Raw genomic sequence first — 71174 nt, 5'->3', positions numbered from 1 at the left:
GAGGAGCTATGAGGCAGTGACTTAAACTAGAAATGCTTTTACTGAGGAAGAGATCATAGAGAGGCTTGAGGAATGAAAAGGTGACTTATACAGATTTGGAAAACGGCTTCTGTGAATAACTTTCGCTCCAGCAGTCCCTTCACTGACAAGCCGGAGACACTGAAAGGGGTACACTTGGTGAATGCATATCTACAGGAGGTTATCCTGTAGGATAGAAAGTTCTACAAAGATAAGGCCTTTTTCCTAAGACTATCTTGTCTAACCCAGTCTAAGGGAAGAATATTTGTTGCAAACCATCGTCTTAAAGAAACCTACATTGTGCTTGAATGGGGACTGATCAGTTAATAGGTTATAGAAGCAAATATTCTGAGGGTGAGGGTGGGTTCTGAGATATGCAAAGCTGGATTGCTAGGGGAGATATGCTTATCAGGCCAGAATCTTGCACGTTCCTAGAGGAAGTGGGGGATCAGGCATGGCGGGGGGGGGGGGGGGGGGAGGTTTGGGGGTAGCTAGAGTGTGCAGAAGGGCCTTTATCTACTTTGCAAAGCCTTATCCAAAAGCTATTGAAAACCCTAAGATGAATACTCTTAAAACCAAAGCATGGGGCGGGGAAAGGAAGGAAATCATTTCCATGGATCAAAGTAGTTTGGGGATTGGGAAACAATCATGCTAGAATTTCCAGGAAATCTTCTTTTATACCCACCCCCATCCTCACCTGCCGAAGTGCTCTAGACTCTGACTGGGGTTTTAAAAGTAAATCTAGTGCCCTGGCCAGCGTGGCTGGGTTGGTTGGAGTATTGTCCTGTATCCCAAAAGGTGGTGGGTTTGATTCCTCATCAGAACACATATCTAGGTTGCGGGTTCAGTCCCCCAGTTGGGGTGCATATGGAAGGCAACCTATTGATGTTTCTCTCTCTTTCTCCCTTCCTCTCTCTAAAGTCAATGTAAAAATAAATAAAATTAAAATACATTTCTTTGAGAGCATTGGGAGAATTTCTTGACACTTACAGTAGTTGGGGTAATTGCAAATCTCTGGGGTATCTGTCCCAAGATTGAAAAACTATGGGGAAACCACTGGTCTATGGTATAGTGACAACAATAGTTTACATTTATGGAATGCTTGCAAAATGCCAGGCTCTGTGGCAGGCAACTCAAGTGCATTTTGTCATCAAATCCTCACACAGTCTGAGAAGCTGTTATTATCCATAGTTTGCAAATAAAGAAATGGAGATTTGGAGAATCAATCAGGTAATGCACCCAATCTCACGGAGCCAATGAAAGGCAGATCTGAGAGACAAAACTCCATCCAGTTGACTCTAAGACCTGCCCTCTCTCACTGAGGTCAGCAAGGGACACACCAAAGAGGGGCTGAAAGGCCTTTCTTAGAAAGAGGAACTTCTTTTCCCTACATTCTCAGAATTGGGTCACAAAAGGCTGAAAGCCAGCTAACCTTATTTGAAATTAAAGAGTCATTAGTTTTCTCAAGATTTAACTAAGAAAGAAACACATTTCTCCCTCCTTGAAGTAATTTAATTTTCACATTATACTTTAAGCGGGATATCCTCTATTTACCTAATGCTTTCCTGTTCAGTCCTTTCAGACTATGAATCTTGTATATTTTATATACACAAAGGTGACTTTTCCTTCCTTGAATGACCAATGCTTATCAGCACAAGCAACCTATACTGAGCTCATAAATATGTCACTGGGAGTTCAGTCTCAGCCCTTCTCTGTCCTAAGAGTAATTCTCACATGACATTCCTTCTCTCCCTCTCTTTCCCGAACACCCGAACACCATGGAGACTGTGCTTGTGCCCCCAAAGCACCCTCGGAGTCGGTTTTGGTTTCATTCCCCATTGGCAAGTATAAAAATGAGTGGCCAGTGCTTACACACTGAAGTCATTTCAGCAGGAGCCTGCAGACAATATAAAACAAGGCCTGTGGAGCCAGGGTCTTCCGATTCCAATTAAATGTTTCCTGTAAGTCTGTGCCAACTGTGCATCTTGTAAGAACATTTGAAAACAGGAGTTTGAACTCACAGGGACCCTGTTGCCTTAAAAACCTGTTTCCTGTTTGACAAGATTTTACAAATAAGAGCAAAGTAGCACGTTCAGCAACAAAAGTCATTGCTGGTAGTTAAGATGTGCAAAGGTAGTGGTTTCCTCTCCCAGACTCCCCCCACACAGCCTCATTGAGTTGCAGATTTGTGTCTTCCAGATAAACCTCTCCATATTACAAAGGGCTGTAATGGCGTTTCCAGGTTTACAGAAAATATTTGCTTAATCTCCCTATCTCTACATTCAACTGAGCTCTGTGCTATCTTATGAAGTTAGAAAAGTTCTTCAAGACAACTCTGTAACTGTCATTGTCTCCATTTTATAGACGAGAAAATTGAGGCTCAGGGTTCATATGTTACTAAATTTTGAATAGAATACTTTAGATTGCCAGAAACTATTGTAGGTGTTCAAGATGCCTCCTGTGTCATGACTGCACAAGCTACTAAGATGTTTGTTATGTTTCCTAATCCATGAAATGGGGTAAATGAAAGCAGGAACTTGGCATCATAGATTTGAAACTCCTTTAAGTTGTCTATAATAAAGGCACTTCAATGACAACAAAACATTATTATATTAGTGTATCATTATTATTATTTTTATTAAGGTATTATATGTGTACATATCTTACCATTGCCCCCCCCCCATACATGTTCTCCCTCCTCAGAGTTTTTCGTCCATTGGTATTATTATTACTTTAAATTTCTTAAAATTTTACTTTAAATGCCAATTGCCTTAAAATCCAGAATTTAAAAATATGACTTTTGATTTTTAAAAACATATGGAAATGGTTTGTACAGATCTCTTAATCTAAAATGTTTTTCAAGTTTAGTTGACATATACTATTATATCAGTTTCAGGTGTATAACATTGTGATTATTTAAAAATTAGGACTTCTTTCTCCGCCATCGAGGCGCGCGCTCGCCTCTCCCTCACCATGTCTTCCCACAAGACTTTCAGGATCAAGAGGTTCCTGGCCAAGAAACAGAAGCAGAATCGGCCCATTCCCCAATGGATTCGTATGAAAACTGGTAATAAAATCAGGTACAACTCGAAGAGGAGACATTGGAGAAGAACCAAACTGGGCCTATGAGAACTCACTCATGACAGATGACTCACATATTTATGCTGTATCCAGGTTGCCTACACCTTTAAATGATTGAAAAGATGCTACCATCTGGACAGTTGGAGCATTTTAATTGGAGAATTAATGGACTTGTGATTTTGCTCTATTGATTTTTTTCCCCTTCTGCAATAGTAGGATGGTTCAGTAATAAATGTGTGAGATCTTTTAAACTGAAAATAAATAAATAAATAAATAAATAAAAATAAAAATAAAAAAAATTAAAAATTATCTTAGGACTGAAATTCAAAGTTCTTCATGATCTGCATTAGCCTACTAGTCTACCAGCCTTTTCTCCAGCACAATTTCCTCCTTCCACTCCCCCACCTCTCTCTCTCTCTCTCAATCTCTCTCTCTCAATCTCTCTCTCCCTCTCTCCCCACCCCCCTCCCCCTCTCACACCCACACACACTACCCCTTTCTTCAAATTCACCCTCTAAATCTTTGTCTACATGGCCCCTAGTTCCTTCCACTTGGGCCACTCAGTCCTACCCACTGTGGTCCCCCTACTTCTATGAGGCCTTCCCAGTTGCTTGGGAATGAGGCTGGTGTCATTCATAGCATTAGTATCAGAATTGGAAAGGCTGGCATTTGAGGCCTTGTGTATCATCATTGTGATTTAGGCAAGTTGATGCAGCTTCTCCATGTCACCATAATCATCTCTTAGATGGGATAATAACCTTTACCTCACCATGTTATGAGGACTAAATGAGATAACCCATGGACCACACAGGGCCCAGAATGGGCGTAGAATACACCCGAGACTCTACCTCCCATCTCCTCGAATGAAATTCCTTTCTCCCTCTCTTATGAATATACTTTGCTTAATACCTCTCTTATAACATTCATCAAATTCTAGCTTGTGATATTGTCCCTCATGTATTTGTCTCCTGCCCACATTAAACTATAGGGTTTTTTTTTTTTTTTTTTTTTTTTAAATATATTTTATTGATTTTTTACAGAGAGGAAGGGAGAGGGATAGAGAGCTAGAAACGTCGATGAGATAGAAACATCAACCGGCTGCCTCTTGCACCCCCCCCACTGGGGATGTGTCCACAACCAACACATGCCCTTGACCGGAATCGAACCCGGGCCCTTTCATTCCACAGGCCGACGCTCTATCCACTGAGCCACACCGGTTTCGGCAACTATAGGGTTTTTGAGAGCCAGAAAATTGCTGACTTATTTTTGTGTCCTTGCTTCATAGTAAGTTCTTGGTGCTATTTAGAGAACTCCAGGAATGTTAGCAACCAGCTCTTCTGGACTTGTTTGCCTTGTGGGGTGGGCTGGTGACTAATGCTCATGGCTAATTTGTGGAGCATGGGAAGCTGAGCCACAGGTGAAGTGAGTCAGAATCGAGGCCTGAACCTTCCAGAACTCACTTCCAAGCTCTGCTTCCAAGCTGCCTCTTACTGGGTTAGCTTTGCACAAATTTAAATAAGTGACTTTCTGCATTCATATATATATATATATATATATATATATATATATATATATATATATATGCCCAGTGACCAGAATGGCAGAACAACCAGAATGACTGGTGGCTTTCACATGCACCGCGGTAGCCAACCGGCCTAATCCGGGCCCTGATCGGCCTCCTCCCTGGCCGGCCCTGCTCCCAATGGGTCCCCAATGACCTGATTGAAGGCAGGGCCAGCTGGCCAACAGCCCATGGCCCCTCCCCCCTGCTGGGCGGGCTGACTGGATCTCACCCGTGCACAAATTTGGGCCTCTAGTGTGAGTATAATTTGATAAAGTGAGATTCAAGCATTTATTTAGAAAACATATAATATTAACAATTTTTAAAAATCCTCACCTAAGGATATGTTTTTGTTTTTTCAGTGATTTTTAGAGAGAGAGAGAGAGAGAGAGAACATTGATGTGAGAGAGAAACATTGATCAGTTGTCTTCCATACAAACCCCGACCAGGGATTGAACCTGAAACCCAGGAATGTGCCCTAACCAGGAACTGAACTCACAACCTTTTAGTGCATGAGATGATGCTCTAACCAAATGAGCCACAAACTGGCCAGAGAAATATTAAAATATTTTTAATATTAAAAATATTTTTATTGATTTAAGAAAGGAAGGGAGAGGGGGAGAGAGAGAAAGAGAAATCAATGATGAGAGAGAATCAATGATTGGCTGCCTCCTGCATGCCCCTTACGGTAGAACCAAGCCTGCTACCTGGCATGTGACCTGACCAGAATTGAACTATGACCTCCTGGTTCATAGGTCGATGTTCACCCACTGAGCCAAACTGGCAGTGGATGAACACTTTTACTGGTAGGTCTACATTCTAGGCTGTTAGACCTCTTACTCATGACCTCCTGGTTCATAGGTCGATGTTCACCCACTGAGCCAAACTGGCAGTGGGTGAATACTTTTAATGGTAGGTCTACATTCTAGGCTGTTAGACCTTTTACTCATGATATTAATCTTTATGAAAATCCTGAGCGGTGTTATTTTTGTCATTTGCAGCACAATAAGGCTTAGACAATACTTGTGATATCCTATTCTAGGTTTGAGGTACCCATTAGTGAACACTATGCCCCTGTTTGCTAAGAGTGCAATGTAGTGACAGAGGCAGCCAAACAAATCATTTACTGTATCATGAGGTACATACACTAAGTTATAAAGTGGGGACACAGAAGAGGGAATAATTAACATTATTAGGAATGAGAGATGATCAGCAAAAAGGCAGTATTCGAATGGACTCCTGAAGGATGAGAGTTCGTAGAAAGGCAGTTCTTGGAATAGGGAACGGCACGTTCAAGGTTGAGAAGGAAAGAGGAGGTGAAACTTAGGCTGGGGCAGGACTATGTATCACGCCAGAGAGAGTGGCCTTTCTTTCTGAAGGCAATGGGGAGCCATTGAGGGTTGTACACAGGGGGAATTACTCTGTTGTTTTCTGACAATACTTTAGTGTGCCTGGAGTGGGAGCGGACTGAAGATACTCTGAGCATATTTGGTATAAAGTTATATCGATGGTGAAAGTTATCCTAATGAAAATATGAATGTTATTATTCTTGTTGGCATTATTACCCCTGGATATTAGAAAAATTAAGCTTTTTCCATTTCAATGCTTATTTCTTTTTTGGATAAAAATTGAAAGAAAGTCTGCTATGTATCTAAAACACTTCCTTGTGTATCTCAAAGAAGTTTTGACAGTGTATGGTAATTATTAATTTTTTGAATGTTTTTCGTTGGTGGAAATGCTATTTGAATGCATCTCTCAGGACAGTTTCCTGACATTATCTTCACAACCCTGGCCATCCCAGCACTGCTGTGGGCAGAGCACTGGGGCATCCAACCATCCTGGCCCTGCCCTATGCACCTAGAATGAATGAAATCTTCAGACACAGACTATGTGTGCAGTGTGCATTATAAATGAGGATGGGTAGAATGTGTAGGGTATAGAAGAAAGATAATCCAGAAACTTTCATTGAACCCAAGGATTTCCCTTGCACTGGCCAGTCCAATTCTGGCCCAAGCAAGGTCCTGGGCTGGAGAGCTCCGTGTCAGCAGCACATGCAGCTATTGGCTTGGCCCCAGGAAGGGTCCAGGGTGCCTTCACTTATGGGTCCCCCATAGTTGTCTCTGGAACTGACTCTGCATGGGAAATGTCCGTAGACAGCTATTTTTCTTTTTCTTTTTTTTTAAAAACAACACCTGATCGATTCCAGGTGACTGATCCCACTTAACCAAGTGACCTCACCAACAAACAGATGGTGCTGCTGGGACCAGCCCCTGTGCAAACAACCTCCTCACCCCTGGGCATGGCTGGCTCCTCCAGGCTTTCCATGCCAGGTTTTAATGTTCCTTCCATTTCCAAGAGATGAGTTCTTGCTCATTTGCATCTCCTTGCAGTGGCCTGTGAGGGAGGCCTTCGGTGTATGAGGACAGGACCTCCCTAGATATGTGACTTTCCAAGGTCACTTGGGTAGGCTTGCTCCTCCTTTGTGGCCCCCACCTCCAAACCCCACCTTCCCCATGTGCTCCTCGATAGGCCACCATGCATTTCTAGAGGCTTCTTTTAAGGACACCAGGCATTGACTCTGGGTCAGTAGAGCTTCCAGAACCTAGACATTTTAGTCCCCACCCTGGTGTCAGGGAACTCGCCCGTTTCGTGGTAGTGGTAGGTGGATCTGATGCAGGTCTGATAACTTCTTCGCAGGTGAAGAAGGACTCTGGGGTGACTGACCGCTGGAGCAGATGTGGCCCCAGGTGTGGTTCCTGTGGAGATGGTGAGTCAGAGGTTGCTGGCCTGCTCCTTAATACATCTGCTATGTCTGGAGGCATTTCACTTCCTCCTGAAATGGAGAGAAAGGCCCCAGGGTGCCAGAGTAAGCTGCTCTGGCTCTGCCTACTTACTTCATTTTCCTTAATTCGTTCTGCCTTTCACCAACTACCGCCACTGTCACTTAGAACCATACAGGGGCCAGATACTGGGAAAAGTACAGGTGCGCCATCTCATCAGGCTCTGGAGCCTCTCAGGTGAAGACAGAGTTAGTTCAAAGGAGCAACAAGAGAGAGCCTGAGACAGTTTGTGTGCTGGGTGCAGGGAGCTGGTGTGGGCTGGGAGAGGCATGGATGTTGTTGCTGGACCGACATAAGTTGGAATCCTGACTTTTCTACTAATGAGCCCATGGCCTTGGTAAGTCACGTGAGCTCTCTGGGCTTCAGTTTCTTCTGTATAGTGAGAGGTACAATATTCCTTCATAGATGGCATCAGGTATGTTCCATCTGTCACTGGCCCTGTCTCCAAGGCAGGTAGCACCTTTGGGAGTGTGGCGAGAGTGTTGGAGAAAAACAACCCATGGCCTACACCAGAGCTTAGTGAGGCTGAAAGAACTTAAGGCCACCTGGTTCACTCCCTGCACTCTGTAAACACCCAACATTACCTGTGAAGGGGCATTATGTTAGAATGGGTGCCAGAAACCAGTTAGGAGGGTGGAGTGGAGTGAGCAGGCCTGAGTGAGAGAGAACCATCTGAACGATGATGTTCACCATCTTTAGAACAGCACTTTGGAATATTACCCATCCTTTCTCCAGATTTCTTTCTTCCATACCTCAGAGTCCTTCTCATCAGCTGCCGTGCCTGTTTTTGAATGGCATTGCTTAAGCTTTTAAACACCTAAAAAGTTTTTAAACATGTAGCTTTATTTAAATGACAGACATGAATGCTTATGTAAATTCAAATAATTTTAACTGGAAAAATAAGTCCAATCAAATGACTGAATAAGGAAAATATTCACTATTGCATTAGATAATGCATATGATTTTTTTTGGAAGCCATATTTGCTCAAGAGCAATGCCTTAGAATTGCTTGTGCAATTTTGATGTTTTGAAAATAAAAGACATTAAATTATAAGCCAATGGGCTAAAAGGAAAAAACCTGCACTGTTTGATTGCATATAAGAGGGTGATTTAATAAACACAGTCAAAATATGGCACAAGAAGACTGAAAATAAAATGTGAAACCAGGGTGGCAAGATAAAAATGTTTTACCCAGATGGAACACAGGCAATTTAGATTTGAGGAGATATATTTATGTTCAACACTTTGATGAAGTTGGAGATATGGTACTTTCTGAAGGTATTATTAACATTTTAACTAATTATTATAGATTGGTTTATCTTAGTTTTACCACCTACCTTATCAGCTAATGATTCTGATGGTGCTTTCAGGTAACTAATTCGGAAATTTCTGTGAAATTTCAAGTAGAAACCTGGTTCTTCTGATTAACTTTCTGCTTGGGCGGGGTGAGGCGTATGTGGGGACACAGGAATATTTCTTGGGCCCTCAACGTCCTCAACTAGGGTTACGTTGAGTACCCCTTACACTGTTTTCAAGACATAAAGGTATTGCCTGTGTGGTCCTGTATAAGTGGTAACTGAACCAGATTGTAGATATGCAAAACTATGTAATAGACAGTTGAGATGGTGATGGCCCAGGTAGAAAAAGGAAATAATAGAATGTTGTGATTAAACTGACTTGCATTTACAGTGTCCATCCATAGATTAGTTGTCAATTTTTATATTTAATTTGGTCATGTTAAAAATACATTTTTACAAAAGTAGAGTTTTGGTATATTTTTAATAAACAAATGTGATTGGCTCCTTTGTTAGACTTCTAAATACATGTCTGGGATGGACATTATAAATTAAGTTAATTTCTCCTCAGGTGTCTATTTCTGACAAGGGTTATAAGGTCCCAGGGTGGTGTTAACCTGGTGCTTAGCATTAAATGTGCAGAGGTACCTACTTCATAAGCAAATATGGAGTTTTCCCATGTGTCTGTGATGCACACCTGTTCTGTGAGGACTGTTTCCTACATGTGCTATGGCTTACTTTGTATGAATTGCTGCCGCACTTATTTATTTAGTGTTATCTGGAACATTTGGGCCTCCTTGATTTATATGAGTGAATAAGAAAAAAACACACACATGTCTATCTATATATATCTAAATATATCTAAATATATCTATATTATATATATGTATATATCCATATATCCATATATCCATATATCCATATCTATCTATATCTATCTATATCATCTATATCATCTATATCATCTATATCATCTATATCATCTATATCTATATCTATATCTATATCTATATCTATATCTATATCTATATCTATATCTATATCTATATCTATCTATATATAAAAGCCAAGCGACCAGAAGGATGGAATGACCGGAATGACCAGTTGCTATGTTGCACACTATAGTGGCCAACCAACCCAATAGGGTCTGATTCGCCCCTCCCAACCGCCCACGGCCCCTCCCCAGCCAGCCCAGACCTGATTGGCCCCCATTGGGGCAGGCTGCGGACCCCACCCATGCACGGGTCTCTAATCTAAATCATAAAAATATATCAGGTGAGATAGCTGAAACTAGTAGTGAGGTATTAGAAACCATTGAAAATATTCACCTTATTCCTGCATCCTGCCTGCTACAGACACCCTGAAAGTGGCCCTGTGCCTGGGGGTCACTGGCATTGTCCCAGGTCATCCGCCCAGCGTGTTTTGGGGCATCCAGTCAGAGACTGGGAAACCTCCTTCCATCAGAGAAGCGCCAATAGGCTTTGTGGGATGTGTTGGCTCATGTGAAGAGATGAGTGATACCTATTTTGCCTGGGGTCTAAAGAAGATCTCAGAGTTAGCTGGACTTTTGTCATTAAGCTCTGGGGCAAGATACATGTTATTGGAGTTGACCCAAGTAAAAAGGCATCTTATTTGATCTATTCCCCTTACCTGCCTCTACTGAGCAAGAAGGTTAAGGTTGTGAGGAAGCCGAGCTAGGCACCTTGCATACTGAGGACACTTAAGCCAATATGGGATGCGCTGAAGAGTCAGGAGCAGACCCTCCCTCAGCTGAACATATTTGTGGGAAGATTCTTCCTGCCGGGTCCACAGTACCAGCATTTCTAACCTGCCCTTTTCCCAGCTCTCACCTGCTTCCAGTCACTTCCATGGGAAGAAAAGTCAAGGGCAGGAGGAAGCTCCTTTTCTCTAGCACAAGGCACCTTAGTGACAGAAATGGAGTTGCTTGAATGTCATTCTGTTCTTAGCAACAAAGGAAAATAACAATCTGAAGTGTACCAGAAAAGGGGGGGAAATTTCTGTCAGTGATGCCGATGACAGCATCCTAGCTGAGAAGGAACCTCCAGGGATGGATGACTGGAGACTCAGAAGTAGGGAGAGTATTACAGATGTCCCCGCCTTTTCCCCACATTGCCCCCTCCACTGGGTTCCCACCCTGCCCCAGGCCTTCACCACCCTATTGCTTGTGTCCATGGACAATGCACGTGAATTCTTTGGTTAATCTCTTCCCATCTCCCCTCTTTCCTTTGTGATTCGTCAGTCTGTTCCATGTTTCCAGGTCTCTGGTTCTATTTTTATTTATCAGTTTAGGGGGCAAATGAGGGGAAAAGGGACAACTCCTATAAAACTCTCAATAATAAAGATAAAAAATAAAATAGAAAAAAAGAAGTAGGGAGAGCTGGGACTGACTTCTTTTTGATGGCTGGCCTTTCAGTATGTATGGTTGTGTTTCAGTAGAGCAGTGTTTCCCAAACTTCTCTCATGATGAGAATCACCTGGTGGAGTTGTTAAACTACAGATTCCCGAATCCCAACTAAGAAGTGCTAAACTAGAATTTTTGGGAACATATAGGTAAAATTGTATACTTTTTTTGGGAACATATAGGTAAAATTGTATACTAAGACAGAGCACTAAGTTAAGTATACAATTTTACCTATATGTTCCCAAAAATTCTAGTTTAGCACTTCTTAGTTGGGATTCGGGAATCTGTAGTTTAACAACTCCACCAGGTGATTCTCATCATGAAAGAAGTTTGGGAAACACTGCAGTCGAGTAAGGTTCGAGAAAAAAGAAAGGGAGGGAAATGTTGGTCTTGAGAGAACTCGAGGCTCACGCAATTGCTTTTTGCTGTTGCTGTTGCGGCTTGCTTCTTTTATAATTATGCTTCTGATTTGCTGAGCACCTAGTTTGAGGGGAGCTTCGGCTGCTTGGGAAGGAGGAGCCCAGATGGAATATATGGGGAAACCCTCTTTCAAATGGGCGTTGACACTTAGTGTGTGTGTGTGTTTCACTCCAAAATATATCTGTTGTCATCCCTCTAAGTAACTGCAGTTTGCAGATGGGGGGGGGGGGGGGAGGTGTGGGATGGCCAGATAAAACTGTGGGGGAGGGGGGATAAAGGTCTTGACTCATTTTGATCAGCAGCCAAAGCCAATGGACCTGAGCTTGAGAAAGTGGTCCTGGTGGTGGAGACATCCAGACTGTGGAGCCAGGTGAGGTGCTGATATCCTTGGTGGCCACTTCCCAGGGGCGAGATTGGCTGCACCTGTGAGCAGTATCTGGCGCTATTGCTCTCAGGGTGTGGAGTGGGTGGAGTTCTGCATCTCAGATTTTCACTCCACTTACAATGTCCTCATTCACGGCTTCCATCGGCAGACCCAAGGCTCAAAAGGGAGCCCCCTCCCTTGACGGAAGCTGGGATATTTTATTCCTGTAGTTATGTCCCTACCTGGCGGCTCCTGCCCATCCCTCCCACCCCTCCAAAGTACACTCACCTATAAACAGAGGCACATTTAAACATTTCAAAAGGCTTTTAGATCCTGATAGGTATTCCGTTCTTAAGGAAAGAACACATTTATCAAACTCAATGTTCCAAGTACTATTAACTCTGAAATTTGGTGACCTCTTTTCAGTTCATCTTCCCCTGCCCCCAACTTTTTTTTTCTTGACTTCAAGCCTACATAAAAGTTGAAGAAAAAAAAAAAATCATGATATCCTTCACCTAGAGTCACTGATTCTTTCAGTTGACATTCATTATTACATGTTACCCATTATGTACTAGACATTGTGACAGCCTTTAAATAAACAAAAATGAGTATATCCTGCTTCCTGAGCTCAAGCTGTTCATGGATTATTGGAAAAGGAAAACCACAAAACAAAAAAACTAAATTATGGCCTGATAAGCTTATATTCCACAGAAGTATATTTTGAGCAAAGGGAACATCATGGATGAAGGGAATTGAAAAGGCCTGGTAGATTTGAGGAAATGCAAATCAGTGACGAAGTAAGATATTCTGAGAAGAGAGTAGCCCCATGTATGCTGGCTCTAGATACTGAACCTGGCCAACTCCCAATCTTTAAGATGAAAATGTTTTTTTTTCAAAATTGGTAAGGGAATTGCCTAAGTTCCCTTATGAAAGGAAAATAAAACGGGTGCTGGTGACTGTCAGGGATCCTGCTTGAAGAATGTATTGGCGACTCAAGAGTGGCTGAATTCCAGCGTTGATCTGCTGATGTGTCAGACCTGGTATTGGGAATGCACATGTTGGGGGCCCTAATCTTTATGAGCTCTTGGGAGCCCTGTCCTCCAGCAATAACTTGATGCCCATTTCCTGGAACCCATCAGAAGTGAACCTTGTAGTAAAATGACCCTCAGTAATTACAACAAAATGTTGAATGGAAGGGAATGGACTCTCTTTACTTATTTGAAAAGAAGTGAAGAAAGATCTAATTAACGGGCTGCCTGCCTGCAGAGCACCCCACCCACACTCCAGAGACCCACCGGCAGGCACCCAGGCCCTGGTGCCCGTTCAGAGATGGTCACACAGGCGGGACCCCCATCTCCCACCCCAGCCTGTGCTGAGAGCTGGGGCCTCTCCCGCCGTGACTGAGCGTGGCCTTACTGGGGACGTGGCCAGGAGTCCCACCGGGTTCCCATCTCGGCCTCACCACGACCCCCTCCCTGTTTCTCCTCCCCCCTCTGCCCTGCCAGCCGCTTCCTCAGTGGCTGCAGGGCCTGCCATCATGTGACCGACTGGGTGTGGGAGAGGCTTTGGCCATGGCCTGGGACTGAGCAGCTGCATGGAGCCTGGGCAGGGGAGCCTGGGCTTGTTTGCAGCCAGCAGAGCTGTGCCCCCACTCCCGCCCCCTCACCCCGCCTGTCAGGTCAGGTCTGCCTCACGGGGCTGCCTCTGACAGCAGCCCCCCACCATTGGCCATTGGCCGGGCTTGGGGCGGGGGCGGGGCCACCCCGAGGTTCCCCTCCCAGGATTGCCCGGGGCTCAGTCAGGGCATCTGTTACCCTAATTTTTAAAGTAACGCTAAGTTTGTATGGATGATGTCTTAGATGTATTAAATGATATTCTTCAGGGGGAAAAAAGAGATCTAATTAGCATATTACGCTTTTATTATTACAGATACCTTCATATCTTAATGGTATATTCAGATAACACCTGTTCCTAACAGGTTTTGGAAAAAAAATTAAACAATTGAAATTTTCAGGGCATTTTATTTTATTTTTTTCCAGATTTATTGACATGTGATTGACATAAAACAGTGTGTAAGTTTAAGGTTTACAACATGATTATTTAATATATGTATATATTATTATATATTGTGAAATGGTTGCCACAAGAAAGTTTGTTAATACCATCACCTCACATAATTATGTATGTGTGTGTGTGTGTGTGTGTGTGTGTTTGGTGAGAACATTTAAGCTCTGCTCTCTTAGCAACTTTCAAGTATACAATACAATGAACTACAAGCACCATGATGTACATAAGGTCCCTAGAACTTATTTATCTCCGTGAGGGTCCGTTCTGCAGAAAATACAGACATTTAAGATATGAATGATACATTTCTCTAAGCAACTTAAAATCTAGTTAATACACACACATGAAGTTAGAAATGGTAGAGTTGGTGCTGAGGGAGGTGGCATTAAAGTCACAGGAGTGAAGTAGGGACAGTCTGAGAGGTTTTCAGAGGTGAGAGGCAGTGAATTATCATGCTTAAACTCAGCTAATATTATAACATCTAAGACACGTGAGAAGGGGTCCTGGAGATACACACCACACTGTTTAGTTCTGGGGAGGAACCGAGGACTGGGTGTGGAGGGCATTGAAAGGACAGCTGATGTTGACCAGATTCATGTATCACTTGTATAATCTGCGGTGGGCTGATAAATGTTTGAGAAGCAGCTATTTCTTCTTTAGAGAATGTTTCAGTTTCAGTGCTGTCCATTTCCATGCTGCAAATACTTCCACCCTTGCTAATTTCAAGCAACCAATGTAAGATGAGCTAGCTTGTAAATTCTTGGCAATTTAACAATTCAAGCACCTATGTGGCAGGTTCTGAGTCAGGTGCTGAGGAAGATGGAGAAAAGATTATGATGCAATCCTTGTCTGCCAGGAGACAGAAATATAGTGGGTGAGCTCAAAGAGAAACTAAAGGGAGAGATTAACTTTGGCGAGGTGTGGGGATGGAGGAGAATCGGAGAAGGTTCTCTGAATGAGCTTGGAGAGATGAGGTCATAGCTATGTAACTGGAGAATGGGGAAAGGTCCCAAAGCAGGAAAGTACAGGATACATCCAGGGAATTATGAATTGCTCACTTTGCACGGGATTGGCACAAAATATGGGATGAGGCCAGAAGAAAGGGTCAAAGTAGTGAATTTTACTGTGAAGTAATGAGTGCTACTGACAGTCTTTGAGAAGCATCAGGCAACAAATCTGATGACAATGTAAAGACTAAACTGGAGGAGAATCCAAGATGGCTGCTCGGGTAGGCACCTAGCCGCAGCCGCACGCAACAATTTCAATAAAATACAACTAAAATATAAAATGGACATTACCCAGAACTACAGGAAAGTCAACTGACTGGAAATTCTACAACGAGAAGCAAGGAGAAAACCAGAAGGAAGCGCGGAGGAGCTGTAAAAGCCCAAGGTACGGAGACACGCGGCGCGCGCGCGTGGAGAGGACGGAGCCGGAGAGGAGGGAGGCCGAGTGCCTGGCTGGCGTTCCCTAGCGGAAAGGAGATAAAACTCCGACTGTGCTGGGCCCCTGACTGCTCTGAACCCCCGTTCTAGGCCAGACCCCGGGGACCCAGGCTCATCCAGAGGGAGCTGGGCTGTAAGGCGGTACTCGGGGAAGCAGCGAAAGGAGGTCCCAGAGGCGCGCACACAGCACGCAGAGAAGGGCCGGCCGGCTGTGCCGTAGGACTGCCCTGGCGGGAAGGAGACAGGCTCCAGACTGCTCTGAACGCCACCTCCAACTCCACTTCCAACTGAACTGAACCCCAGTTTCGGGCCCATTGCGGGAGAGCTTACTCTGTTTGGTAGCAGGCGAAAATCGAGGGCACCTTTCTCTCAGAGGCGCTTGCAACAAGTACTGAAGGACCCTGAGTCTCAGGAGTTGCATAGGGCGGGGCTGACGGAAGCCAAGGCTGTAGGCTCCACCCTGAAACTCCGCCCCCATCAGGAAAGCTGCCTGCGAAAATGCCTAAACCAAATAGATCACAAACGAAAGAAATGGAGGACAAAAAGCGACTGGATATAGAGTTCAAAACCACACTTATAGGGTTTTTCAAGAGACTCCTAGAAAAGGCCGATAAAATAAATGAGACCTATGAGGATATGAAAAGGGATCAACAAGAAATGCTAAGGGATCAACAAGAAATAAAGAATACATTGTCTGAAATAAAAAATATTCTACAGAGTCCTAAAAACAGAATAGAAGATCGCAAGAATCAAGTCAAAGATTTGGAACATAAAGAGCCAGAAGACACTCCTCTGCAGAAGCTAGAAGGCAAGAGAATCCAGAAAATTGAAGATAATGTAAGAAACCTCTGGGACAACTTCAAACGATCCAACATCAGAATCATGGGGGTCCCAGAAGATGAGAGAGAGCAAGATATCGAAAACATACTGAAAGAAATAGTGACAGAAAACTTCCCCCACCTGGGGAAAGAATTGGACTTACAAGTCCAGGAAGCACACAGAACTCCAAATAAGAGGAATCCAAAGAGGACCACACCAAGACAAATCATAATTAAGATTCCAAGAGCAAAGGACAAAGAGAGAATATTAAAAGCAGCAAGAGCTAAGCAGGTGGTTACCTATAAAGGAGCACCTATACGATTGTCAGCTGATTTCTCAACAGAAACCATGCAGGCCAGACGGGAATGGCAAGAAATATTCAAGGTGATGAATAGCAAGAACCTTCAGCCAAAAATACTCTACCCAGCAAAGCTATCACTCAGAATCGAAGGTCAGATAAAGAGCTTCACTAATAAAAAAAAGCTAAAGGAGTTCATCACCACCAAACCAGAATTATATGAATTGCTGAAGGGGGTTCTTTCAGAAGAGAAAGTAAATAAAGATAAAAATTATGAACAACAAATACGTAACTATCAACAAGTGAATCTAAAAACCAAGGAAATTAAAAAAAAAATCTGATGAACAATATTAACTGTTGAATATAATAGAATCAGAGGTATGGAAGGGGAGTGAACTGATGATTCTTGGGGAAAAGGGAAGAGGGGAATGTGGGAAGAGACTGAACATAAACTGTGCACCTATGGATGAGGACAATGGGGAGTGGGGAAAGGGCAGAGGGTGGGGTGGGAAGGGGGGGGGAAAGGAACACTTGTAATAATATGAACAATAAAAATTTATTTAAAAAAAAAAAAAAAAAAAAAGACTAAACTGTAAAAGAGTCCATTGTGTTATAATGAAGGCTTCAATCAAGGCAATGCAAAAGAGATCACAGGGAGGCAGATCCAAGGAAGAGAGAAATGACAGGGCAATGGATTGGCTGAGGTGAGTGGAAGAGATTGACTGCTTGAAGATAATACCTAGGACTTTTAAAAAACGATCATTCTGTCTCTTGTGGAAATGAATGACTTCATCAGAAAAAAAAAAAAAAAAAGGAAGCATTTTTAAGAGACTATAAAGTTTAGGACTTGGGAGCCCAATTGGTTATTTCCTTTGTATTTTACTACTGACATTTGTAAGTTTGAAAGTGAGAAGGTCTGAAACATGAGTGGCAGGTCAGGAAGATGGTTTTGTTTTATTGAATTTGGATTTATGGATCTTAATTCTGGGTAGTTATGCTATGAAAAGGATGGGTTTTTGGCTTGGGATGGAGGACATCTCACAAAATTGAGAAATAATAATTAACTTGGGAGTTTACCAGATAACAATAATTTATACATGAAACTTGTCAATGTGGGTTATTGTGTATTCCTCATGAACTTTTTGTGCCATCATAATGATGTAGGGTCCTTCTCAGGGCACATGATACATATCTGTCACTTTACAAGTGATGCTATCTTTAATCACCTAATTAAAGTGGTACATCCCTCGCCCCCCCTTAACTATGGGGAAACTATGTTCCAAGACCCCCTAGTGGATACCTGAAACCACAGATAGTACTGAACCCTATGCTATTTTTTCCTATACACACATATCTATAATAAAGTTCAATTACAAATTAGTCAATTTTATGGATAGAATTTCATTCTTACCATAGATCTTAGCAACCTTGGCATTATTGTTTTTCCCTCTTAATCTAGAACTTTTACCTTTCACTTAACAAAATTACTTATAGCTTCTCTTTAGCTTATCCTAATTGCCAGCATCTCTACTCTTGCACTTTGAGGCCATTATTAAATGAAATAAAGGTTATTCCAACACCGTACTATGATACTGAAACAGTTGAGCTGGTCACCAAGATAGCTGCTAAGTAATTAATGAGCACCTAGTGTATACAGTGTGGAGACACTGGACAAAGGAATGAGTCATGTCCTGGGTGAAACAGAATGGATGGGTCAAGATTTCACCATGCCACTGAGAATGGTGGTGCAATTGAAAAGTTATGAATTGATCATTCCTGGAATTTTTCACATAAAATTTTTGGTCAGTGGTTGGCTGTCTGTAATTGAAACCTAGGAAAGTGAAACTGTGGATAGGGTAGAACTACTCTATTACTGTTTCCTTAGTAAGTATTATAGGGACCTATTGTACTTGGGGACTACATAAAAATCTTGTTTCTCATCATACTTTCACAAATTATTACAGTTTTTCTTTGTGCTTCTTCCCTGAACCAATTATTACTGTCGTGTTTTCCAGAGGGTAGTTTTCTATTTCCATTATTCATTCTATGGTCATTAGTTGTAATTGATCTTGGACATGCTTTACAAATTCCCTTGACCTTTACAGACCTAGATCATCCTTAGTTAAAGGAAAAAAAATAGAATGTTTATCTACCACTTATTTTGTGTTGTTTTTGTTATCAAAACACATGGAGACCACCAAAGGCGAAGGTGCCCAGGCAAAGACATGGAGAAGAGGGAGCATGTTTCATGTGTTTGCATTCACTCTTGGCTTTCTGAGTCTTCCTCAGCTAAAATAGTTTATTCTGCCAAGGAAACAGAGGCATTTTTAATATGTTATTTATCCTGTAATCATCACTGTAAAGTAATAATGAATAGCAATTGTCACTCCCATTCTATAGATGCGAAAAATGAAACCCAGGAATGCAGATACACTACCCGCCCCCCCCCCCCCCCCAACTAGATAATGGCCCAAAGGGGACTAATTTCTAGTGCCTGCAGTCTTTTAGTCCCTATCTGGGACAGCTCCAAAAGTTTTATGGAAAACATGATACCTCAAGAAAAGATGTTGCTTTTGAACAAAACCATTATGAGTAGGACTGTCCTTCTTTTGGCAAATTGTTATGTACATTTTATCCATTACAATCCAACCTATTATCTGCAAACAACAGTAATAGTTATTTAAATAGAAGATTCTTACAGACATCAATTGAAAATTACTTTTAGAACTTGAAGCTGAATTCTTGATTTATGACCTTATATTCTAAATATGGAACCTTCCAGAATGTCTAGGAGGGGCAGGTTAACAGAACATTACTGTGTGGAGCAGGATCCTCACTCTTCAAAGAATCCAAACACAAAGATGAAGGAAAAGCAATTATTTCTTTAAAAATCACAGTGTCTTCCATTAGTATGAACAGCAATGTAGTCCCATTGAAAAAGGAGGTAGGTCAGCCAATTAAAAAAAAAATTTTTTTTCTATGTTACCTTGTTTTCTTGTCACTTAAATTTTTTTCTCCTAAAAATAACATGTAGGAAAAAGAAATTATAGATTAAGGTGGACTTTGGACTTTTTGGTAAGTGGTATTTTGAATTTTAAAAAATTACCCATATATCTGTTGTTTAACATCTTTTCTTCAGGGCTCCAGTGATTAGATTCCACTACCGGGATAGCAAACATCTGCACTTGCACACAGAATCTCTGAGTGCCTGGGCATAGGCACTTCTGCTTTTGGTCATTTTGTTTTATTTTTAAGTCATTTGTGTCCCCAGTGTTTGTCCCGATACCTGGCACAAAGTAGGCACTGGATAAATATTTGCTAACCGAGGCACTGACCCACCGACAGCCTGACTTAACATCCAGGGTGAGGGCCCAGCCTAGGCCTTCCTGAATTCCTGGAATTTTTTTTCTTATTTCAAAAACAATACATGCTCATTATATAAATTTGTAAAATAGAGAAACTCACGCACACAAACGAGAGAGTGAAACTCTCTTCATCTTACCAGCCATAGAGATGATTATGTCGTATGATGAGCATTTTCCTATTTATGATGTATTCTTCAAAAACATGTTTTTAATGACAATAAAACGATCCATTGTGTGGATGAGCCACATCTAACCATTTCCTTGTTGGGGTCATGCAAATTCTTTACAAGTTGCCACTATTGGAGATGATGTTGTAATGTTACACATTAAACTCTCTGACTATTAAAACTGATTATCAAGTTACTTTCCAAAAAGATTATATCCATTTAAGAGCAAATGCTAGTGCCTCGGATATTTTCAATGCTGACAGTTGAGAAATGAGGGTGTTGAGGCAAACCCTTTCTTTTTAAACAGCTCCAGTATGATGAGAGTGAACTAATGTTTTCCTCCAAACTTAGTAACTCTGGGCCCCTGTGAAGGGAAGGGTAAACCACAGGGGGATGGATAATTTGAAAAACATGCCTGGAAACCTCAACCTAAATTGAGAAGAGACCATTAGCCCTTCAAATAAAAGCTTGTGAGATAAAGTGAAGGAGAAATGATGCCCCAAATTGAGTGATTAATAACACAAAACAGCTAATATCATTATGCTAATTATCATCACTGTATTCATGGCCTCAAATCAAGAACTATTTTCTCTTTACACAAGATAAAATCATGCCAAATAAAAGGGGAAAATAATGGGGAGAGGAGTCAGTCAAAGGAAAGAGCGCTAGTAAAAAAAATTAGCAGTCACTTCTACTCTGAGGAATATATTTGTCTCATTCTAAAATAAAAACATCATTTTCAAAAATAATACATAAGGAAAACCAAAACTTTCAAAAATCACTTGCCATTATCATAAAGAAATTCCATCTTGGTGCTTGTTTTTTTTGTGTTTTTTTTTTGTTTTTTTTTTTTGTTTTTTTGCCAGTGTGTATTTCACCTCAGAGACTGGTAGACCAGGTGTCTGACTGAGAGCTTTGCTCAGTACCTACTGCAGGTATCCCAAATGGAGCATGCACGCATTTCTTTATTATATCAGCATTGAAAATAACTCTGAGCTATTATGAATATCTAAAGTACTATCGCAACAGAATAGCTTAGCTACTTTTATTTTTATTTTGTTGTTAATCCTTGCCTGAGGATATTTTCCCATTGATTTAGGGAGAGTGGAAGAGAGAGGGAAAGTCAGAGAGAAATATTGATGTGAAAGAAGCACATTGATTAGTTGCCTCCTGCACATGCCCCAACCAGGGCTTGGGCTGGAGAGGAGCCTGCAAGCAAGGTATGTGCCCCAGGACCCTTTGGTCTGCAGGCTGAAGCTCTATCCACTGAGCAAAACCGGCTAGGGCTAGCTTAAATATTTTAAATTTAACCCTTAATCGGACAGTTTATTTCCAGGTTTCCAGTTGAGCAAAGGCTATACTACTTGGAATTATGTGGAAAGTTCTAGAGATAGATCCTGGGCTCTGAGCCAGTCATGTAGTGGGAAACCACCATTTTAGAAAGTGGGATTTTTTGGATACAGAGGGAGTAAGGTTGAAATCAATCTTCATGTGGGACAATTTTGCTGAAAAGCTTGAGTAATTGACCTTTTATTTTACTTTTGTGTTTTCACGGATTGTCATGAATCCAATTCCAGCTTATTTTCCAATCACAAGCCTATTTATTATGTTTTACAGCTTGATGGCTCATGAATGAACTTTGTAACCATCATTAGTAAAAACAAAGATATTCTGTGGATTTGGGTGAATGTATCTTTGGGAAGAAGTGTTGATCTTAACTTTCTTTGTAAATTTCTTTATATAATCTCATGCTTAACCTTGCAATTCTTAGTTCATAGTTAAAGACAGACAGCCAAAAGTGGATTCCAAGCCACCATAGTTTTGTTACAAAATACACTGAAAATCCAATGGTATGAGAGCCATGCTGTCCGGGGATAAAGAATGAGTCCTATTTCTAGGGCTTTGTGCTTCCTTTTGATGAGGAAGTGAGATGGAGAGGAAGATGTAAGATGTGTAGCCACTTCTAAATGATGTTGGATATATTTTTTCTATTGATAATTTCCTTTTTAATGGTGGTGGCAGATCGGAAAGTTCTAAGCTGGAGTAAAGGTCTAAGTAGCTGGGATTTGAGGCAAAGAGTGGAAATCTATGGTCCAGGCTCTGGAGCAGCTAGAGGAAGTAAAACATTTCCATTTTCTTCCTCTGATCCCCATGCTTGTGTGCCTCCCGATGCCATTCTAGCTTCCTTAGTTCCACTCAGCCAGCGGCTGGGCCTGGAGTTAATGAGAAAAGATGATTTAGAGCAGTGGTTCTCAACCTTTTTAATGCCAAGACCCTTCAATATAGTTCCTCATGACCCCAACCATAAAATTATTTTCGTTGCTACTTCATAACTATAATTTTGCTACTGTTATGAATCATAATGTAAATGTCTGTGTTTTCTGATGGTCTTAGGTGAACCTGCTAGCAGTTCTCAACCCACAGGTTCTCGTGACCCACAGGTTGAGAACCGCTGCTGTAAAGCCTAAGACCATCGGAAAACACAGATATTTACTTTATGATTCATTAACAGTAGCAAAATTACAGTTATGAAGTAGCAACGAAAATAATTTCATGGTTGGGGGCCACCACAACATGAGGGACTATATTAAAGGGCCGCGGAATCAAAAAGGTTGAGAACGACTGATTTAGAGGACACTATTGATTATATACCCATATCTCACCATCCCCTTCTCAGGGGACTCCCATTTTCATTTTAGTTTACATGATCACCCATGTATATTAAGGGAAGATGACTTCAACTTTAAGTCTGAGTTGGCTTAACTCAATCAGCTCATTCCATTCCCAAGGTAAGGTCGTTGGTTCAGGGGTGAGCATATAACTTACAGGGTCCAATCAAGCTCAGCCTCAGGGCTCCCGCTTGGAATCCTGTGGCTGGGATTTTCTATTTCTTTGCCTAGATGCCAGAATGTTCAGGAACTACCACGGTCCTTTTGCTACCTGAGAAAAATGACCTAAAGATGACGTTAACAAATGGGAGAAGCACACACAAAGGAGTGGCAGAGAAATGGAGCAGGAGCTCCTGGGCTAAACTGACTCTGAACTTCCAGTTACATGAACACATGAATGTTTTCACTGTTCAGTCCAGTTAGGAAAGAGTTTCTGTGTCTTACAATCTTTACAGAAGGTTGGAAGTCTTAAATTGAGGCATCATAGTCACACTCATGGGGGCTGCGTCTTCCTGCTGACATGGAATGAGTAGCCAATTACTCATATTAACCTAGAATGTAGATGAAATGTTATACACTCCCAGTGAGCAATACTAGAAAACAAAACTCTTCAAGGATTCAGTACTGTATAAAAGGAGAGAAAGGTCTGTATTCCATCATTGACCCATCATTTATCACATATTTTTATGCGAAAATATGCTCCGGCTTCCAAACAAGCAATTTATAAATAAATTTGGGGGCCCTCTAGGTCTCTGGTGTCTCATGAGGGTGTAATATTAAATGAAGTTTAAGGCATCTTCTACCTTTAACATCCTATGATTCTTTGTTACCAGTTTATTTTAAGCAAATACAAGCAAATCCCTGTAATAGAGCAGCATTCTTGAATAATGTGGCATTTGAAGCTTGTTCGTTTCCTGTTCAGCAAGCTATATCTTGTTTGTTTACACAGAAGTTGAAGATTTGCCATCCTAATTTTAACCATTTTTGAAATTGTAGCATAGTGCTCAGATCTTGCCTCTAAATATTTATACACAGGATACCTTATTTCCTACAGCAAACTAAGTTTTTGAGTTGTCAGTTTTACGGAAACCTGAAAGATCCATATAGGTTCACATTTCTAAGCAAACACAAATAGTAATTTCCTTCTTCTCCACCCAAGGGTTAGTCAAAGCAGGGAGTCCCTCCCCCCCCTAAGAATAGAGATATTTGACATCTTTAGACAGCTTCAACACAAAAATGTAATGGTTCATAATACTTTTGCTTCAACACTTAATTTATAAATTGAAAAACAAATAGCCAAGTGAGCATAAAGAATGCATTGAAATAAAAAGAGCCATGCTTAGAATCATGATTAGGCAAAACCTACCTTACCTATAGGTATGGCAGGTGATTTACCTGTTAGAAATTAAATATTCCTTTGATAATCTCTATCTCCCTTTGCCAAATCTTTCCCTCTAGATCTAAAATTCCACAATCACTCCTTTAAAAATATATATATATTATTGATTTTTTACAGAGAGGAAGAGAGAGGAATAGAGAGCTAGAAACACCGATGAGAGAGAATCATCAAACAGCTGCCTCTTGCACCCACCCACCCTGCAACTGGGGATCTGCGTGCAACCAAGGTACATGTCCTTGACCTGAATCGAACCCAGGATCCTTCAGTCCGCAGGCCGATGCTCTATCCACTGATTCAAACCGGTTTCGGCAACACAATCACTCCTTTAAGAAATCATACTACACAGCGTCCCCAGTGAAACAATATATTACCCCGAAGGGTTGGCTTTTAGCCCATTAACTCTCAGGAACATACTAACTTAGATCAGACCTTGTAGTCACCTGTTTGGAAGAGGCAGGAAGGGAAGAATTTAATGTGGGGTAGTATGATGAGAGTACCTGTGGGTTACATAGTACTGGGTATGGGAACACGGGATCAAAGACAATTGGGTGACTTGGGTTTTCCCTATATATCTTGATTTAATTTTTCCTTTCTGAGTCTCAGAGGGTGCCAATTGTAATAGATCTTCCTTTCATATCACTCCCATTCTCTGCTCTTTTCTTCCTTATTATATGGTCATCTACAAAGAAGTCTCCCTAGGGCCCCTGTGCTGTGGCCAGGTGTTGCTTTGTAAGTAACAGAACAGTTGCTTCTCTTCCCTGAAGGACTTACTTAGGGTTATGTCCAGGGTTAGGCATTTTTAGTGAGCCCCTTTATGAGTGTGACAGATGAAGCAATCAAGAGAAAATATAATACAGGCATCTGCTCTTGGTGTTGTAGAACAGAAGGACAGTTGAATTGATGTGAGTCTAGAACTTTGTTATGAAGATATTTGGGATGCATGTAATCAGGTAGGTATTTCATGATGGCTATCCTTTAAAAAAGTATTCTGTAGGGCAGCACTCCTGTGTAGTGTTGTGTGAGTTTAAATTAGTTTCCTTAGCAGTTCTTGCCCCATTTCTCATATATTAGGGGGCTTCCAGGGAGGGAGGACCCATGGCATGAAGGATGCTGGTTTTCTTCAGATAGGGCACCAGTTCTCACAGTAGGCATGTCTTCACCAATGAAAAGAAGTTTGAACTTCCTCCAACAACATGGCATTGGAAGTATTCTTAAATTGAGCTCAGTAAAAATTAAAGGAATTTGACATTTTATTTGAATGATCCCTTTGAAGGTGACCCTCTTTTCTCTTTTGTGGTATGACCTTATCCTATTTTATTTTTGGTAGGTGGCAGGCATAAATCTGTTCTTTTGTTATACCTAATGGCAAAGGGCAGTTGCTCTCAAGACTGAAATCTGTTCCTCGATACTGGAATGAAGGAAACAAAAGAGGAACATGCACCCAGCACTGAAAATGGAAGTTACCCCTCTGCTTTATGTTCACGGTCCTAGAGATGCTAACGTTTTTTTGTTTTTGTTTTTTTTCTGCTAAAATTTAATACATTATTGTTGATTTGTACTCTTCACATTAATTCTTCTTGTAAAGTATTCTTTCTAATAGGTTTAATAAAGTATTGGTTAATACAGAATTCTGAATACAGACAATATAATGTTCTTAAGTGGATGAATTAGGAGAAAAAATGTGGAAAGCATTTTGGAGTTGGAGGTAGTGGAACATAGTGAAATATAAAATCCATCAAAACTGAGAAGAAATCTGGAAAGTAAAGGAACTATGCCGGCTGTAACAATAGCCTCATGATATCTCTTTTAAGGACCAAGCCTATAAGGGCCACAGGCTACCGTCAAGATTGTTTTGTATTGGGACTATTGATCACAAAATCCCTATAAACTATCACTGCTGGAATTCATGCTTTGGGCTTGGAGCACTGTATCTGAAAACTTTCAATATTTTCATATTTAACAAGCATAGAGATGGTGTGTGTCAGTGGGGACACAAAGATGAAGGAGGCATGGTCACAGTGAAGTACAGGGACACAGTAAAGATGAGCCACCTGCCATCCACCACATGTCACAATGACCACAGTGCTGCCTGAGCGTGCAGAGGGCAGCCGTGACTGTGGGAGTGTGGTGGGGTGGGTGGAGATAGAAGGGGGCCGATGTGTGATGGAGACACATGTGACAGCCTTCACTGATTTTGTGATGGGTTTCGTGGTCATTAGAATCATACCAGTTGTGACTGTGGGTGCAAGTCGGGGTGCTCATGAGGACAGAATGGGTGGTGCAACACCCGACCAAGTTCTAACCATCATGCCATGCTTCCTTCCACAAGGGAGAAAGTGTGCCGACTCTACCAAAAAGAAAAACCTTTAAAATTTATTAGACATCAACATATAGGTGCCTTGAAAGAGTTTTACTGTCTCTGCAATCTTCACTTTTACCTCTCTATAAACATGATATGCTGGGCGAAAGCCTACGACTCCATTCACAGGTCAAATTATTGGCACATTTTTCATTGTGAAAACAGCACATTGGAAGGTTCTACATACAGAAAGGGTGAGTTTATGTTGCTAAATAATCCCCAGTAGGAAACATCTGACATTCTCAAAGGCTCTCCTCTCCCCCATTTATGCCTTCGATCACTTCCTACCTTTTTTGAGACCTTGGTATGCTCTCTCTTCCCCCTCATCTCTCTTCCCCTTAGAGGTGGCCTGAAATAGAAGTTTATATTTTTACTTATTTATTAAAGAGTTCAAATAGCCTGTTTATTGAGCCAGGCATTCTCCTAAGCACTTTGTAAATATTAACTCACTTAATCTTCATAGCTATTTTTTGAGGTATCTACTGTTATCATCACTCTCTTTTTACAATATTAAGGAACGTGCATAAGGACACACAGCCAGAGAGATAGCAAGCTGCATGGTTGGGATTTGAACCCAGGCCTCCATAGGGTACTTAATCTAGCTGCAGTGTTGAGGGGTTGTAGAGATTCTGCTGTGGGCCCACCAGCTCAAACCGTGGCAGGCTCTCCCCCATGCACCTAGCCTTTTCTGCTTCTGCCCAAAGCATGCAGAGCTCTTCATAGAAAGATGCCTTTGAAAGGCAGAGGTTGACAGCTTTCATTGTGGATCCACACTGTGGTTTTGGCTAGTCTGCTGGTAACTGACTTTGCAATAGTCTTTAAAAAATGGTTTAATATCCATACTGTTTTTGTTGGATAATTGCATGTCTTTAATTTGTGGTATTATAAACAGAGCAATAATCTGGCTCAGGAGTAGCCAGAGAAAGTTATTTGATATCCATTAAGTCAAGTTTCTATTTTTATTCACCTCCATAGAGGTGAGTATTATCACAGTCAGGAAAAAGCAACATCATGGAATACATTCTAGTAGGTGTCGCCTGACTGGATAGATTTTAAAAAACAATTCCTTTTGGAAGAAGGTAGGCTTCCTTCAGCTTCCTTCCTTTGCTAACAGAACAAGTAAATATAACTTTCCCTTTAGATATTATGACAGTTCAGCTTTCTTCAGAATATAAATTTTAAAGGGAAAAGGTAAATCACACCTTGTTTAGTTCATGGACTTGGAACAGTGACTGGTCTTTAAAGACCTATTTAAACTGCTGCTACCTAAAGTGTTTTCCTTACTCAAAAAGTTCTTGATAAGTAAAAACATTAAATATGTAAAATAATTACTTATTTTAAACATAAAGTCCCCAGATAGTAATTATATTTGAAACAAGGGCATCCATAGCCAGTGTTTTGCTTTTCATCAGTGTTCTGTGATTTAGTTGACTTATTATGTATTTGCATGTAAAGAATAGGTTATTTAGGTAGCATCTTCCATCAGAAGACATTTTAGTGGTCTGAAAGCTTGAGCCTAAGCTAACTGTTCAGTCTTTGGAGATAAATCACTCCTTTTGGCTAGCCCATTTGGTATAGTATTTAGGTTAGCTTATAGGTTTCTCTTTTACCTGACAGAGTTCAAAGAGATAGATAAGACATATGTGAGGGGTCTTCCTGGGGCCTGACAAATATACACACAGGAAGAGTGTTTGTAGTGAGTAATATTTCTACCATTTCACAGTTGGGATCACTGAGGCACTGAGAGATTAAGTGGCTTGCCCTCAATTACAAAGCTTTTAGTAGATCCAGGAAAATCAGGTACTCATTCCAGATAATCCTGGTTTCGCATCCAATTTTTACCAATTCTCAATTTCGCAGGTTACAGTTCCTGTACCTGCCTACAGGTAGGTTAGAAGCTGGAAGTTGGGTCTAAAATGAGAGGATGTTGCTGACATTCACTTTCTAGAAGGAAGCTACCAAGCTTTGCTTTTGCTAAAAGAGCTGACATGGAGCTAACTGTCTCCCTGGACCCAACCCTCTTGGACCCGCTGGCTCTCTGCTGATCCCCCAAGGCTTTAGTGCATGAGGATTCAATCAGCCCCAGACCGCTGGCCGGGGTGGGGGGCAGGAGGACTGTAAATCTGGGAAAGCTGCAAGCATTCAGGGTCTTGAACTTTATCAGGTTTAAATGTGTGATTGTGAAAGTAAAGAGCAGAGAAATGACAGCACTCAGTAAATCAAACATAGAGAAGATCAGGACTGTCAGAGACAAGAGAAAAACAGGCGCTGGGCACAAACCCGGCTAAAAACCGGCAGGGCGGGGAAGACTTTTATGTTCTCTCCAGACTTTGCCTTTTGAAAAACAAACCTCTTTCTCTGTTTTAGAAGGCAGGGTACTGTAAGGGAAAAACCTGAAGGAAAACCAGTTGGAAAATGCCTGGAATGACCTAGATTTTCCTCTGTCATTAGTGTGTTCCATTTTCAGAAAGAAAAAAAAAAATGTGTTCCACAGCTCATCAGACATAATTTTTTTTTATTCCATAACAACAATGTAATTAAAGTAGAATAAGTCTCCTGTATGTGTGTATGTGTGTGTATATATATATATATATATATATATATATATATATATATATATCAATACCAAATTGAAAGGTATAGAGCATGAGAGAAGTGTAGCTAGCTGACCAGGTCAATTTAATCAACTCCTTTTCCTCCCTGATATCTAATGCCAGTCCTCACAGCTCCCCCCTTCATGGCCCCATCTGTTAAGTCGCTCCTGTCTGCTGCCCCAAAGGAGTTCCAGGGAGAGGGTGCTGCTGTCCTGGAGCAGAGGATGAGCCTGAGATTACTATCTCTGTCCTGCAGAAGATGTTGGTTGCTGGCATTTGCAAGGGGAACAAGGAATGTTTCCTCTTCAAAGGAATCAAAAGCAAGTAAAGGACCTTTTTGCCTCGTCCCCCTCCTCCCCCCTTTCCGACCATAATGCAATAAATAAAGACCTTACTGCTGGTGCGTAGGAAAAGCCTAAGACCTCTGGTGAACAGCAGTCTCCAAGACGCTCTTTTCTGGGAATTAATTTAGCTTCAGGGGACAATTAAGGGCAAGAATTAAAATGTGGTGCAGTATATAGGAATCTATTGTGCTATAGCTATTGGTAATAACAGTTCACTTTTATATAGTGTTTACTATGTGCCAAGTACTATTAGCACTTTACACACACAAAAGAAACATTTTAATCTTCTCAACAATCCTGTACTGGAGGTACTTTTAAAATCCTCCTTTTACAGATGAGGAAACTGAGACACAGAGAGGTGAGGCGACTTATCCTGGTCACACAGCTAGTTAAGTGGAAGGGATAGGATTCAAACCCAGGCAGGCTGGCCCAGAGTCTGGGCTTCTAGAAAGTCTCTCTGCGTGTGAACTAGAGCGACTCCCTTCTTTTCAAAGCAACCACGAAGCCTAGAGGAAAATCTGAGCCCGAGTATTTCACTAGAGAAGGAAAAAGGCTCAGACATCTCCCTCCATCTTGGAAATTCCCTGTGGTGCTTGGCCTCACCAGCTCTACAGAAGTGCCAATCTTCTAGACTGTAAACACTTCACAACTAGAGGCCAGCTCCAGTTTTTCTCTTTGCAGTGCGTATGGCTGGGCAAGTGCAGGGCCCTCGGTAGACAACCCTTTGGTCATAATTCTCTGCATATTTGCAGCATAGCTGAATGGAGAGGTCATATTTCTGGGTGGCAAATGCAGTAATTGTTTTTATTTCTCGGGTACTTTTTTTTCCCTTTAATTGAATCAAGGAGGAACATTAGTTTACTTAGCAAATCTTCAAAAGCCTATTACCTCCTTTTTCTGCTACCCCTTAACACCCTCCGGCAGCGCGGGGGGGGGGGGGGGGGGAGGGGGAGACACACACAACACCCAGTCAGAAAGGTCTCTGACCTGAGACAGCTCTGGGACAGTGGCCCCTGGACCCTGACCCTAGCATTGGCATTGCCCTCACGCGTAATACCAGCAGAACCCAGGGAAAGCCGTGGTCTGGGGCTTTGGAACTTGCTGCATCTCTTACACCTTCTCGAGTGTAGAAATGATCTCTTTCTCTCTGATGATTTGATTTTTCCGTTTCCTGGGAGGCTGGGTGAGGAGAAAGGATTAGATTTCAGAGTTCACCTTATTTGGATGGGGAGAGGAAAAAAGAGAGGCATCTAATTCTGGGGCCCAGCGTGAGGTGACAGACAGAAGCTAAAGATGCTGGACTGACCTTTGGAATTCAGAGCCCTATCTCCAGCTTGGACAGAGAACAGAGAGGGGAAGGCAGGGGACAGGGGAAGAAGCCCCACCGCAGGGAAGTCAGGGTGTGTGTGTCTCATGGGCCAGCCCCAGCCTTTTAAAAGCGGTAGAAAAGGCTTTTAAAAGGCTAATTCTCCGGCCTTAGCGGGGACTTGAAAACATGGTATCATCCTCCCCAAACCCACTTTTCAGGATCAGGAAACTGAACATCCCTCGCTTCACCTTTGGCAAAAGGGAAGGGATCACCCTGAGGGCAGGGCCTGGGCCCAGCTGGCAGCCCTAGGCTTTGTGTAGTGATGCCAGTGGTAATTAATAATGATAATAAATACCACACTTCATAAACCAAACCCAACCTGAGGATGACTGAATCACTGGACCTCTGCCTCCCACCTGCATGCTGTCAGTGTGCTGGCCCACACCCTCCCATTAGCTTGGGTCTCATCCAGCTGCCAGGTTCCAGCCACCGTGTTCTGACTGGGGTTCAAAAGGTCTGCTCCCCAGGACCAGTCACACTGCCCCTCAGCAAAGCGGGTGGGGAGGCAGAGGTGGCTTGGCTTTGCAGTCTCCAGCAACAGACCATAATAAACACGGGATGGGGATTTAGGCCCCCGCTGAGCTCGGTTTGGTTTTTCTGTCCTGTGCAGGGGGCTGCCCTGGGAGCCCAGCTCCCGCCTGGCATTCCCCGGACCCGGGACCCCCAGGGCCTGGCACTCCCGGGCCCGGCACATTCCCCGGGAACCCGGGACGTCAGGGCGCACCGGGGCCGCGGGGCGGGCAGGGCGGCCGGCGCCGGCGCGGAATGTCTTTATCGGGATCCGGGAGCCACCCGCTCCTCCTCCTCTGCGCCCAGCGATCGCGGAGAGACACCTCTCCATCTTGTGTCAGGCGTCCTGGCCCCTCACAGCCACATTTATTTGGTTTACAGCGGCCTCGGGAGGAGCGGGGAGGGGGCGTCTTTCGTCGGTCATTGGGTGGCCCAGATAACGAGCTTTAGGAGAGAGAGGGGAGAAGAAAGTGAGGAGGTTAATGGACGCGGGGAGAGGGGCTTTTACGCGACCCCCCCTTCCCGCTTATCGCATAAGGCGCTCGCCGTCCCGCGGCGCACGGAGTGCATTAAGCCGCGTAAACAGCGCGGGGAGCGGTGCCGCCGCCGTGACCTCCCGCGGGCCCCGCTCCGCGCCGGGCTGGCGGCCGCCGGGGGCGCGGGGGCCCCGGGCTGCGGGGCCGGGGGCCGCGGTCACCGCGCTCCGGGGCCGGAGCCCGGCCGCCCCGGCCCAGGCGCCCGGGGCGCTGCCCCCAAAGGGCCCGGTGGCGGCGGGGCGAGGGGGCGAGGGCGACCTCTAGGCTGCGCGGTGTTCCCGCTTCCGCCGCCACCACCACTGGACATTTCTAGAGTATATATATATATATTTTTTTTGGGGGGGGGAGGGTCGAGAATTAAAACAAAATAATAACAAAAACAACAATGTTCTCCCCTAAATGTATTTAGTTTCCAATTAATAGAGTTTGCAAGGGACTCCGGGCGACGGCCTGCGCGGGGCTGACAGCCGCTGGGCGGGGGAGACACGCCGCCCTGGACGCTGGCGGGAGCGGGGGGCGCCGGGGTGACCTTGTGTCCTTGGGCAAAAGCGTCGTCCCTGGGACAGGAAGAAATATAGGATAAGCGAGAAGGCGCCATAAATCTGGCTTAGAAAACACTGTTCACTTAAAAATACGTTTTAAGCCAGACGCTGTGTTCTCTTTCCTTTCAGAAACGTCGCTGCAGCCGCCAGGAGCGCCGGACAACGACAGGGCCATGAGCTGAAGTTTGCGGGGCGTCCGGGCGCTTGGTGACGGGGTCCCGGGGTCCCTCAGCGCCGCCGGAAGCGGCGCGCGACCCGGTCCCCGAACCCCCTCTCCCTCTCGGGAGGAGAGCCCCCGCCCCCCGCGCCATTGACTGCGGATTTCTGGCTGAATTCGAACCGGAGTGAGTGGCGCGGGCGGTGCGGCCCGAATAAATCAGTCCCGGGGGAGACAGGCCGGCCCCCGGAGCCAGCCCCTCTCCTGGCGTGGGGAGGGCGGCTGGGGAGCGAGGGCTCACCGAGGAGGGGCCACCCCTGGGGTCTAAATAGTCCCAAGAAAACACGATTTCGTTTCAGATTAGCAAACTCCACAAGAGGAGACAAGCAGAAGGAAAATAAAAGAAAAAAAAGGAAAGTGGGGAGGGGGGGCTCAGAAAAGAAACCGCGATGGAAACGCACCTATACCGAGAGCCTGCCAGTCTACCTGGAAGGCTGCGGGGGGCTCCCGCGTTTCTCTCTAGCTCGGGGTGTGCTGCTCTGTGCGCTCCCGCTATTCTCTGCCTCCCGAGACCCGCCGGGAGCTCGGCACCGCGGCCTGGGCCGGCGGGGAGTCCTTGGGAAGGTGGAGTCCCCAGGGCCCCAATGGGTGCCTCGGGGAAAACTGCAAACCGGAGAGGTCAGGCAACCTGGCTTTCTGTCTGAATAAACGCTACGGGTCAAAGAGGTTTGTTTTATTTTAAAATTAACTGGCAAGAAAAACACTTCACTAACGATTCCTTCCCTTGGTTGGAAAGCAAACCTACAAACAACAAAAACAAAAACAATTTGTGACCCAGCAAAGGAGCAATGACCTTCCTCCCTCCCCCTCTTCGTTTTAGGCAATGTTAAAAAGAGATTGGGAATCTGGAGGGTAAAATGCCGCCTTGCCTTCTCCAGTCCTCAGGCTGGGGTCGGGGTCGGTCCCACCGCTCACCCACGTTCCAGTGGAACCAGCGCCAACGCACCCTCTCACCGCTGCGGTGGAGCTGCGGGAACGGGCCCTGAGGGTGAGCTCTTGTACAGGGAAATTCACAGACACCCGGGTACTTACAAATAATAATAATAATAATAATAATAATAATATAATAATAATAATAAAACGCACAGCAGGAACCATGGTCTTACAGAGCTGGGTCTCCTGGGGCACAGGCTCGGAGGCCTGGACTCTGAAGTAGCCAAAATATTTATTTGCTAAGCGGTCTTCATTAAAAATTAGCTCACCAAAATGTGAAATTAAAAAAAAAATTAAAACACTTTGGTTTTAAGAGCAAACCTGAGAAACACTTAAAACCAGTGGAACTCAAAGGAATTCAAACGTCCACCACGTCCCTGTAACTGCTTATAAAAGGAACTTCTGCAAAATTCAGTCTTATTTAAGAACTTGGTCGGGGACTCACGTAAAACCCAAAAGAAGACATTGGAAGCCCGGGCCTGAGTTAAGTGCAAGGCGGCCGCCCCGGCTGTCGCTTCTGGTAGTCGCATTCGATCGAACTCCGGTTAAACTTTAAAGCCCCCGGAGCCTGCTCCTGCCACCAGTCTCCTTCCAGAGTTTTCTACCTTCGGTGGACACGCGGTCATAATGGACACTGGGAGCCGAGACTGGGGGAGGCAGAGAGGAATGTCCTAAAAGGGACTAAATCAGATGAGAACGGTTTATGCGCCTTCTCAGCAGCAATTTAAAATTCAGAAGTGTTTAGCAGCCATTTACAACGAAGAATGAAAGGGGGGTAAATGATCACCAACTTCCTGAATTCAGATACCTCCGCCCCAGCGCCGCCAGGCCCGGTCCCCTGCTCCCCCGGACAGGACACAGGTTGCCAGCCCACAGTTACACGGAGACGAATCCTACACGTAGCGGCCAAGTCCCACAACCTTTGGAAACCATATTTTACAAGGTCCCTGCCTACCCTCCTTTAACTAGTTTAGGCTCCTCTCCCTCACCCCCAACTGAAATACATTAAAAACAAACAAACAAAAACAGAGCCCAAAAGCCTTCAGAGGAGACTGACCTTTAGAAAATCATTTACTTCGATTTACCTGGGGGGGGGGGGGGGCGGGGGGGAAGCGTCAAGATCCATTCCCTCACAACTCCTCCTGCCCAGGGCAAAACTCTCACGAGCCTGCTGGGGTCACGCCTGTCGGAAGAAATCCTTCTTGTGAGCGAAAGGGAGCGAGATGGGGTATCAGAGCTCCTGCCGGGGCCGAACCCGCGGCCGCGCGACTCGCCGATGACAGATCGGCGCTGATAACCCCGCGCCGTCTAGTTCCAGTCCCCGGGCCGGCCGCGGACCGTATCAGTTTGTACACAGTGGTGATAACCACGCCGAGGGAGCGGAGAAGGGGTGTGTATGTGGGGGTGGCTGGGAGGCGATCTGTCGCGCTGGGTGCAGAGAAGGTGACCCCCCCTCTTTCCAACGACATACCTGAAACTTACCTGAAGTTTTCCAGGGAAACCTCAGGGCCAAGGGGACACCCCAAACTCGGAAAGCATTTGCGTGCGCCACAGGCGCAACTGGCGTGGAAGCCTTTTCCCACCCTGTGCACCTCATTGATTGACTAACGTGAGTACACCACGACCCCAACGAAAGGTCCCAAGGGCTAGCGGAGGAGTGCCGACGTGAACATCCCGAGACTTCCTAAGAATGCAATGTATTTCTAAAAATCAGAGCCCAGATGGGGAGCTGGGCATCCGTGTTCCTTCTTCCCCACGTCAAGGAAGCCTCCACCCCGAGGGCCACCACGACCCTGTGAACTCCGGGGTCTAGAGGAGAGAGGTCGGTCGGTCGGGGGAAAGTTTAAGGTCGATCACACGCGAATGTAGAGCAAGCAGCTCCTCTGACGTGGAGGGAGGATCGGGGAAGGCCAGCGGAGCAAACTTCCCCCTCCACCTCCCTCTTCCCTCCTCCTCCCCCCCTCTCTGGGGGCGCCCTGACCCGGGAGCTGGCGCCTCCCTCCCACGGCGGTGGCAGCGCGGAGCTGCGCGCAGCCAGTCCCTCCGGTGCCAGTACCCCCCTGCCCCGTGAGTGCGCGCGTAACGAGGGGCGGGGGAAAGCGCTCCGCCTAGGGAAGGTTGGCTGTGGGTCGCCTACCGCCGGCTCTGGAGTTGGGCCACGTCCACCCCTCCCCCGGCGGCGGCCCCGGGCTCGGCGCCCCCTGGATGCACTCGCCCCCACTCCCAGGACCGTGCTGCTCGCTGAGCTCACACCCGCGGGCTGCGTAGCGCTCATTGTCTGCCGGGGCGGCGCGCTCCCCTCCCCCCGCCGGCCCCTATCCCCTCCCCACCCTCCTCTTTCCCCTCCCCTTGTCCCCTCCCTCCCTCCTCCTCTCCTCCTATTCACCTCCAGCGCCCAGCTGCTCGCAGAGCGCAGTTCCGACCCGCAGCCTGGCACCCTTCGGCGCGCGCTGTTTGTTTAGGGCTCGGGAGTCCAATCAGGAGCGCGGGCTGCAGTTTCCCGGCGCAGCGGTAAGAGGCGCCTCCTCTCTCCTTCTTATTCCCCGGCCGCGCCGCGCCGCGCACACCCCGGACTCGCGCTCGCCGGTCGGCGCCCTCGGCCTCTCTCTCCGCGCTCGCTCGGGAGCACCCTCCGCCGCGGCCGTTCTCCATGCTGCTCCGCTCCCACCCGAGGTTCGGCTACTTTTCTTTTTCTTTTCTTTTTTTTTTTTCCTGCTCGTGTTCTGCTCTCCCCTTCCCTCTCCCTCCCTCCCCGTCGTGGGCCGCCTCGACTTGGCGGCCCGCGGGCGGCGGATCAGAGGGTGTCTCCCTCTCCCCTCCCGGCCGTAGCGGCTCCCAGGCTCCCGGGACACCGCGTACCCACTTCTGAGGACTCTTCCTCTCCCTCCGAAGCGCTTATCTGCGCGCGGCCTTATCTCCGGGTTATCTCGGCGCGAAGGGGCGGGAGCCCCGGTCGGGCGGGCGGAGAGACTCTTTCTGGCTCTCCGGCCCGGGCCTGGCTCTGTGTGAGCGCGCACTGTAACATGTCCGTGTCCGATGCGCCCGAGCGCTTTGGCGAGGCGGCTCGGAGTGGGCCTGCCCTGGCTGACTTAGACTCCCTCCACCCCGCACCCCCCCGTGTCTCCCTGTCATTCTTCCTGCTCTCTCTCTCTCTCTCTCTCTCTCTCTCTCTCTCTCTCTCTCTCTCTCTTTCTGTCTCTCTCTCCCTCTCTCTCTCTCTCTCTCTCTCTCTCTCTTCTTTGGGATGTCTTCGTCTGCGGGGCGGCCTCACGCCCCTCTCCTCTGCTCTGAACTCCGATCCACCCCGGGACGTCCTATTCTGGGGGAATAGTCCCTGTCCATTCTCTCCGCGGCCGGGGAAGGAGACCGCGGGACGGGGCGGGTGGCCCGGCGGGGAACGCGAGCCGCGTGTAAGGTGTGTGCGGTGCGGGGCCGCCGCGGGCACGCGGGCTGGGCGTGAGCCTCGGGCCCTCGGGCGTCCCCACACCGCCTCGGGCTGGGAAGATCCGAGACTGTCTGCCTGCCGTCCCGCCCCAGGCCCCACCTTCTCAGGGCTGAGCTGCATTTTTTTTTTTTTCTTCTCTGGGGCTTTTGCGTTCCGTCTAAGTCCGCGCAGTCCGGGGAGCTCTGGGGAGGAAAGCCGCTGCGCGGGGACGCGGCGGTTTCGTTTTCGGAACAGGTTGCCATCCGTGCACTAGTGATTTTCGAGCTGGGGCAGGCTTCCCACGGAGGCATTCTGGGCGAAGGGCGCCCGCAGGGAGGCGGAGTAAGGCCGCCCCTTAAAAGTGATTTCTGTGTGTGGACGGCCGGGAGGGAGTCCCTGTGGGGAGAGGTGACGCCTGGCCAATCACCCCGGGGATCAGGCGCGCGCGCGGATGCAGGATGCTGCGGGGAGGCTGAGCGGGGAGGGTTAGGGGACCTGGGAGGGCGGTTGGTACCGATCTTGGAAGGATTGGTGGCGGCTGCTCAGGCCACAGTCCCCTCTCATTTACCAACTCTCATGCCCAGGGTCAGAAAAGAGGTCTTTTGGAGAATCTCATTAATTAGGAAAGGGAGTGGGAGTGAGATGTCGGACAGACAGCCTGCGCCTTTGGGAACCCTTTTTTAATTCTCCTCCTGTCTCTCCGCTGCAGAAGCTAGAAGTCAGCGTGCAGCGGCCGCAGGACCGTGGATGGCCTTGACTGACAGCGGCTGGTGCCTGTCCAAGCGCTTGGAGGCCTCGGCTGCGGATTGCGACTCCGGAGCCTTTCCCTTGCGGGAGCCCTGCACGCCGCCTTCCCCCATCTCCTCCTCTTCCTCCTCCTGCTGCTCGCGGGGCCTCGGCAACTGCAGGACGCCGCAGCTCCTCGACACGGAGGCGGCGGCGGCGGGACCCCCGGCCCGGTCGCTGCTGCTCAGCCCTTACGCCTCGCACCCCTTCGGCGGGACTCCCCACGGACCTCCGGCGGCGCCCGGGGTGCCCGGCCCAGGGAGCGCCCTGCCCAACTGGGAGGACCTCCTGCTCTTCGCTGACCTCGATCAGGCCGCCACCGCCAGCAAGCTGCTGTGGTCCAGCCGCGGCGCCAAGCTGAGTCCCTTCGCGCCCGAGCAGCCCGAGGAGATGTACCAGACCCTCGCCGCGCTCTCCGGCCAGGGCCCGGCCGCCTACGACGGCGCGCCCGGCGGCTTCGTGCACTCGGCGGCGGCCGCGGCGGCGGCGGCGGCGGCCAGCTCCCCGGTCTACGTGCCCACCACGCGCGTGGGCTCCATGCTGCCCGGCCTGCCCTACCTGCAGGGCGCGGGCGGCGGGCCCGCCAACCACCCGGGCGGCGCGGGCGCGCACCCCGGATGGCCGCCGCAGGCCTCGGCCGACAGCCCCCCGTACGGCGGCGGCGGCGCGGGCGGCGCGGCGGGCGGCGGGGCCGCGGGGCCGGGCGGCGCCGGCTCGGTCTCGGCGCGCTTCGCCTACTCGGCCAGCCCGCCCATGGCCAACGGCGCGGCGGCGCGGGACCCCGGGGGCTACGCGGCGGCCGGCGGCGGCGCGGGCGCGGGCGGCGTGGGCGGCGGCGGCGGCGGCGGCCTGGCGGCCATGGGCGGCCGGGAGCACCAGTACGGCTCGCTGTCGCGGTCGCTGAACGGGACGTACCACCACCATCACCACCACCACCACCCGAGCCCCTACTCGCCCTACGTGGGGGCGCCGCTGACCTCCGCCTGGACCGCCGGCCACTTCGAGGCGCCGGTGCTGCACAGCCTGCAGGGCCGCGCCGGAGGCCCGCTCCCCGTGCCGCGGGGCCCCAGCGCAGGTAAGGGTAGCGCGCCTTGGCCTGGGGGTTGGGGGACCCAGGGCACTGGGGTGTAGAGAGCTACTTCACTGTGTCTGGGGTTCCTGGGAGTGTGTGTGTGACGGGGAGGGGCAAAAGTCAGCCCGCAGTTGGATTGATGCGGTGGCAGCATTGATGCGGTGCTTCTGTGTTTCGGATTGTGTCTTGGGTCCTTTCCACGAAAGAGACAGAATGCGCGTGGACAGTATGTATATATATATATATGTATATATATGTATATATTTATACCTCGGCGCCTGGAGAAGCTCCAGGAACTTGATGAGTAGTGAATGGGATGGGTACTAGGAAGGGATCAGCCCGGGAGGGAACTGGCAGGGCCCGAGCCCCTTGGAAGACTTAGTTTTGTGCGAGTGGAAGAATGAGAGACTCCCTTTGGGGGTAAAATTAGGAGAATGCTGGACACTGGATTCATCCTGTTCTCACAGGCCCACTCAGCCCACCTCTCCAAAGGTGAGGAGCTGTGTTTTCCCCAAGGGGACTGTTTAAAGGGGCTCCAGGTGGGCCAGGACCTAAGGACACCCACAGTCCCACCCGTGAGGAAAGAAGATGGGACACATGGGCTGGTCAGCCTTGTGCTAGACTGTCCCGAGGGAAAGCTGGCGGGGGACGCTTTGGCTTGTCCTCAGGCCCAGGCCGGTGTCTGGGGCTCCTACATGTTTTTCCTCTCGAGTTCAGCCCACCCATTTTTCAGTTTCCAATCCCACTTATACTGTCATGGCAGTGGCTGGGGCAATTTTTTTGGGCGGACTGGGGAAAAAAAACAAAACACAAGTGCCAGAATACCTGGAAAGAGCCCATTTTGAAGTGTTTTGTTCCCTGAAGCAGGGGAGGGTGTGAACTGCTGCGCCTGGCCTGCTTAGGTTAGCTTCGGCACTCTGGCACTCTGGTGCTTTCACAGGTCCCTCTCACTTTCTATCTAACCCACCTGATAGCCTGACAGACTCCTAACACAAAACTTCGTTTGTTTGAAGGGATCTGTGGGAGTCAGAGGAGGCGGGTGAGCTTAAACCATTCTACCTGGTGCTTTCACTCCCCAGGTCTGAGCCCCTCAGCTTTCCATTTAGGGACAGGAAGTTTTCGAGGGGTCCTGTTAGGATCAAGGAGACATTGCCAACCTCGTGTTCAGAGGACATGCTGGAGACTCTAGTGGCCTGCAAGCCAAGGTTCTCTTCCTCCACTGGCCTCTTAAGACGTCAGTCTCAAAATTCCCTCTTCTTCCCCTGCGAGATGGGCTCTGGAGACCATCATCACTGGGTGGGGGTGAAGGCCCCTGCAGGTTTGCTCTTTTGAATAGAGACTTCAGAGCACAGCACTGCCGCCCTTCCAGCTGCATAGGGCCCTGGCTCTGCAGAGGAGAGAGAGGGGAGAGGAGGGTTCTTCAAAGGATGGGAAGGGGGTGGCTGTAGGGGTGTGAGGGTTTTGTCAGTCTGGAGGCTAGCCGGGAATCTGAGAGGATGTGGGAGTCGGGTGGGTGGGGGGTGCAGCTGCAGTTGGAGCAAGGTCGTGTGGCTCTGCCTGTCCCATGACACATCTTCGTGTGATCTCCATGTTCCTTTCCCCTCGTCTCCCAGCGTTTCACAGGACCCAGAAAGAGAAGTAGTCCCAAAGACAGAACTGGAGTGTTTAAAGTAACTGGTTCTGTGTGGAAAATCCTTTTAGAGGCAACAAGGTACGATTGCAGGAAAATTAGTATTTTTTTCCTCTCCTTTTTTAAATTTTTAAATTTTTATTTTTTTTTCATTTTAAACTTAGCCTATCCTGCTTTGGCTGGGCAATTTTGCAGATAGAAACAATTAGACCCCTTTATGACAAGTTTTTGGGTTCAGTCAAGGCATATACAAGAAAGCAACCAGTGAATGCATCAATAAGTGGAACGACAAATCCATGTTTCTCTCTCTCTTAAAAAAAAAACATCAGTAAACTTAGCCTATCCTTTCACTAATATTTTTACTTTCTGGAAAGGACACTGCAAAATTAGAAAAAATGTTCTGTAGACACAAAGTATATATTTTAAAAAGCCAAACAACTAAAACTGGGTGTTTGGGAACACCCAGGCTTTTGCATGCAGTCTGTTAAGAAGGTGGGGGACTTCTGAGCGAGAATAAGCCAGTTGGAAGTGGCGGAGGCCAATAACCCCAACTTCGCTTGTCCTCACAGGTGTTCTCTTGCTAGAGAGACTTGGACCTCCCAGCCTCTCCTCCCAGCTAAATTCCCCACTTCTCCACTTTGATTTTTTTTTTTTTAAAACAAACCATTTCTGGAGGCACTTTTTAGTTGACTGGGGGCAAACAGGAGGGCTAAAACCTGAGTGCTGAGCTCTCACAACCTGCCCAGGGGAGGTTTCTGAGGACCTGCTCCATCCTTCTCCCCCTGGCTCTGGTAGTGAATGAGTGGGTTGTGCTCATGGCTCTTCAGTCCCCAAGCCCAGCCCTCTCATAAACTCCAGATAACTGTGTTCCGTTCTTCGGGTTCTGGGACTACACTTGCTGGCTGAACCCTTCTCCCCTGTGTCTGCATTCTCCAGGGACTCTCAAGGCAGCCATGTTGGGAGAGAATGATGTGTAGGGAAAAATTGATGAAGGGGCTTCCAGCGTTATCAGGATTTAAATTTTTTTATTTAAAAACATTTTTCTTACTTTAATCAGTTACAGGATTGTAGCTGCTAGGTGAGGAGCGAGGAGAGGTCAGGATAAATGGGAGCTCGAGATTTTACTCACCTAAAAAGAAGCAAACTTACTAATATTTGTTTAAGTCCACAGTGATCTTTAAGTTTTGTCTTTGGGTCTTCAGAGGACTAAAGAGGCTTACCTGGAGAGTTCCCACTGTCTTCTCCTTATTGTCCCCATCTTGGGGAAGGCGGCCAGGCACAGGGCTGGGTTCTCCAGGGAATGCCCCCACTCACTCCTCCATTGAGGGCGGCTCTGATAGGTAACATTTTAAAGTCAACAACAAAGACAAATACCTTGTTTAACTTCAGTGTCCTTGAAGTCCTGAGCATTTTACTGATTGCCGTAGTCAATGGTGGCTTTTAGGGCAGCGAAGAATAAATCTTTGTGATGTGTTGTAAGTTGCAGTATCCCCATGACAACTTTGAACTCAGGTTATGCAGGATGCTAGTTTCTTTTAAACTTGCTTCTTGAGGAAGGGGACCTACTTGTTTTGTAGGGTAGATAGTATTAGTGGAATTAAAAAGTATTTTATGCCAAAGACACACGTAAATATCTTCATAACAAACAGTTAATCGTGGAAACGAATGGTAAACTGCACAGGAATGGGGAGGAATAGAAAGGCTCAATATGTAAGCATGCATATAAACATAACCAATGGATACAAGACGGGGAGGGGGGGGCAGGTGAAGGCATATGGGTGGGGGGTAGGAGAGATCAAAAGGGGGAGAAGAGACATAGGTACTACTATTTGTAATCTTTCAAACAATAAAAAATAATACTAATAAAAAAAGAAAGGCTCAATAGCTCACATAGTCTTCAAGTAAAACTCTAAAGTGTAATGTTTATTTACTTTAAAAATTGGTTCAGAAATGATCCTTAAAGAAAGCCAAGTTGGAACATTTGAACCCTCTAGAATATTAATAACACTAAACTGGCAGTACTTGTGGTTTTAAAAAGTCTATTTAATAAAAAGTACTTATTTAATTAATAAGTACTTATCTCATTTTAGATAATATTTCTTCATTCATATTTAACCAGTTTAGGGTAAGTAATAAATGTTGCAACCATCTATTCTTAAAGATTGTTTTAGATAGCAGTTTTAAGTTAGTTACTCTGAAAACTAACCAAGTAGGAATGACATAAACACAATTTAGAAAGATTGCATAAGTTGACATTTCAGTGTAGGAAAAGAGGAAACAATTTTATTTAGCACTGGGATGGTCTTTGTGATTTTTTCTGAATCAATAAAATAGCAACCGTTTGTAGAAATTTTGCAGGTAGGAACAATTAGACCCATTTTAAAATCTGAATATTTTACTATTTGGTCCTTGTGGCATGAAAACAAAATTTAACACTTACCTCTGCTTATTAATGCTAGTGTATTTCCCCCCTGGGGAGATCGGAATCATTTTCTAATTAAGTGGTGTAAGTGCTCGAGAACAGTATTTCTAATTTCACTATAGTCTTTTATTATTATTATTATTGGGGAAAAGAAAGAGGAGCAGATACAGGGAATACTTTTTAACGGAATCATTTTCTAATTAAATGGTATAAGTGCTCGAGAACAGTATTTCTAATTTCACTATAGTCTTTTATTATTATTATTAATGTTGGGGAAAAGAAAGAGGAGCAGATACAGGAAATACTTTTTAAAAGAAAAAAGGAAGAGGAAAGAAGTAGGGCAGCCTCCTCCCTGTGTCCGGGAGCCTGAGGACTGGAGCAGGGGCCAGCGGTCCAATCATGTCCAGGTCCCATGCTTGGCTCGGGTTTGGCAAGTGGCACACTGTAATTATGATGGATTTCAGTTTTGAAAAGCCTGTGAACAGCCGGAAAGAAGGGGTCAGGGGACCCAAATCGATCTCGCCACAGCTCATCTCCACCCTGAGGTCCTTGGTGGCGGATGGCAGATGACTGGGTGGGCTTCCAGTACCGTCTCCTATTTTCCTAGGGTTTCATGGGCGCGCCCAGGGTGCAGAGAGTGGGAAGCAGGTCGGTGGGACATCACCGGCCGCAGGGGCTTTGGCTGTTACTGAGCAGAAAGGTCCGGGGAGGAGCGCGCGGGCGGGGAAGCAGCCCGGTGTCTTCAGCACCAGCGCCGTTGGGAGCGGGTGAGGAGGGGGCATTTTCGGGGAGCCTTCTGCACGCGGTCCCACCACCTTTGGTCCCCGCTCTCCCCGGTCTCACCGCCTTTGGTCCCGCTCTCCCCGCAGACCTGCTGGAGGACCTGCCCGAGAGTCGTGAGTGCGTGAACTGCGGCTCCATCCAGACGCCGCTGTGGCGGCGGGACGGCACCGGCCACTACCTGTGCAACGCCTGCGGCCTCTACAGCAAGATGAACGGCCTCAGCCGGCCCCTCATCAAGCCGCAGAAGCGCGTGGTGAGTGCAGCGCCGCCCCCTCCGCCCGCGCCGGGCAGGTGCCTGGAGGCCCGGTCCCGCCTGGTCCCAGCGCGGCGCTCCAGCGTGTACCCTGCCTTCCCTGTCTGCCAGCGCGGGGCTGGGCTGCTGGAATGCAAACAGCCTTCCCCTCATGTTTAACACAGGGAATGGCATCTTAGGTGAAAGAAAAAAAGAAAGTAGGGTACTATCACTTTTTAAAGCACAAACATGTATGGTTACATATCTCTTCATGTGTTTGAGAATGCACCAGAAATAATTTTGGGAGGAAACACACAAAATTTGTGATGGCAGTAACCCAGGGAGAGAATGGGCCAGGATTCTGACCCAGGGCAGGTGAAGGAAGGAGATTTTTTTTTTTTTCTCTATTCGTTCTCTGATCTGGTTTGGATTTTATTCTTGAAAAAACCATGCTCCTTTACAGTATCTTTCTCCCCCTCCCCCATCCTCTATCCCCTATCCACACCAGAACATGACAACAGTCCCCACACTCCCCTTCTCCCTACTGCCTCATTCGCGGTTTCTTTGATTTTATCCCTTCTACCTCAGGGTCCTTTTTAGCTCTTCCCCTAATGAGACAGGGTTTAGCCACAAATTCCACCCTTCTTTTGGATTGCCCTTGAGTCTGGTGAAAATTTACTTACCCTAACCTTTGTTATTTTGAAATCTGGCTGTTCAGATAACTACACAGAACTTGAGAAACATGCAGTCTGTGTGAGTTGAGTATTTTCACCAATCTGAATATGTTTTACTGTGTTTTAATATATGGGAATTCTGATTTTCTTCAGGGATCAATCTCTTGTCATATTTTGTGTGTGTGTGTGTGTGTGTGTGTGTGGTGTGTGTGTTTTAGGAGAAGATATTTACCACTGTGGTGATTAGAAAAAAAATAAAGCTTTCACAAGCCCCACTGTAAGGCTAACATTTGTTTAGCCAAGCACCCATACTCCTAATACCTTTCAAAGTAAAATACTTTACAGTTAGATGCCAGACATCTTAAGTATCCAAGTAATTTATTTAATTGTTATACTCTAATTAGCAGGGACAAATGCTACGCATGTTGTTTGTGTTAAACAGATTAGAGTGAAATTGCATCACAATGTAAGTCTGACACCTTAAGGAGAAGCAATTAGTTTTATGGTTGTTTTGTTTTTAATGCATTTAAAATAAAGTGGCCAAGGTTAATTTAATGAGTGTATGAGCCTTAAACTTGTTACAAACTCCCACAGCTTAAGTTCTTCAAAGGCCATCCGTAACTTCAGTGTCTGACTCCCTACGGTTTTCATTTTTCCTACATGCATGATATTAAGAATAGAAAAAGTAATGGCTAGAAAATATTCCAAGGAAGTTCTTTGTTTTCATGTGTTAACCTATATATTAACTATGAGACTGATTATTATTTAATTTAATTTTTTTTTTTTGGAAAGGAGCATTGAGCTGAAAAATAGCTGAGCTCAGAAAAGTAACATTTTCACCAGATGGAGCAAAAAACAAACAAACAAACAAAAACACAAAACAAAATGAAAACAAAACACACACACACATACACACAAACAACTAGTATAATAGTTGTTTGGGTTCTAGTTGCCTTATAAATTTAATCTAGTATCATTCATATTTAGATTGTGCCATTTATTTTGTGCTTTTACAAGTAAAAATAACCAGAAAAAAAGTTTTTAACATCTCTGAACCAATTAGTTTCCCTGCTATGTGGCAACTGTGTTGGCAGTAACCAAGGTCAGCCAATACGCTCTATAAATGGGTTATAAATGACTCTGGATTGAAGGGTGTGTCTATCAATTAGTTCTCCTTGTGGGCTTCTTATTTATGGTTTTGATGGGCCTACCTCAGTTATCAGAGGTAGAATGTTCAACCCAAGTTTGTTTAGCCAGCAGTTACAGAACCAATCACTGAATTGGAACTTGTATTACATTGCAAAACAAGATTTATGGTTAACTTGAATTCCTTGTCAATGATGAACATAACTTTTATACAAGGAACTTTTATAACCCACTCACCTTCATTTCACATGTTTATGAGGACTGGCTTCTCTCATGATCTGCAGTTGACAGTCATAAAGTTCTTTGTTATAATGGCAAATTCTGATAACAAGTTTGCTTCACATTGGCTCAAATTCCACTGGAAACTGTCATAAATGACCTGTTTATAAAAGGGACCTTCCTGTCCCTAGTTTTCTGATCGCGCATTTATGAAATTGTTATCTTTTGACCTGAAAGAAACCCTAATGTGTAAGGTTTTATATGTTTTCATCATTTTAGCAAAGCAATTTCTCAAATAGTTCTTCTGTCAGCCAAGCTAAGCATATTGATTACAACCAAAAGTCAAATTGATTTTTTTCTTAGCACTGACTTCTTAAAATGTTGTAGTGCTAAGAGGCTTACCAGTGTCTCTTTGTTTTTATAACTTGTCTGTAAAGAGTAATGATTAAAGTAATAGAACAGGATGTGAATTGTAAATGAGAAATTCATTTGTATCTTTTAAATTTGCCACCAAAGGATTTGGAAATCTCTGTCCTTTTTCAATATATACTCAATTTTTCCCCGTTTTTTTGTGCACTTTCCTTTATAACTTCTTTTTTAAAAAATTATTAATTAGTATAGCTCACGTACTGTGTGACCTTCAATTTGCTTTGTTTCCTGTATTTTTCCTATAGCTTTTTTTTTCTTCAGAAGTCATGACACCATTTTTTAATTGCCCTATCTAGGTTATTTAAAAACAAATTTAGATTTTTTGCCATTCTAGAGAGGAACTTTATACTGGGTTAAATTCTCATTCTCTATAATCCAAACCTAATGTAGGGGAAATAAATTTTCTTTAAAGATGTTATGAGCATAAAGGGAATGTGGAAACCAGAATGACTGTAACGGAGGGTTGACTTCTGATAATAACATTTAACCCTTTGTGTGAACAAAAGTTCATTATTATACTTGCAGGGTAAATAACATATATTAGTATCATTGTATTGAAGGCAATGCTGGCATTAGAACAATGCCATAAAATTTGTTTATCTTTTGCAAAAATGAAAAATTCAGGCAGCATTTGCTCATGATAATTATGGAATCTATTAAAAATATACTTCTTTACAAATATTTTATACATTTTCCAAAATCCTTTTCTGTTACTAGGTAGGTTCTTCCAAAGTTTCTGATTTGTTCCTCTGCACAAATCTTGGAAAGATGAGCTGATAATCTTCAGTTTTCATGTGAAGTGTAGACTGCTCAAAGAAAGCCCCTTAACATATTGGCAGGCAGTTACGGTTGCATTTCAGAATCCTTATATCAGACCTTTGACTACCGTAGGTGCAGTTATTGGCCAGCGTTATGACCATGTTTTGGTTATTCTGTAATCTACACTAATATTCCGGAACAAATCAAATGTATGTGTGGGATCGAGCAAACTGTAAAACTTAAAGTTTCTTGGTCCAGGAAGGTCAGTCTAATTACATTTTTTTTTTCTCAAGGGACCTCTTATTTTTAATAACCAGGTTCATGTTTGCTGAATTGCCGTACGTAACATATACATAAAAATCACTTACAACTGTACTCTTATTTTCTTGTGCTTTCTCTAGCCTTCTTCCCGGCGGCTTGGCTTGTCCTGTGCCAACTGCCACACCACAACCACCACTTTGTGGCGCAGAAATGCCGAGGGCGAACCTGTGTGCAATGCTTGTGGACTCTACATGAAACTCCATGGGGTGCGCCACGTATTCTGCTCTTCTGTATATGTGTTTAGTATAGTTTGTACAGATGCATACGTGCTTAGTATCGTTTGTACATGGTTTCAGTTAAGAAAAAAAGTCAGCAAAGAAGAAGAGGGTGAAAGTGAAAATTTGATTGTCTATATGCATGCTAATGATGACATGTTAAACTATTATCTTAAATAGCAGTAAGAAACAAAAAAATGCTATCAATTAAACTGCCTCACATTTGTTGTTAGACATTGCAATATTGGGAATACTGAAATGTGAAAAATGTATATTTTAGAATTGATAAAATGGTAGTAACCCTTTAAAAAAAAAACTGCAAAAAAGAAAAACATGGAACTAACTAGAAATGCATAACTAGTTTACATTAACTTAATTCTTGAATGCAATAAAATATATTTATATAAAGGAATAATCTACATATTTGAAAGTTATAGTTAGAAAGATTCTATAGTTCATTTTAAGGACACCACAAAATATTATAAATATATCTCTTAAAAAGGAAAATAATCTTCTATATGTAGAAGGAAGAGAATACATGAGTTATATGGATTGAAAATTTTCAGTGGTTTTACTCTGAAATTGAAGTTGTTTAAAATAGTAAACATTAATTGAAGGAATAATACCTTGGCAGATCACCTCATTTCCCCTGCAGGAATCTGCATTTGATGGGGTCTTGTGCAGTTGTAATCTATTGGGGGGAAAATATAAATGGTATTGAGATGCCAAATTCTTTTAAATGAGGGCCTTCAGGGCTGACTGTTGGTTCTTTGGCTGAAGCTTGGGTTTTCTTCAATATACTATTAACTGTATGGCTCATGTAAAAATTTTTTTAGGTGCCCCGACCACTTGCTATGAAAAAAGAGGGAATTCAAACCAGGAAACGAAAACCCAAGAACATAAATAAGTCAAAGGCTTGCTCTGGTAAATATTAATAAAGTGCTATTTGATTGTTACGTTAAGTATCTGCTAACCTTAACAGTAAAGTATACGTATATTTATGAGGTTAATTTTGATTGTTGCAGGCAATAGTAATAATTCCGTTCCTATGACTCCATCTTCCACCTCTTCTAACTCAGATGACTGCAGCAAAAATACTTCCCCTACAACACAACCAACAGCCTCAGGGGTAAGTGTTAAAATAGTATAGACTCTTCTAAACTAGTGTGTAGCTCTCCAGTGTATTATCTCAAATTTTATCTGATAGTACAATAGTCTAAACCAACAGTTCAGTTTAGTTAGCTGATACCTAAGAATAGTTTATAGAGGAAATTACATTTAAGTGTCAACAAAATGACCAACATAAGTACTTTGCAAACCTCTTAATTAAGATCTATATCATATTTTTATGGCTAAATTAAACCAAGTAAAAGCTAGAAGTTTTGGTTTGAAGTCCTCTAGTTGTTTTATCTCCAGGTTTTTGTCTGAGTTGATATGTATTTCTGGTGTAGTGGTTTCATATACCCCAGAGCCGGTGGCATTTAAATTGCTTTTGCTTATATCAACTCTTGCTTTCAATTTTCTTTTCTCAAACCCTTCTCTTTGCTTTCGTCTTTCCCTCCCTCCTTTCATTTCTTCCTTTCTTCCTATCTACCTAAAACATAGCTCATCATAATGTGTCAGATGCTGCTGTAGTCACTGATCTTTCTTCACCCTATTGTCCCCTTGCTGGGAGGCCTGCCTTCTTTCAATGCACCTTAATCGTACCCAGGCTTCTTCCATTCAACCTCGCTATAAACCTGTGAGCAATTTGGTTTGTGAGTGAGGGTCTTTGTCAAGATTACACAAGGGTTTGTTTCTGTAAAGCTGTGATTGAAACTCATTTTTTTTTTTTTTTTTTTCTCAACTGAAGAGCATTTTCCCACCTTGGTATTTCCTAAATTTATCTGGAATGCTATTTATTTATTTATTTATTTATTTATTTATTTATTTATTTATGGAATGCTCTTTAAAAACAACGGGGGTCTCACCCATCGGAATCCAGGGTGGGCTTGGGCAGTAGGCCCCAGGTGATGGTAGGATTATCCTGAGACTAAGATAACACACCAGCATTAAAATCTCGATTGACACAATGTATGTTACCCTTTTAGGGCACATTGAAATACTACAGATCCCTGGGCCCCACCCCCAAAATTTTCTGGCCTGGGGCTTGGGAATGCATGTTTTTGAACAAGCGCCCCAGGTGAAACCAAAGCCCTCGAGGTGTCTTCCCATCGGGGTTTGGGAACCGGGGAGCTGGTTTGTTTCATGGTATGTTTACAGGCTTAAAACAAAAGAAAATCTAACGTTTAAAACAAGTTTAAACTGTGCTTAAAATTATATTTATTTCTCTTTGTCCTCTGACCCAAATTCATTTGGCTTTTTTTTTTTTTTTTTTAAATGAAACAAGAAATTCAATTTGAAAAAGCCTTTCATCCCTTTTTGTTTGTTGCATACAGGTTAAAGGATGTTTCTAGCCTTGACCAAGGTGGACTCTAGTGTATCATGTTTTTACAGAAGGGCTACTTGGAGTAATTTTAAAAGATCTAATGTAGTAAGTAGAGCAGTTCCTTGTAGGGAAATAAAAAGGTTGAAATTATTTAAAAACATTTTTTATTATGCTTTAAGTCCTTAAAAGCAATTATGTGGCTAAATGAGGCAAAACAACGTTCTGGTTTTCTAAGGCATTCTGGGAGCAGCCAGGCGTTTTTGGCCGCGGTCTTTCTTAGCAGAAAGGAGGATTGCTGCCAGCTCCACGTCAGTTGGTGACACAGTCCAGCTTAAACTTGGCAAAGGCCAGATTTGAATGAAAAATGGCAAAGAAGTAGGTATTTGCCAACAATGGGCTTTGGGGACTTGGAACCCTAGTGGGTGGAATCCATATTTTGCTCCTGTGGTTTTGTGATGTGAAATTTCAGAATTGGCTGTGTGTAAGTCCAATCATTTGCCCTCCCAGGGGAGAAAAGGCAGTGACTGGCTCTGGCCCTGGCGTGTCTGCAAGAGGAACCTTGGGAGTTCTGCCTTGGTGTCCCAGCATCTGTCACCTGGGACCCAGCACCCCAGAGGTGGCTTGCCAGCCAGTGCCCTTCGGAGGAACACTCAGTTCCCTCCTAGAGGCCAGGAGGCAAGGCAACAGGACTTTAGAGACAAGGATTTGTGAGCCGTGTCATCCATCCCGTAGTGTGATCAGCCGTAGAGACCGGCTGTACAGTATGATCTGCAGTTGGCCTCAGAAATGCTTTGGGACAACTTTTCTGGTGTGTGTGTGTGTGTGCGCAGTGGATTGACCGCCATCTCCTCCCTTCACCTCAGGGACCCACTCCTGGCCTGGCTCCCCTGGCACTCGACTGTCACCTGGGTTGTGGGTTTTTTTTTCTATGGATGGGGTCTCACCCTAGATACCTTTTGTGGGGAACGAGGCCTGCTTGGCAGAAGCCAATTTGCTCACTGTCTTTGGAAACCGTGTCCCTCTATGAATAATTGTAAACTCCAGTGGTCTCCCAGATTACCACCGAGGAGTGCCCGTGTGTGCCCTTTGGTCCCTTAGCACCTTTCAGAGCCTTCTGGGTGTGCGTGGCCAGTGTGGCAGCAGGGGAGCTGTAAAGAGCATGTCAGAGGAGTTAAATCTGTGAGCTGCTGGCAGAAGCATTTGTGAAAGGGGTTGTACTGACAAAGATGTATCTCCCTCCCCCCCCCCCCCCCCCGTTTTTTTGATCATGGTTGATGATGTTGGAGGGCGGTCGGTGTTGGTACTGACCACTTATAGGACTTTGTGAAGGACGGTCTGTAAGGAAAACGTTATATTCACATAGCAAGATCGGATCTGGTACGTAGTACATGGCATCTTCATTGGCTCAGCGTTTAATCTTCCTATGAGGATGGATACAGCCCGTTGATCTCCAGTGGCCCCTTGGGCGGAAATGAGGGTTATCCTTCCTTAATAGGGACAACCGAGCTACGAAACAAAGGACCTTAGGCACACTCCCAGGGGAACTGGAGAACTGGGGTCACCTGTCTTCCCACTGAGATGTAAATGGCAGCATAACCGGTCCACCTTTCCTTAACGAGGGGGAGTTACAGCATAGATGTCAGGCGCTGCAGCGATCTTAATCAAAGCTGCTAGTTATTTTCATTCCCCCTGAGAAATCAGCTCTAGATCATCAGTAGACATTCCCAGCAGGCTTCTGTTCAGTCCTTGATGCCCCTGCATGTGGGCATGTGGGGGCACCAGGTCACGAGCAGGGCCTGGTTTTGAACTACTAACCAGGCAGGGGCTGAGGATTCTGGAGGAGGTGCTCCTAGTTGTCTGCTGCTAAGCCAGGAGGCTCCAGGGCTCCCTCCCCAGCAGGGCGAAGGTGTGGGCCGGCTCTGTGAGCACAGCACTTGGCACTCTTCCAGGACAAGTGTCAGGAAAACAATTTTTGTGCTGCTCTGAAGCCTCATTTCTTTGACTCTTAGCTTACGTGCTTGTTGCTACTTTGTGTTTTAACTAGATCCCTGCCTGGGGAAAATGGAGACATTCCTTCTGATGATCTTCAGGTCAATGAAGGCTGCCTTATAATTCAGTTTCTCTTTGTTGCAGGCTGTGGGTGCAGTGGTGTGTGTGTGTGTGTGTGTGTGTGTGTATGTGGTGGAGGTAGAGAGAGTAGTTTGTTCTGTGTGAGATCGGGAAGAACTGCTTCCATGCAGCCCAGGATTAAAATTGCATCTGTCTTGTTGCTTTGGAATCTTTGTTTGCTAATAATGTATTAAACTTAATTTTTAAGACAGTTGATTAAATCTTGTGACTTTTAAAGATAAATTTCCCCAAAATACTCTTTCATTTTGTCTAAAATTGTCTTAATACATGTAGTATACATGTAGTTTTACTAAAATAAAAAAAAATGTGTGTTCAGTTGGCATTTATCTTCTGGATTATAAGAATATTTAAATCTTTCATTGATTTCAATTTATTGACTGAGTTATGTTTTATAAGTTTTTTTATTTTGATTATTTAGAAGGGAGATAGAGTAACATGTTCTATTTCAACAATTCTCAAATAAGATCTAACAGTGTATAAATATTACTATCCTTCCTATGACTTGTAACTAAAATCTCCCATCCAAGTACTAACCAGGCCCGACCCTGCTTAGCTTCCGAGATTGGGCGCGATCAGGGTGGTATGGCCGTAGACTAAAATCTATAAAATTATAAGATATTTTAGATATACAAGGGTGGGCAAATATAAAAGTTTATAGTTGTAAGTATGTGAAACATAATTTATTTTTGTATTATTTATTATTGTATTATTTATTTGTATTATGTAAACCTACCTTTGCTCACCCCTGTATAGTTCGTCTCCGTGTATTTCGACATTATATGTTTAATGATGACTTCAATACTATATCTGCAGTTTTAATACAAATTAAGTAGGCTTTAATTTTTAATAATTCCTTATAGAATTACTTTTAGACAGGCAAAATATGTATTTGTATGTAATATATAAACTTAATAATATATATATATGTTAATCCCCAAGTTTTTGTAGGTAAAAGGTATTCCTTAAATTTTCTTTGGGATGGAAAAGATTAATTTGGGAGTGAAATAAGCGATAAGACTTCATGTCTGAGAAAAAGAAATCACTGAACATACAGGATGTGGCAAAAGTAGGTTTTCAGTTGTGAGTAAGGGAAACATTTTATTCTTGTATTTTTAATTATTGTATTATTTTCCTTATGAACAGCTGTGGTCCTACTCTCGCCCCACCCTTTCTTCAAGTCCTTGCTTTACAGTTCCATTTACGGAGCATTGTGCTGTGGGAGGCCCTGTTTGTAATGGAGTAAAACTAGGCCCCTGATCTTAAACTGCTCAGAAGGTGGTGGTAGTGGTGGGGGCAGGCATAGACAGGCCTTACCGCTGGTTAGATTGGGGAGCCTGTTGGATGAGCCACAGAGTAAGGTGGTTGATAGAAGGAGCGAGTGGTGAATTCTGACTGCAGAGTTGGAGATGGCTCCACAGCGTAGAGGAAGTTCCAGTTAGTTGGGTAGGATTTTTGTGGGGGAAACAACGGGATAAGAGTCTCCAGGAAGCAGAAGAGCCTGGGTTTCCGTGATACTTCAGGGATCCTTTTAGGAGCTCAGTGTGGCCGGAGTGCAGGGTGTCTCCAAACGCAGGAGACGAGGCTGGTTCAATAGGTGGGAGGTGGATCTTTGAAAGGATTTCAAATCACTATCAAGTCAGCCGAAAGAAGATCCCAGACCACATTCATTTCTAAGGGATGGACTTGCTCTTGAGCCCCACTGCAGTCAACGATGTATTTCTGTCTATGTTGGAGCCCAGCAATTAAAACATTCTTAGCTGGGCGTATTTTGAAAATTGATGTAAACAAATGCTGGCATGCTCCTACTTGTACACATTTTACAAGCAGGGTTTCCCCTCACAAACAGTAAGAAAAAAAACCTTTCCGTGGAGCTGGTGAAATGTCCTGACCTCACAGCCCATAATGTTTAGTTTCTTGGTCCCCAGGGCTCCTCAGGGCAAGATGGGTTAGGGTGGCTGCCGCGTGGCTCCTCCGAATGGAATGCATCAGGCGTGGTGTGTTAGCGATAGGGAGACTGTTTCCTCACTTTGCGGTTCATCGTTGGCGATAACCTTCCACCGAGAGGCAGATGTCTCTAGTTTGAGGCAGGGAGCTCATCTCCTGTTCTCACTGGCCTGGTTCTGCGGACTTATTCTTCTGGGATACTCTGTTCCTAGCTAGCCCTGCTTTCTTATTGCAGTCACCCCTTGCTAAGGACATAATTCAATGACCTTGTCAGACAGTGTACTTCTGAGCTGTGTGGTGCTAAGACTTGTGCTAGAAGTGGTTTGAAAGAGTTAATGCACCACAAGTGCTTGTAGCCGACAGGCAGCAGTGGTGATGGTTTAAGGACCGACTCTGTTAGGATATCTGGATATCTTTATGAGACCTTAAAGGGAGGTGAGGTGTTTTGCAGGTTAATATTTTTAAAATCTTTATGTAGATTTTATTTCATGTATGGCTGGTTGCATCTTATGGTAAAAATTGGAAAGCATCGCTTTTGTCAAGCAGCTTCTTTATCGGCAAATTTATGCTCTACTTTTTCTCTAAGTAATTGAATTTACGGTGACATTAGGGGCGGCTGCAAAGTGATAGTTCTTACTATTATTAACTAGTCCTATAATAATTAAATAGCTGAAAGGTCATTCGTACAGTGTGAGCTGCTTCCGCGTAGAGGAACTTGGCTCTGAGGAGAGGCTCTGATTCAAGAGGCTGCTAACACGGGACCAAAATGACTGCCGAGCCCGTAACTGGACGCTCCCACAAGGGCCTGTAGAGTGCTGGAAAGCCAGACGTTAGCGGATTAACCTTGTGCTTTATCAGTCGGACTCTCGCTTTTGAGACGTTTTTCACCCTCTCCCTTAGTTTCTCATTTCTAAGGTAGTGGACATAGGCAGGCAGGAAACTAGCTTGCATCAATACGTTTTATTGCTAATTATTGCTAATAGTTATCACTCTACTAAGGTGGTGCTTTTATTGCCACTTTCTGTTTGCAGGAGTGAGACTCGGAAGGTGAGTAACAGGCCCGAGGTTATGTAGGAAGGGCTTGGATTTGACTCCAGATTGTCATCACTGAGGCATACTGGCTTAATATATGATAGATAGAGCATGTGATATTGGAATTTTTAAAGAGAAGGAATAATATTTTCTTAGTGAAATAGGAGCAATTTTGATTAGTAATTTTCAGCATTAAATGCCGTCCCACTGACACAGGTGGGAAGAGTGCCGCCAGAGAAGTGACTTGCTCATGAGAACATTGTAGAAGCTTTCTTGTTAATATTTTACTTATTAATAAGTGTATTATCATGCTAAGACCATGTGAGTTGGGTAATAGACAAATACTTAGTAAAATTTACTATTGTTAATGTGCCTAATGTGACTGGAAAAAGATTCTCTTAAAAATATTAAGTGTAACATTGCAGTGCTAAAATTCACCTAATGGTGTGATGTAAATTCATACACAGCGAATGCTAAGTTAATTGGAACTTTTCAGAATGTTCAAATTGCCTTCAGTTTAATTTTTTACAAAATCATCGAAAACGCATTTTTTTTTTTAAAAAAAAACAGGCAAGTGTTCATTTCTTCCCTCCCAGAGTTTATAGCCCAACCGACTCTTTCTAAATGAATAAAAAAAAGTTACGAAGTCATTAATCTCGTACAAGGGCCTGGGAGAGTGTTGCAGTTAGAGCTTGTTATTGCCTCATTTATAAACCCGGGCCCAGAGTGACTCCGGAAGGTCACAAAACAAGCCGCGCTGAAGCCGGGACTGGAACCGACGTCTCCTGCCTCCCAGGCCAGGGCTGTTACCACTCCCAGGAGTTGACCAATCACCGTAGTTATTAATATCCCACTTGCCACTTGCTACAAGCCATGAACATAAATATTTTGCTGGCATTTTATCTTCGTGCTCCCTATGTGCCAGGCTCCCTTTCTTTCTTCTCCCACAGCCCCTCCCAACAACTCACGTTCCCGACTGACCACCCCGGCCTTCGCTGTGCACGGCACACGTCACGCCGGCCAGGAACCTTGAGGCCTGTGGAGTGTGCATACTTTCTTTTTGATCTCAAGGCCTTTTGTGGACTTCCCTCTTTTTTTTCCTTTTTTTTTTTTTTTTTTTTTTTTTTTTTTCTGTGTGCCACAGGGAGGATGATAAAAAGGAGCGGTTGGGAATATATGGTGTACTACATGCCTATCTGATGGCTTTGTATGTATAGGTATTAGGAAGCAGTAAAATGCTCTTTACATCGTTTATCATAGATGTGCTCACCCAATGGGCCACAGGACTGTGATTTATTTAATACATGACCCATTATCACAGTCTGAGGACTAGAATGTCATTGCCTTTCCCCGTGTCCTCAGGTAGAAGGCTTTGTCTCAGAACACAGCTTTTCCTTACAGATGGCAGTTCCTGTCCCCCCTGCCACCTCCATGGGAACATACAAAATTGTCACAAAGCTGGAAAGAACGTTACGGGAAGACGTGGCCACATTTAAAGAGATTTAGCTTAGGATGCTCTGAAATGTTGTTGGTAAATGAATCGTTGAAGAAAATGAATTCCTTTACTGGAACAAAAGTAATTTATTATGCAGTTCATGGGTGCCTGCCAAAGGAGTTACTAGCAATATGAAGATCTAATGACCAAGAAGTAAATACACTGGGTCAGCGCACCTATCTGTTCATTTTCTCTGAAATGTTAACCATTTGAAAAAAGCACCTCCCAAGACAGGCGTTGGCCTGTGTGATAATTCACGCTGCTGCTGCTTTCTCACCCAGGCCCAGCACTCAGAATGTGCAAAGAGATTATTGTATTGACTACAGATCTTAAAGTCTTGAACAAACCAACAAGTATTGATTTCGACGTCCGTTTGGAGTTTTGTGGATAAAAACAGTTCCAAATAAATAACCGCCGGCATTTAAATGCCGATTTTAATTGGTGAGCGGCCTCTCTGGTCGCTGGTTAGCATGGCGTGGTCCCACCAGAGCTGGGGCACGCACGCCGGCATCGTTTTTATCTTATTACGCACAAATAGTTTTAATTTAAAGTCTAGTTGCTTGATTGATGGCGAAGCCTGGATATGGTCTGAAGTTTATTTTGGGGGCTTCGCAGATTAGCAGCTGGAAGGGAACAGCTCCAGGCAGCCAGGCCCGGAGCTGCAGCTCTGTAAGCTGCCAAGGTTTTGTGAAGCCTCCGTTTTCCTCTGCGAAAGAGGAAAAGTAGTTCCGCCATCTGGTTCTTCCGCGTGTTGTGTAGCGTAAGTTGGGAGATGCCTGTGGGCCTCTTTGAAGCTCAAGAAGAATAGCACTTTACATTTAAACTTGGACGTTCATAGTGATGTGCTTTATTTGCATGGCAGAGTTTTTCATCTCAGGACATTAGAAATAAATCCTTACTTTCCTAACGTGGGAAATGTAGAGATGGAGAGCTACTGTGTTTAAAAATACTGCCTTTCTTTCTCTGATAGCAGTAATTTTTCATTCCTTATGATACCAAGTATATTTGTTCCACTTTCTTGTAAATGATGCTTGGACTAGGAGATGCTTTCTCTCACTAAGATGGCAAGATAGAGATGCCCATCCCATCTCCCGAGAAGCCAGTTTTGTTATAAAAGATCGTCATTCACCAGGTTTTCAATCTTGCCTTGGGGTTCTCGACCAGTTAATTTGAAGGCTAGAATAGTCATCTGTTTTGTTTTGATTCATTTCAGTAGAAAAAAACTGTTTCTTTTGTATGTTCGTGACGTTGAGTTATAGAACAAACCTTGCAATTTATATTTGTACATCCACATTTTACAGACAACCCCGGGATTCTTATAACTTTGGGCCGTGCCTTTCTTCACCACAACATGCTTTCCGTGTAAGTGCATGCAGATGTGCACAGCAACGTGCTCCTCTGCCCTGAGCAGACTGTGAGCACAGAATTGTTCTGTCCTTGGAAAGGCAGCCTCCCAGGGTGTGGATATGACCAGTTTACTCAGGCTTAGACGGGGCAAGAGGGGTAAAAAGGGCAGCCAGCAAGCTCTCCCGTAAGGAATTTGTTAAATCACAAAAAATAACAATTCTGCTAAACACTGAGGTCATCAGCGGAAGGGACCGTGACTCCCTTTTCTTGTGAGAGAAAGTGCCCGTGTTCCCTTGCTTTGTTTGAGCCATTGTGGGAGAACTGGGGTTTGTTGCGATGGGTGATTGTCTCCTGACCTGGTGTTTGTGGATCTTCCGCGTTGCCTCCCGGTTGATTGAACCACATTTCGTCTGGCCCTATTGCCTCCACTCAAGCTGAAATGAGCGTCGTTAGGGGAGAAGTTTAGATTTATCTGAAAGCGTTTCTTAGTTGGAACTTAAATGTAGCTTTTACTTTTTCTTTTGAGGAAGGCCACTATAAAGCACCGAGAGAGTCTAACCTAGAGGTTATAAAAGCAGAGAAGAGAGCTCTGGCAACGAGGGACGGCTGGCCCCTCCTCACACAAGAAAAAGCCGTAACCGCAGACTGACTCAGATGTGTAGGAAGGACAGATCAGAGGCTGTGGAAGCTGATGGTCTGAACCCGAGCTCAGGAGGCAGTTTGTGAGCACCATCAAAGTCATGCTCTGGAAATGATCACGCACTCACCCTCCACCTGCCTGGGGTGCAATGGTTTGTTTCTTCAGATCACTGCTGCGTTAAAAGAGATTACAAGGACTGAGAACATCCCTTATTGGTTTTCTTTTTCAAAAATGAAATGCGTGTTCACAAATCCACAAGCCGGAGAACCTATGATGTTCTTCTAGAAACCCTTTAAGGGTTTCCTTGGCTCAGATGTGTTACCTTTCCAGGACAGCCTTGCAGGAGGCTGTCCCCCGGCCTTTATGTGGCCTAAAGGGAAAGAAAGAGAACTGGCCACGTTGGTGAGCCCACCGTGAGCCAGACAACTAACTGCTGGGCATTGACTATATGAGTTCATCAAATCAGAAACGCTTGACTTTTCCGATATCCAGGGGTGACACAAGTAGATTTTCAGTTGTGAGGTCACGAAACAGTTTAATTTTGTATTACTTATTGAGTATTATTTATTGGTATTACCGTTGTAAACCCACTTTTGCTCACCCCGGTATGTCTGAAAATGAACAAAGGCTTATTCTCGCAGGGGGGAAAAAAAAAATCCTGTGATCTAAAGATGAACTCTGCCCGTTCGCAGGCCAGTGGAGGTTTTCCATGCCCCCGCGGCAGCTGAGTCGCCCCTGAAGTCATTTATTCCTTTAGGGAGTGAGTTTTCCAGCCCCGCCGCCGCTCTGCCATCAGTCGTCTCCCACCTAACTTGGCCTGCGCTCAGTGCTAAGCCCAGGCTGGGTCTGGTGCTGATAACACTTTTTTTTTTTTTTTTAAACAGGAAGTGCCTCCATTTTCAGTTGTCTGTGGGAGGATGGAGGGCAGATAAGCTGTGAATGGAAACACAGAACAGATTTCTGCTCCACCCTCACTGCACTTTGATCAGAGAAAGAGTGAGGACCTCTGCGGGCCCGGCCAGGCTGCCCTCCGAGAGGAGGAAGGATGATTCGGCGATGGGCATTCCCAAGTGATGGGCAATCCCCAGCGCCCTTCCCTCCTGGGTCAGGAGTGTTCAGAAGGGCTGGTTTAGGTTAGGTTAGTGCAGTGTCTGCTTTGGCTACGTTGATATAGCTACGATCTGAACTTAAGTCCTTTCAAGGGTTTTCACTAGATGTTCTTCTCATGTGTCTTCAACTGGTTATTTGCAATTTATACCTGTATTTTTGTGTTTTGTATATTGGGTGTAGAGTCACAATAATCTGATTTTTCTCCCCAAATTGTACTGATTCTCAGTAGGTAGCTCTTGAATATCACCTATGAGGAAAAGGCACTTAATGAATGACATGAAAGCCAGGTTTCTTCAGAAGAGTTGTGCCAATGACTTCCGCAGTTAGAATACCAGTTTTAAGAGCTCAGGTTCCACTGGCAAATCTATGTAATGTGTGTGGTGCTTTTTCACGTATGTGGAACCATGTTTCACATGGGCATGGATGACCAGGCTCTAGCTTATGCCAGGGGGCACGGAGGTGACTCCCAGGGTGCCGGAGGCTCCCTCCATTCCCCCCTTCTCTCTGTTGGTGCTTCCACTCAGATTCCTCCCTATTTTTTCTTGCTACTTTTTGACTCTATCCAGTCTGGCTCACCCCTCAAGTGCTTGTGCCACATGTTTCTGGTGCTGGTATCTTCCACTCTTACCAAAAAGTTCGGCTGTACTATGCCAGTCAAATGAAAATATTAAAAGAAAGGCATAGAGGGCTAATAGGTTGGGCCCTCTCAAATGGTCCCCTGTCCCCCACGCTCCACTGGGTTCCCTTTGAAATACTCAGTGCGTGTGCACGGACAAGTTGTGATTATGACATAGAATTTTTATATCTTGCTGTTTTTCACCTAACATTGCATTAGAGGATTTTTTTCCCCTTTTGCTACGTGATCTTTTTATTTTTAATAATTGCATAATAGTTCCTTGAGCGGATGCACTCTGCTTTTCCAAACCATTCCCATATTATTAGACATTAGATTATTTCCATGGTTTTCCACTATTATAAGTAAACTTGTAATGAATGTCTTCCTGTGTGGAGCCTTTCCCTTCTTTTGAATTCTTTCATTATAATACATTTTCCGAAATGGAATTACAGCGCTAAGTAGGGTATAGAATTCTTGATATCTCTGCTAACTACTTTCTCAGGCATGTACCAGAATATAGCCCACTAGTTATGGATGAGAATCCTGGGGCTATCACAATTTCATCAGATCTCATCATTATGATTTTATGTATCTTACATGAAAAAATCACAATTTGTGTTTTATTGAGATATGATTGACATTCATAAAAGTTTTACGTCGTAGTATTCATGCTTTGGACACAAGTACTTGCTCCAAGTCAAGTCTCCTTCCATCAACATTTATCCCCCATGTACCATCTTCTCTCTTACCCATTTCCCCCTGGTAATCACCATACTGTTGTCTAAATATATGAGTTTTTGTTTATTTGTTTTTCTTGATCCATTCACTTTTTTCAACCCAGCTTCTCCTCACTCCAGACAGCTGTCAGTCTGTTTGCTGGATCTATTTTTGTTCGTGTATTTTGTTCATTAGATTCCACATATAAGTGAAATCACATAGCATTTGTCTTTCTCTGACTGGCTTATTTCACTTAGCATAATATTCTCTGGGTCCATCCATGCTCTTGCAAAGGGTAAGATTTCCTTCTTTTTTTATGGCCATATAGTATTCCATTATGTAAATGTGCCACAACTTTTGCAATCCATTCATCTACTGATGGGGACTTGGGTTGCTTCCAAATCTTGGCTATTATAATAATGTTGCAGTGAATTTAGGGGTGCATATGTTCTTTCAAAGTAGTGTTTCAGGTTTCTTTGGATATATTCCAAAAAGGGAATCCCTGTGTTATAAGGCACTCCCATTTTTAATGTTTTGCGGTAACTCCATACTGCTTTCCACAGCGGCTGTACCCATCTGCATTCCCACCAACAGTGCATTCCCTTTTCTCCGCATCCAGGCCAACATTTGTTTTATTGATGATAGCCATTCTGACAGGTGTGAGATGATATCTCACTGTGGTTTTAGTTTGCATTTATCTGATGATTAGTGACCTTGAGCATCTTTTCATGTCTATTTGCCACCTGTATGTCCTCTTTGGAAAAGTGTGTATTCAGCTTCCTTGCCCATTTTTTAATTGGATTGTTTTGCTTTTTTTTTTTTTTTTTGGTGTTGAGTTGTATGTATAAGTTTTTTGTAAAATTTAGATATTAACCTCCTAGAGCTGACATATATATTTTTAAGAAACTCTTCACTCATGTAATTTTGGATTTGCCTGCCCTTTGACAGTAGGACTCTTGGCCTGCTCTATAGCTGAATGTTTTTTGTTTTTTTTTTTGTTTTTTTTTGTTTTTTTTTTGTGTGAAATGCTGTCGAAAACAATTAGAATAAGTTATTGTTGACGTGGGTGGTCTCCCTTAGCTCTAGGTGAGTTCTCACTGCTTCCACCCAGTGATGGTGCTAACTCATGTGGTAAAGGATGGAATTGGAAGATTAAATTAGATCTTCACTCCCTATCCTTAACAACAGTAAAATACTAATAAAATAGCATATAGTTATGTACAGTTTATTAGCTAATTTAATTCTTGCAACAACATTACACACAGGTGCCTCTTTATTTTCATTTTCCATTGTGGAAACGGAGGCACAGAAAGTGCTAGGTTAGGTCTTCTAGTTTACCTCTCCCGCAATGTCTCTTAACTCCTTTGCTTAGCACTTCTGTTTTAGCTGGTTTCCCTGTGAACAGTTCTCCCCATGTCCTGCATACCTCCCACCTGAGCACCCTTTCTTTACTCATCCCAACAGCTTCTTCTTCTTCTTTTTTTTTTTTTTTTAAATATATTTTATTGATTTTTTACAGAGAGGAAGGGAGAGGGATAAAGAGAGTTAGAAACATCGATGAGAGAGAGTCGTCGATCAGCTGCCTCTTGCACACCCCCCACTGGGGATATGCCCGCAACCAAGGTACATGCCCTTGACCGGAATCGAGCCCGGGACCTTTCAGTCCGCAGACCGACGCTCCACCACTGAGCCAAACCGGCTTCGGCGCAACAGCTTCTTCTAATGGAATGTTTTTAACTCATTGCAAGGCATCCTGCGGATGCTTTTACAGACATCTCCATGAATTGCCACAACCATACTGGAGGAAGGTGAGGCAAGGGCAGGCTGAGGAGGAGGCTCAGGGAGGTGACCACACTCAGTGGGTGGCAGAATCAGAACAGTACTTGAGAGCCCATGCTTGTCCCCCCCAGTGCTGCAGGCTGCTTGTGGCTCTTCTCCAGGAATCCTTCCCCCTCTTTGATTCCTTTTATGACCTCTTACCCCACCTCCCTGTCCCAGCTACTCATTTATCATTTACGATAAGCCGTCAGCAGTCTTAGTGACGAGTGTGTGAGTGTCCTGGCTCCTCATGTGGCCTGGGAGCTGGTCCAGGGAGCAACTATCTCTTTGGGGCTCACAGTCCCAGGGCCTGGCTCTCAAGGGTACCTTGCTACTGTTCCCTGTTACTGACTTGTGGTGACGACAGACCGCTCTGCTATCTCTGCACGCCTGGCTATTTGAGGTGGGCTGCTTCCTGGGCCAACCCAGGCACCCTCTTCATTTCAGAGAATAGCACTCGCTATGCTGAAGTCAGGGTTAGTCAGATAAATGGGCATGTGCTTATTCTGGGGGAATAAATAAACCAGCACAAAGTTGAGTGTGGCATAAGTCATTTACAAAGGAGCTCATTCTTCCTATTAGTTGAATGATAGCTAATGAAGACTAAAACGAAGAGTCCTTTTGTAACCTAATACCACCCTTTTGTTTATGGCTCTGGGAGTTACGTCTGGATCCATGCTGGCTTTGCTAATTGTGGAGGTTCTGGGTTTAAGGGCTGAAGTAAATCACCATATTTCTATGTGCAACCAAATCCATAGCTTTAGTGTGTTGACAGGATTATTTCAGCTATTTCATAAAAATCTATTTTAAATTTTAGGCACGTCAATGACTTTTTAAAATTTGCTTTTTATACACCTAAAACCCTCAGTTTAAGTCTTTGTGTCACTTAAAAAGAAGTACGGCTGTGGGGGTACTGTTGTTGCTGGATTTTAACAAACTCTCATGTTGACTAGGAAAAGAAAGGATTGGGTAACTGTAGAGGGGCTGGCTGTGTCTGTCCAACTAATCAGAGGTTTGGATGGGAAAACAGCTAAGTCATATGGTTAGATCTCCTGAAGCCCTGCCTCCCAGCATCATGCGGTTATTGTGAGGATTAGAGAGAAAACCAGATTTTATCTGGGGAAGAGTAGGGCCACATGTATTTCCAGGCCCCAGGAACCAAGGGTACTCGTGCACCTTACAATCAGTTCAGCCCTGTGTTTCCCGGAAGTGAATGTAACATCAATTCAGCCAGACACACATTTTAAGGATTTAATGAGATTGTGTATGTAAATGAATGCTTTGAGAAGTACAAAACATCCTACCTGTGTCAAAAAACAAGTATCTGGTAATTTATGGGGTAGAACCCCAAAAGCAGAGAAGAAATAATGAGTTTATGTGATTATGGCTGGATTTAAAAAAATATATATTATTATTGGTTTCAGAGAGGAAGGGAGAGGAATATATAGAAATATCAATGATGAGAGCGAATCATTGAATGGCTGCCTCCTGCATCCCCCCCATATTGGGGATCAGAATCTAGGCATGTGCCCTTGACTGGAATCGAACTTGGGACCCTTCTGTCCACTGAATCAAACCAGCTATGGCATGGCTGGATATTAAAAGAAACAAAAAAAATGCACTGCTTTCTCAAGCCATAGTCTATACATGATTTTAGTTTTATTCTAAATTATATCACATAAATTATATGTTTTCTATCTGGCCTTTCTCATGTGGATGGAAGGAATGAATGAAACAATATAAAGGTCACCTTTTGCTTTGAGAAATAATTGCCACAATCACAACAGATAAAGGATGTTTCCATTCTGGTTAGAGTGTGGTCTGCTTCAAACATAGCCCATTCTTCTTGGAAATAACTAAGGTAAATGAGTTAATTATTAAATTTTTATATGCATGTAATTTTCCATGAAGTCAGTGCTCAAAAAATTTCATTTATCAGGCCTTGCTGAACTGTGTAGCTTTCTCTTTTAGGCTTTGACATAACTGCTAAATCTTATGGCTCTGCAGTGTGTGTGTGTGTGCACATGTGTATGTGTATGCAATGCTCTGCATTTTCTCTTGAAATGATTAGATTAATCGTGTGGCACTTTTTACAAATAGGTTTCTTCCAGTTCCTTTTCTACTTTTGTCCAGCTGAACATGTTGCTGTGTGGTTATTGCCAGAGTCCTCAGGATAACAGGAGACCGTTTGGGAGAGCTTATTTGGGAGAGCTTAAATCTCCAGGGCTAGGTCAATGGCACTGGGCAGCACAGTGAGCTGCCCTGGCCAAGCTGCCCTGTCCATCTCACTTGTTCCCATGCGTTGACCTAGCAGGAGCATGACACCTAACAAATTTATGGATAACTCTCTCCTCCTCTCTGTCCCCATCTTCTGCCAGGCGGGTGCCCCGGTGATGTCTGGCACGGGAGAAAGCACTAACCCCGAGAACAGCGAGCTCAAGTACTCAGGTCAAGATGGGCTGTACATAGGCGTCAGCCTGGCCTCGCCGGCCGAAGTCACGTCCTCCTCGGTGAGACAAGATTCGTGGTGTGCGCTTGCCCTGGCCTGAGTCTGCCGCCAAGGCCGGAGCGGGAAGGCCCTCGGGACCTGCAGTGATGATGCCACACGGTGCAAACTGGGTCGAGTATGCTGACAGAACATTCCTCTGATGTGTGATTTCCGTGCCTTTATTTTGAAAGAGATGCATTTCCCAAGAGGCTTGTTCTGCCTTGCCAGCCAGCCCCTGTCCACGAAGAGCCAGGGAGAAGATGGAGCGCCTCCTGGGAAGGCCGGTGCAGCCCACAGCACGCTGCAGGCTCCCTGGCTGCGGGCACTTCCAGCCAGCCTGCCTCCGGGTCTGCCAGGGCACCCGCTGTGCCACTTCCAGAGACCTGGACTAGGCCCGGGGCCTTGCCTGCTAAGGAATATTGAGATTTTTAAAAAGGAAGGTTTTATGTGTATTGCCCAAAATCATGTGCTTCTTCTGATTTCTTAATACCTTTCCACACCCAGATTTCACCTGCGTTCACGGAGAAGACCATTTGAGGCCATTTGGTACACACCTCTGGAGGCTGAGTCGGTTCATGAGGTCACTTGTCAAAAATATCGCTCAGTTTGCAGGACTGCATTATAACTGTAACATACACTGTGACTGACGTTTCTCAAAGTTCATATTGTGTGACTGACCTGAAGTTGGTTGGAATTTGTAAACAGGGTAGCAAACAAGATATTTTTCTTCCATGTATACAATAATTTTTTTTTTTAAAAAAAGTGCAATTTGCGTTGCAGCAATCAGTGTTAAATCATTTGCATAAGATTTAACAACATTTTTTTTATAATGAATGTAAACATTTTAACTTAATGGTACTTAAATAATTTAAAAGAAAAAAATGTTAACTTAGACATTCTTATGCTTCTTTTACAACTACATCCCATTTCTATATTTCCAATTGTTAAAAGAAAAATATTTCAAGAACAAATCTTCTCTCAGGAAAATTGCCTTTATTCATTTGTTAAGAATTCTTACACAAGAACACCAATATCCCCCCCTTTAATATGTGCTGGAAAAATTGCAACAAAACTTTACTACCTAACAGAAAACATTTGTAAATACTCTAGGCATCTATCTGTACACACTAAGGCGAAGTCTCTACAGTGTGACTAACCTACAGGAAGGTTGGTTTACATTAATTTTTTTAAAATGGGATGTCATATGGAAACCTATTTCACCAGAGTTTTAAAAATAAAAAGGGTATTGTTTTGTCTTCTGTACAGTGAATTCCTTCCCTTTTAGCTTCATTTTAAAACTATATAGACATTCATATAAAACAGGCGCATATGATGTTTTTGCAAATTGCATTATGGCCTTCCTGCCCATGAATTGTCCTTTTGAGCTGTTTTATAACTTGGTTTATTTGAATTTGGCACATGGAGTTACCACTTTCAGATTGCACTGGGGACACTTTTTTTTGTGGGGGGGGGCGGGGGACACTTTTTATAATTAAAAGGGACCTAGTAGTAGGTCATTTTATCTGAGATTATAAGCATTCTCTTTAGGAACTGTTCATTTTTAAAATATATATATAGTTTATGGATTTTTTTACAGAGAGGAAGGGAGAGGAATAGAGAGTTAGAAACATCCATCAGAGAGAAACACCATTCAGCTACCTCCTGCACACTTCCTTCCCACTGGGGATGTGCCCGCAACCAGCGTATATGCCCTTGACCAGAATTGAGCCTGGGATCTTTCAGTCCGCAGGCAGACGCTCTATTCACTGAGCCAAACTGGTCAGGGCTAGGAACAGTTCTTGAAAAAAATTGAAAAAGTTTTCCCCCCTCTGAATGAAATACTTTTCCCTCTCTGGAACCTCCTTTTTGCAAAGTGCCACTAAGTCTCAGAGCTCATCTGAGGTTGAAGTCCTTACACTCACCAGAAGATACAGAATGATCTGAACTTGCTCTGCTTTTCCTTCACTGTTGGGTGGGTTTCAGGAAGTCAAGAGGCTGTTCCACAACACACAATGGTGTGATTTCATTTTGGCTCCAAGGTGTGGGGCACTTACTTAGGGAAGGGAATTCTTCCTCCGTGGTGGGGTGTTGGAAGTCAGACACAGAGCTGGGGTATGTGTGTGTCTGGGGGAGTCACTGAAGCCCGCATGCATGCTAAAACCATAGGGTGGGCTAGAGCAATGGATAGGCTGCTGGGTTTGGAGTCAGATCACTAGGCTTCAAGTCCTGCTCTGCATGCTTGAGCTCTGTGGCCTTGGGCAAGCTATCCAACTCATTTTCCTCACCTGTAAAATGCCAGTAACATACAACTTAGAACTCAAAGGAGAGCGTCCATATAAAGTGCCTAGTGCAGGGCTTGGTGCATAGTAAGCACTGAGTGTGAACGTGACTGAAAAAGGGTAGCAGGAGCTCTTACTGAATGGGTGTTTGGAATGTCTTGGGCCCTTTCAGAATCACAGGGACTAAGATCCCTGGCTCCCCTGCACTTCTTCAAGAATGCTGGGGAGAGTGTGGCAAGGGATTCACCCGGCCCAGGAGGTGGCAGAGATGGATGGGGAGGGTGCTTGAAAGATACCAGTGTGAGTTCAGCTGATGGTTTAATAGAACAGGGCTGGTCTGGCAGCAAAGAAAGTTATTATCCCTCGTTTCTTTTTTCGTTTTTTTTTTTGTTTTTTTTTTTCTTCCTCATTCCTCTTATGGTTTTCATTATTTTGAGTCCTTTCTGGTGGGTTGGTAGTTGTTAAGCTAATATGTTTTGATTGGAAAATGGATTTTTCTTGTTGAGGCCTCCAAATCCTTTTTTACAGGTGTGCTCCCAAATTTTGCTACTTGCAATCCTAAAACGCCATCGGTTGCTTAAGCTCCTCTTCAGAACACAAAGGGGAAAGAAGTATGGCTTTCCTGAAATGACCAGGGGCAGAGGAGAAGGAGGGGACTTCTTATAGCCTGCTTTTAACACCGTGAACTCCGCTGATCTGGGCTTTTTCGACGGGCGCTTTCTCATCTGTGACTGTGCACAGTGGGAGTTTGATCATTTCTTTCAAACATACAATCGGCACACTTACCCCAGAGTGTGATAATCAAAGAAAAGCCATTTCTTTTCATTGGTCATTTTGGCTAAGTTGGCTGGAGTGTAGTCCCATGCACCGAAGAATCTTTGGCTTTGTTCCAGGTCATGGCACATACCTAGGTTGAAGATTTGATCCCAGTTGTGTGGGAGGCAACCGATCTATGTTTCTCACTTGGACATTTCTCTCTCCCTCCCTCTCTCAAATCAGTGAAAACATATCCCCAGGTGAGGATTAAAAAGCAAAAACAAACTCACACAAGTCATTTCTCAAGACTTGCATTGACATAAATGCACCTTAGCTTAGAGAGTGCTCAGAGCCATTACTGAGGGTTACAGAATTTGTCTCCTGTCACTCCTGGCTGATGTTAGGCCATCTTACATAACCCAAGGCTCTGTCTGGGGTTCCTCTTCAGGGTCACTTTGTGTTGTTTCCTGGTGCCTATGGGAGGGCCAGGAAAGCAAAGGGAGCCATTCATTTCCCCCTGCAAATAGATTAACTTCTTGCTCATGGGCAATGTTTTCCCCGGTCCTTGGAAAATTGATGTAATTTCAGATTCTAGATAGGTTAGCTGCTGGAAGGGCAGCACAGCAGGTCCTCTGGCAGTGACTCTGCCAGATTCCAGGCTGCTTTTTTTTTCCCCTCTCGAGGCAGCGTGGTGCCTTCGGTGCCTTAAGGTCTCTCCATGCCTGGGCATTGTCCCTGGGAGCCTCGAGACGGATTCTGTGTGGCTGAATCATTAGCTCCTGTTAGCTCAGGTCCATCTGCCATGGGTTTTGGAGGCGGGACAAAGTTCAGGGTCAGGGTGCTAGCTCTTCGTAGGGTCTGTCGGAGAGAGGAATCATATGATGTCTTTAGTTGTTTCAACTACAAAATAAGACTGAAAGCCTAAATTCATAGGAACTTTGGGTAGATAAATTCTGGCTGATAATTCCAAATAGCTTCTAAAGAAGAGTCAGGCTGCTGTAGGTGCACGTCCACCCCTGAGACTCACAGCAGAATGAGCGATCATGCCCCCACCAAGTCCACTAAGGCAGGTCCCACGTCTGCAATGGAGAAGGAGCCAGGACAGCTGGTCCTCACTGTTCTCCCTGCTCAGCTATCACAGGGACGTGTCCGTTCCACAGTCAGTATCACTGTTTTCGTTAAAGAGATACTCATTCTCTTCGTGGCTTTGTTTTTTTAAAAAACATATTTAAAATGGCTAAACTACAGCATTTGAAGATGAAATAAGGTTTAATTAATAGAAGGGCTTATATTTTGGTCATAAGTGGTCCTCTGTGATAAGATAATTATTTAGATATCTCTTAGCTTTTGAGCAAGTCACTTTTCTCTGGGCCTCAGCAAACATATAATAGAGAAATCAGGTGGCGTGTTCTGAAGATCCCTTCCATCTGTGTTTGCTGCCCATCGGCTTGTGTGCAGATTATGGGCAATGAGGCGATGGTGGGTCTGGTCTGGTCTGAGTCCCCGCGTCTGAGGGGCCTCCGCAGGCTGCCCCATGCCTAGAGAAGCTGGTGGGACTGGAATCTCCTAGCTTTCTCCTGGTTTCCTTCACTCCCCAGGCTTTGATCTTTGGAGGCCAAGTCCCCCTGTTGCCTTAGGCCCGTGGTCGGCAAACTGCGGCTTGTGAGCCACATGTGGCTCTTTGGCCCTTTGAGTGTGGCTCTTCCACAATATACCACAGCCTGGGTGAGTCTATTTTGAAAAAGTGGCGTTGAAGTTTAAAAAATTTGGCTCTCAAAAAGAAATTTCAATCGTTGTACTGTTGACATTTGGCTCTGTTCACTAATGAGTTTGCCGACCACTGCCATAGGCCACAGAGGGTGAGAGTCCTGGTCATATTTATGAACATGGACTTGGTAAGAAGTGCTGCCACCCCCTAGAGCAACCCCCCAATAGAAAACTTATACAGTGTACGTAACCAGACCGGAAAATGGAAACGTCTGGCAGGCGAGCAGTCCGCAGAACAAGGAAAAAACAGCTTTGCTTTGCTTGGCCCATTGCTTCAATACCTTATAGTTGGTTTTTTTTTTTTTTTATTTCTTGGAAACAACCAACTTTTCATTGTTGTTTGCCTTCTGTGTCTTCTCTTTAGCCACTACAGAGTTTTCCTCCTCGTCTTTCCCTAGCCTTTACTCTTATTTTTGTGGATTCTATTTCTTTAACCCTCAACGATGGGTCTGAAACAATAACAGCAAATATCATTGCTTCCTCTGTGCCAGTTTTCATACAAAGTACTGCACACGTGTCGATTGATCCAATCCTCATACCATGGTGAGGTATTGCTATCCCATTTTACAGATGTCTCTACAGAGGCACAGAGAAGGAGCACTTGCTCTTAACCACTCCACCGTATTGTCTTTTCATCTTGATTGCAAGGGAAAGCAATTGAAAAACAGAGGGGGAGGTAGCACTGTCAGACCGGAGATTCTGTCCTCTCTCTTCTAGCATCTCAGAAACATAACAATTGTGATTTGCAACACAGGTATGCTGAGATTGAGGGAACCTCCCAAGTGTACATTTCTTCAATTGAGAGGTTTCTTACGAATACATAAAGTCGTATAGTTAGCTGGGAAGTATTGAGTTTGGAGGTAT

The 71174-nt window shown here is 44.5% G+C and overlaps 2 protein-coding genes and 1 long non-coding RNA gene across 7 annotated transcripts; 2 read left to right on the top strand and 1 right to left on the bottom strand.

Moving 5' to 3' along the window:
* Positions 1 to 2952: 2952 nt before the first annotated feature.
* Positions 2953 to 3350, top strand: LOC311625149 (large ribosomal subunit protein eL39). Its single transcript, XM_084889083.1, has one exon. It carries the CDS (start codon positions 2992 to 2994, stop codon positions 3145 to 3147), a length of 156 nt encoding a protein of 51 aa, XP_084745209.1. The 5' UTR covers positions 2953 to 2991; the 3' UTR covers positions 3148 to 3350.
* A 28975-nt stretch (positions 3351 to 32325) lies between these two features.
* On the bottom strand, positions 32326 to 34388 carry LOC311624662. Of its 2 annotated transcripts, none has more exons than XR_014795369.1 (2): positions 33100 to 34388; positions 32326 to 32496 (listed from the first exon to the last, which is right to left on the bottom strand). It is a non-coding gene; the product is annotated as an uncharacterized lncRNA (long non-coding RNA). The 2 variants fall into 2 exon arrangements; XR_014795370.1 differs by having other exon boundaries at positions 33125 to 34388.
* Positions 34389 to 36031: 1643 nt separating this feature from the next.
* Positions 36032 to 66767, top strand: GATA6 (GATA binding protein 6). Of its 4 annotated transcripts, none has more exons than XM_084888198.1 (7): positions 36032 to 36304; positions 37765 to 38916; positions 43835 to 44001; positions 47609 to 47734; positions 48580 to 48667; positions 48769 to 48872; positions 65399 to 66767. In XM_084888198.1, exons 2-7 carry the CDS (start codon positions 37803 to 37805, stop codon positions 65567 to 65569), a joined length of 1770 nt encoding a protein of 589 aa, XP_084744324.1. In that variant the 5' UTR covers positions 36032 to 36304; positions 37765 to 37802; the 3' UTR covers positions 65570 to 66767. The 4 variants fall into 4 exon arrangements, with proteins under 4 accessions (XP_084744324.1, XP_084744325.1, XP_084744327.1 ...); XM_084888199.1 differs by having other exon boundaries at positions 36046 to 36142; XM_084888201.1 differs by lacking the exon at positions 36032 to 36304 and adding an exon at positions 37067 to 37310.
* The last annotated feature ends 4407 nt before the right edge of the window (positions 66768 to 71174 follow it).

The sequence above is a fragment of the Pipistrellus hanaki genome (assembly GCF_964339955.1).
Source record: "Pipistrellus hanaki genome assembly, chromosome: 6".
Taxonomy (NCBI): Eukaryota; Metazoa; Chordata; class Mammalia; order Chiroptera; family Vespertilionidae; genus Pipistrellus; species Pipistrellus hanaki.
The sequence above is the reverse complement of the archived record's forward strand: the minus strand, read 5'-3'. Positions and strand labels throughout refer to the sequence as shown.

Excerpts from the sequence above, each read along its gene's own strand:
- GATA6 (XM_084888198.1), top strand. The coding sequence starts at position 37,803 with ATGGCCTTGACTGACAGCGGCTGGTGCCTGTCCAAGCGCTTGGAGGCC. Across the intron at positions 38,917-43,834 it reads GCCGCGGGGCCCCAGCGCAG|ACCTGCTGGAGGACCTGCCC; the intron begins GTAAGGGTAGCG and ends CTCTCCCCGCAG. Across the intron at positions 48,668-48,768 it reads TAAGTCAAAGGCTTGCTCTG|GCAATAGTAATAATTCCGTT; the intron begins GTAAATATTAAT and ends TGATTGTTGCAG.
- LOC311625149 (XM_084889083.1), top strand. The coding sequence starts at position 2,992 with ATGTCTTCCCACAAGACTTTCAGGATCAAGAGGTTCCTGGCCAAGAAA.